The following is a 72,089-nucleotide window of genomic DNA, read 5'->3' as shown; positions in this document are numbered from 1 at the left end:
GTATGTATGTATGTGTGTGAGAGAGAGAGTTCATACCTGGCTCTGGTGCAGTCTCTTTGCACTGGTCACCCCTGGCCCTGGCCCCCCACTCATCTCACATCCTCCACAGTTCTATCTCCTTTTTGTCTACAAATTAAACACTGCTCAGTAGTGATGTATAATGTCGGCCTGTTTCATCTCCATACTAGCAGGCCGATTCTGTAAAGTGCACGCGGCCGTGTGCACTATTCAACATGTGTTTGGCCGCGCGTTTTCGAGAGGCGTCTATTATACTGTAATAGGTTTAGTGCCTCAAAAACGCGCGGCCAAACCTCCTGAAAACTAAGGGCAGGCATTAATTTATGAGCAGCCCGGAAAAGGGTACAGAAAAGCAGAAAATGCGGCTTTTCTGTACATCCTAGCGATATTAAGTCAGAGGAACCAAAAATGTGTAAAAAAAAAAAAAAAATGTTAAATGTGCCATCCGGTTAGGAGATCGGACGCTCAATTTTACTGGCATCCATTTTCCTAACCGATCGCCATCAGCGGGTTCGGGAAAACCAATGCTCGTAAAATTGAGCGTCAGTTTCCTGAGACAAGGGCAACCACACCTTTCCTGGGCCAAGGAGGCTCCTTTTAGCGCGACCCCTAATTTAAATGTAGGATCATGCGCCCAGGAGAGGTGGCTGGGCAAGCATTGGGAGAGCGGGCGCTCAACACAGAGTGCCCGTTCTCCCACGATCTTTACTGAATCAGCCTGAAAATAGTTGTGCTCTCTCAACTCACGTAGTCCATTCTGTTTCAGATGTCCTAGGGCCAGGGGAAGAATAGGGTAGGGTTAGAGGAATATTTTGCAATCAGGCAGGAGAGATTCTTGGGCTGGATTTATAAGTTTAGACTATCTTGTCTACTGATATTGGGTCTGATTTTAAAAAGCATTTACATGCTTAAAATTGGTTTTTACACATGTAAATGCACTTAAACTGTGTAAGTGGGCTTTTGAAAATTGCCACAATATATGCCAGTTGAATTGTCCATAGATTTACCCGCATAAGTGCCCTTTATGCTAGTAAATGGTTTTTGAAAATTGCTACAATAGTAGTTATATTTACATGTGTAAATCCTTTTGAAAATTACCCTCCTTCTGTACTAGCTTGTACATTTTTGTAAATGGCTATCAGTTGAATTTGTCTTCTTTCAGGTTTGTTTTGTACTATATCAACAACTTCTAGTTTGTAACTTGCTTCAAGCATCGCAGTTTTGAACAAAGAGAGACATAAGTTCCAACAAATAAATATAAAAGCCATTGTCCACATGGCTAAAATATTTTATTTTTATGCCACATGACTACTGTCAAAATTTGTCAGCTGTGAGCTTACTCTTAGATCAATAGTGAAATATGATATCTTTCCTTTCCTTCCAGGTGTAAGCCATTTCGCTAAGTTCTGTGTGTGTGTATAAGATGTGGAGTATGCATTTCAGAGCACTAGTATACATACGGGGCACCTCAGCAACCATAATTGCTGAAAAGATTGTGGGAAAAAAATTATACCGTCTAGTCAGAAATGAGCTGTAAAACCTTAAGGCAAAGTCCAGTGATGTCATTCCACGCGATAAAGGCTCGTTCCAGCTTGAATTTGGATGAAGTTGTATCACGTTGATAAAAGATCACATGCGTTCCTTGCATGCAAGTGTTATGCAAGTGTGTGGATGTTAAAGTTTAAGACGCTTTATTGTGTACAATTATTCTCAGAGTTGTCACAGAGGAACCGTATCTAGTAAAACAGCATGTTCTCTACTTATTAGGAAGGTGGTGGTGTTGATTTAAGACATTTCATTCACTATAATCACAGATTCTGGTTTCCTGCAGCAGCTCATGGGTAAAGTTTGCAGCAAGGGTTAGAAAATTCAGTGGTATGGTTTGAGATATTGTGGCAAATATTGAGTGCATTTGCATAAATTAGCATACGTTTGTATGTTGCTTAGTATGGGCAAAAAGCTAATTTTATTAAGAACCTTTCAATTTTAAACAGTTTTTAATAAAGTAAACTTTCTAGTTTTTGCTATATGTGCATTGTTTATGTAGAGCCTTACTGGGTCTCTACTAAGTAGACCATACCATTAGAGTAGGTAGCCACAAGGCATCCCAAGTGGTTTGCAGCTCCCCCATATGGGCTGCTCTGTTGATTCCTTCTTACTGCTATATAAAGGGGAAACATCCAGCGAGGCTGTGGATTTTAAGTTAGACACCTTAGGAGGCAGGATGGTGCTGTTCCTGTTTCTCTTATTTTTGGGCGAGAAGACCTTTGGGTCTTATGGGTCATTGACAGGGTTAGAAAGGGTGCCTTCTTCCTATTTTTAGGAAATATTTCCTTTTTTTATCCACCTTTCCTTCCTTTTTTTTGGATGTTAATGACTGTTTTTTTTATTTTTGGTAGGCAACTAAATTCCTCATTGGACAAGGAAATTTAGAAATCATCATTTGGAGAGGTTTTCAGAGGAGTCTCCCACTCAGGGAGATCCAGGGACCTTTCAAAGATTGTGCAAAGGAATGTTTACCACTACAATATCACTAGGATATTGTGGAAGGATATTGGATATGTAACCCTTTTTGGGGGTTGTTAATCCCAAGTGCTCACAAACTCACTTCTTTCTTCAGGGGCTGCTCCAGCTAGCACTTAATTCCCATGCTTGACGCCTGATCACTGCGGGGGGGATTCCTTTTATGGGGGAAAGCTCTAACTTATGGCCCAGATGCTATAGTAATATTCCCAGTGTATGTATGAACTGTAGGTACCTCTCATGGAGTTAAAGGCTTTAAGAATTCAGACAAGATCATAAAATCACAAAAAGAGAGAGAAAAAATGTATAAAGTACAAAATCTATAAATTCAAAAACATGTTCCAAAATGACATCCAAAAATCCTAAAAATTCTTTATATATATAGGAGGTAAGTGGTATCAGAAAAATTTGGTGTAGTGGATTTAGCACTGTCTCCCGCCCACAATGGGCCTCAGGCAGTATCAGAATTATACACCGATTTTAATATTTGTTTGAAGATCGGACATTAAGCTAAGTATATGGTGGCTAGTTTTGTGATAACTATTTTGTTGCCTTGGTTTGTTGATGATATTTTTTAATGAATGTGATATAGGGCCTCATTTTCCAAGCACTTTACCGCGTGCGATAAATTCGCAAAAGGATTGTCACCATCCATGATAATTCCAGACAGCCCGTTTCTGAGAGAGAGAGAGAGAGAGAGAGAGAGAGAGAGAGAGAGAGAGAGAGAGAGAGAGAGAGAGAACCTTACTATAGTGCCTATGCCCTAGACAGGTATTTTAATCCCTATGGGAGGGCCACCTACTAACTCGGGGTGGGGATTAGGTATCAGTGTCGGGGGTTGGGGGCCACTTTCGCATTCCACATGAGACCTACGGAAAGAACAGTGGTCTCTAGTGAAGATTTGCTGGCCGTCGGAGTGAGGAAACTCACTCCAAGAGGAGATTTGGGCAACGTTCTCTCCACCTAGCTTGTTGTTGCCCAGGTAGAGTGTCCATCAAGCTAGGTGGAGAGAACGTTGCCCAAATCTCCTCTTGGAGTGAGTTTCCTCACTCCGACGGCCAGCAAATCTTCACTAGAGACCACTGTTCTTTCCGTAGGTCTCATGTGGAATGCGAAAGTGGCCCCCGACACTGATACCTAATCCCCACCCCGAGTTAGTAGGTGGCCCTCCCATAGGGATTAAAATACCTGTCTAGGGCATAGGCACTATAGTAAGGTTCTCTCTCTCTCTCTCTCTCTCTCTCTCTCTCTCTCTCTCTCTCTCTCTCTCTCTCTCTCTCTCTCTCTGGTCTGGGTGTTAAATAAAAGTTTACTGATTAATAATCATAAATTAAGTCTATCCATCCATAATACTGAAGTTACATCTGAACATTGGTACATGTGTGGCTCTACATAGATAGGTGTCCATTTTTCAGGCATCTGGATAGCCCCATGGTGATTTTTAATGCACACAGACTACCCAACGGCTGTGAGGGAATCCTAGTGGAGGGATCCCCAACTTTATTGCAAAAATCTTACCTTTGGTCATCTTCTCCTCAGACACCCAGCCTGTCTTGGTCCCTTAGTATGTGGAGATCCAATTGGGGTCTCCTGCTCTTGTTCTTTCTTCTTTAGTGGTTCTTTCATCCTTTATTCATGGCTATTTCTGAGGGACTTCTCTTAGGGAAAAGTCAATGGGATCAGGCTAGTTCTCAGCTCTGCAATCCCAGTGGGGAAGGGGGATCCAAAAACCTCCCCACTCTTCTTAAGACCAAAATATACTTAAAAAGTTAAACTGGATACATCTTCTGTCCTCACTGTCTCTTGCAGCAGGATCCATCACTGGTGCTTGCCCATCTAGGGTTTAGAGTAGGCACACAGGTGTTTGGTCTCCTGGTGAAAGCCCTTTTGCCCCTAATGGGTAACAGGCTTAAAAATCTATATCTCTGCAACTTAAAATGAGAAGGACCCTCTGGCAGGGAGTACATGGTAAGGTGTCACTTCTAAAAGAAACTCCGTTTGGGTGAAGCTGGGAGGCTCACTAGAGTATAAAACTGAAACATCCTTACTCTTACCTTGCTTCCTCAAACTGATCCCAATGTGTCTTAAAATGGCTGGGCTAAATAGTGTTCAGGTATCCAATCCAGACCCTCCAGGTGGGAGGTACTGAGGGGTACGGATGGCTTACTAGAGTGTTATAATATAGGGATTGTGACATCTGGTGGGCTCTAGCACAGATAAGCAGGAACTTTTGTTTTCAGTTTTTATTTTATTTTGCCTGGGAATTTTAATATGATAAAAAAAAAATCAATGGAAATAACTTTGGTATAATATACAGGAAAAAAAAGAATGGAAATGTCATTTTCCTTTTTTTTTTTTTTATCACATTGACATCCCCAGGAAGTATTAAATAAAAACTGAAAACAAAGGTCCTTAGACATTAATAAGTTATATAAACTATATCTGGCTAAGGGAGTCATTTTCAAAAGCGATCGTACGCGAAAAGTCCCTTTTCGCTTGCGATCACTAAATGGGGGCAGAGTCAGCCCCGGAAGAGGAGGAGTCGGGGCAGCACCGGGGCCAATGCTGCAGACACATCGCTGGCGGTGAAAGGTAAGGACCCTTATCGCCACCAGCGCATCGCAGTGGTGTGATGAGTGCTGGCTTTTGCAGGCCCGCCCCCCGCTTTACCCTTCCGCCCCCGTTACTGCCGGATTTTCTAAGGTCTGCGCCCTTAGAAAGTCCAGGCCTAAGTTAGACCAGCTCTATGGCTGGTCTAATTTATCCGATTAACTTAACCGGATAAGAGCAAATATTGCTACTTATCCAGTTAATTTAACCGGATAAATAGTGCCACCTTGATCCGCCCACTGCCTGCCTCTTTTTATGTGGCTAAAAGATAGCCAGATATGTGACTTATCCGGCTAACTAGAGGCCGCTGAATATACCCGGAAATTTAGTGGCCCTCTAGATAGCCAGATTAGGCCTTTGAATATGCTGCCCAAGAAGCCTATTCATGACATCTAAATCAAGGTATGGGAAATGGGATTTTGACTTTTGCCATCTAGATCAAATCAAGTAAAATATCCACTATTTTTGGGAGGGACCATCCATACTACCCCTGAAATTGGGATGGGATAAGGAATGAAACACCAGATTAAATCATCTTTATTGAGTTATAGATTTACTGGAAAAAAAGATTATGTGATGGACTGCATTGAACAAGCGCTTGTAAATTGTTGTTCACTACAATTTAAAATTAATTATTAGTAAAGTTATGTTGGAACCGCTTCTTGAGTACAGTGTATTTTTTTTTACTGTGAATAATAAAGACTGTGTAACACCCCTCTTTGTTATATAGACTGAATAAAGGGGCCACAAGGTTCCCAGGGCTAGCTATTCAACGACCCAGACTTTTAATTCTTTCTGCCATCTCACAACAATGTTAGTCACTTCAGCAGGGAGTAGATATAAGCTTCCGGGGCCCTTGGTGAAGTGGAGGAGATTCCAAAACACAGTTGATCACTTTCAAACAGCCTTTCAATCACAGTTCAAGGGTGCTCACTTTAGAAGATCTTAGGACAGGATACATACATATGGAGAAACACAGCCAGCAGACAAGTAGTAGTATTCAACAAAAACAGGCTTACTTCAACTTAACAGGACCCATGCCTGAATGGAAAAAAAATCATTGACATAAAAAGAAGAATCACAATTCTAAGGGCTGCAGTTTCTCTATCCATGGTGCATCTCCTTCTGACTTTTCTCCTCTGATCTGAATCAGTATCAAATATGCCTTCTTCTTGAAGGGTGGGAAAATTCTCCTTTTCCACAATCATAGGTAGGGGGGGGGGGGGGACTTAGAACAATATTCTCCTTCCTTCAAAAACTGAATACAAAACTTCTTCAAATCCAGCTGTCTTTGTCCCCACTGTTAACTGATCACAGGGGTAGATGACTGGAAAAAGGAGAAATAGTTCTCCTGTTGGAACTGGTCAAGATTATAAAAATCATCACTTCTCAAAGACAAAACTCTCCACTCGGTGAACTGTGAATCCTACCCAGGAGCAGCTCCTTAAAACACCTTCCTCACCTCCAAAACTCTAAGAACTCCCACCAGACAAAATGGTCTCCTCCTTTAAACAGACTTAGGCCCATCCCAAAAAGAGGATGACCAAAAGATGAGGAAAGGAGCAAGAATACAAAAATCTCCCAAAAGTTAGAAAAAGGCAAAAACACAACACATCACAACTATTAACAATGCTCAAGAGAAATCTCCCACCTGATGAGGAATCCTGGAATGGTGTGGGCTTATATCAGGTATAGGTAGTGTGGACATTTTAAGCTTCTGGATTCCTAGTTGATGACCTCAGCCAAGGGGTTACATTTAATTTTAACAGTTTTTCTCTTCTTTCTCTATTTGAGTTCTTTTTAATTTTCTATTCTTTTCTTTCTCACTCTTTCTTCTCCGCTTACCCCACCTTCTTTCTCTGTAGCCTGTTTCGATTTGCCTCCCACCTCTTTTTACTCACCTTTCTCTAATGCTATTTCTATTTACCTCCTGTTTCTGCTGTCCTTGTACTCCAGTCTTTCTGTCCTCCCATTGTCAGCTCCATAACTCCCTTCCACATCCATTAATCATGTATCTCCATTCTTTCCTCTATATATATATATATCTGCTTTTTCTTATCCTCCATGCTCCTTCTCCATGAACCTTCTCCCTTCATTGCACCTTCTTCTCATCTCCCCTACCTCCATTATCCTTTTGTCACTTCACTTTCTACTACATTCTTCCCTTCCACTTTATGACTTCCCTACCTCCCTGTGTGGGACTTCTATCACTCCCTCTATGCCTTAACCTCGTATATTCTCTGTATGCCTGCCACTCAACCCCACCTTGTTGATCCAGCTAGTATCACATTGCTCTTTTTTAATAGCACTGAGTCACCCAGTACTGGAAGTATTCTTGCACTTTATCATGAGAACGGAAAGCATCATCAGCCTTTGCATCTCTGCACTAGGAAACTGACCAGCCAAACAATGGGAGTGGTAGGGGACTGAGCTGGGGAAGCGACAGCAGTGAAATAGAAAAGCCTTAGATCAGCAGCAGTGGTAGAGAACAGCGGTGGATAGTTGCAAGGTTTGTAGTTGATGGACACCAGTTTTGTCCCATGATTCTGCAGCAAGAGGCAGATTTTACAACAGATGCTATGGCTGTGGAATCATGGGAAAATAAGGACCTTAGTCATATTAAAAAATTCTTGACTTTGTTGATAAGTTGGCATTGGAGAAGTATGAAGACTGAATTATCCTCTCATCAATACTAGTGAGAAGAAAGCTGAAACCAATTGGCAGGGTAGTGTATGGAAGCTTACATTATTGTGGTATTGTGGTAGATATGGTATATCTGTTTTGTGGGTGAATGGAGAACTTTGGATTCTAGGGTTGATAATCTGGAACAATCCAAAAGTAACAAGTTCACTAGAAAAATATTTTAACATTTTTCTTGATGGACATATAATTTAATAATCTCTACTACTATTTATTACTACTTAACACTTCTATAGTGCTACTCAATGTACACAGCATCTCTGTTTAATTGCACTTAAAAACATGCACTTTATGCTACATTTAAACTCTTTATAGGTGCAATAATGTACTTTTGGAAATCCAGTGACAGTGAGATATACTGAATCCTTGAGTGTTCAAGGTGATTGGATAGTGCTCAGAGAAACAGGGCATATTCTCCTCAATGCCCAAGATTACTTTATAGAGCTTTAAGAATTACAAAGATCAAGTTTCCTAGGATTACCAATCATTTTCATTTTGATTCCAGGGCTGGATTAAGATTGTGGCGTCCACAGGCAGTGCCATGGCTAAGGGTGGAACTTTGAATCTTTGCTGGCCCAAGGCACTATAGCATGCAAAAGCTAGCTTCTCTTTGGCCTGGATATTTGATGCCTTCAAAATTTGGCACCCTAGGCAATTGCCTATGTTGGCTATGTCTAAATCCAGGCCTGGTACTTGTTCTCATCACGAGTTGAAAGTATAAAGCTCTTCATTCACAAGATGGAACTCGCACACAGTTAGCTCATCAGATGTACGGTATGACATCTTTATTTATATTTCCACACTTTAATGTTTTAAAATATTTTTCACCCTAAATTTAGAGATTGTAAATGGGTTATGATGGGTAGATCTCATTTAGCAGCTGCCTATGTTAAAGCTAGTTATGCAGCATACTACTCACCTGTCTTCCTGCTTCTACTATACGCATACTGCAGTTAATCACAAAATGTCGCTGGTGTTACCGTTGTCCAATGCACCCACGTGAATCCTCGCTTTCGCCAGCTTTATTGGCTCACTATCAAATCTCCATCTGAAGTTTTAATTTTCTATTTTACTTTTCTTCATATTAATGAGCTATTTGCCTACTTTCAATCTCTCACCCTCAACCTCTTAATTCACAATCTTTTGTCACATCTTTTCATTCATTCCCACTACCTTTCCTTTGTCATTGCTTTTTCCTACTGCAGTATCCTGATTTTTTTTTTTTGAGTCATTTGCCTGCATCCATTTCCATAGCCTCATTGTTCCAGGCTTTCAAAAAGCATCTGAAGTATGATTAACTCTCCACAGTTCTTTCACGTCCTCTTCTGTCTGCTGTTCTCAGTAAATAGTCCTGGATAATTCAGCAGCAAGAATAATAACAGTAGTATCACTACATACTAATTAATGGCAGTAAAGTCTAGGTTTATTTGAATTTGTTTTACTATACATCCTGTTCATATATATATATATATATAATAATAATAATAATCTTGTTTCAAAACAAAGATTATTCATCCTTTGGTAGCTAATCATCTTTCTGACAGCACGGCAGCTGCCAGTTCTTTTTAATTACGATTAAGAGTGAAACGCTGAAGACAGCTGTGAGATTGGCATCATACTGGCAGAGATTCAAGCAGAATGCAAAAAGAAAATATACCTGAGCTCATTACCAATCTCTGCTGAGGAATGGCTGCCAGGATTCTCACGGATGTGTTTGTTCTGAGCCGATGAAACATGCAGAATTATCCCTTAACTATGGTATTGTTCTTCTTCGTTGTACGCCTTTTGTCACGTACACCGTATTACCAACAATGCCAATTAGAGATGCACAAGTACTAAACTATCTTAACCTCCATTGCCCGCTGGTTACTATGAAATGGTTGCTTCTTTCAACCTAGTCCTTTTAGATTAATTGTTCAGTGTTCAAGCTAAATAATGCACACAGAAATGCTTGCTTAAGTGTTACTTATATTGCCACAGGATATAACTTAGGGAGGCAAAACCTGCACTTGGCTCTATCTTGTCCCACTCGCAATAAACACAATACAACTTTTGGCTTTACAAAAGGCCGCAGTTTATTCCTAACCCGAGCCCTCACCGATGCAACAACAAATGTAACAACTCAACAGTACCCCTGCCATCCTCTCCCCTCTTTTCTTTCTGCACCTCAACCACCTCGTCCCAGTGATGAGGCATACTATTGCTCCCCCTCCTTACCTCACCTCGTCCCAGCCTTGAGCTTTAGCCCCCTAGCTCATTGGCCATCTTGTGTAGCAAACCCCCAACTACACAAGTTCCCCCTCCCTAATATTCTTTCCAACAATGCAGTATTACAATTACAACATGGGCCCAGGTTTCCACCACAAACAAGGATGCCCCAGAACATCCTTGTTCACCCACTGCGGCCCTTTCTTACCTTGAAATCACTCTTTCCAATCCTTCCTGCAAGGCATTATTGAATAAATCCATTCCAGTCTCCGACAGGTGCACTCCATCTCCCCTAAACATCCCTTCAGTCAGATCCCACGCCCACTCATGTCGTATCCAAACCCCCCCTTGTTTAACCACCCACCTTCCTATTTGCCTGTTCAATTTCTTTACGCCCCGTTTCCACAAGGTCTCAGCCTTCATTGTAGTCGCACGATTACGTCCAACCAACCCACTCGAATGCTGGGCCATAGCACCATAACTCTCGCTAAATCTTTCTGAATCATGGCAACCAAGTCCCTGCACGGGTACCACCCACATCATTTCCCCCCAAATGTAAAATATAATGCGTGGTAACCCTACCACCTCCACCCGCTCCTGCAGGAAGGATATCAACTCTGCCCATCGCATGCCCCTCCTGCCAAACCATATTATCTTCCAACATCGCTTATCCAACTGCAAGTTTGTTCCATATGGTCTCTGCGCTGCCCGCCTCTGCACCCAGTGCATGAAAGAATGGCCCATGACCCAGGCACACCCCGGCGCTGTGAGTACCCCTTTTGTCTCTGCAATAGAAGAAAATACCAGTTAACAAAAAAAACCCTGCCCCCGCTCACCCCCCTTTGCTTGCTGCTTATTTCCTAACGTAAGACTTGAACGCCTTGGATTTCCATCTGCCAATCGCTTTAATCGTGACTTCTGACATGCCGCTTTCTGCTGCTGTCATGGCAGTCCCTATTTGAAATGAATGCGAACTGTAACATTCTGTGTCCCACCCAAGCCCTCCCACCACAGCTTTCAAAACTTGTGTGAATTGAAAACTTGTTAGTGGCACCCCCATCTCTGTGTACCAAGAAGGAACCTGCCACTCTGGGGCGTACTGTCACATATGCCTGAGTCGTCCGCACAAGGCACACCAAAGCGTTACTGGCCAGGATCAATCTAATGTATTGGTCTCTTCCCTTCTGATCCGTCTTGGATCTCCTCACACAAACTGTCACCATATCTCCCTAAACTTGCACTTGATCAACCATTAACCCACTTCACACTGCGTTAGTCTTGGATCTCGCTACCAATTCACTAATCCTTGTCACACCAAAGAATGCCAATGAAAAGGCGACCCGAAATAATAAAACCTCATAACCAGACCAGCACACAGAGGCCAACCGCTCTGCAATGCAAATTAAATCTAAGTATTTGATAGGACGCCTCTTATCCCCTGCTCCTTCCCAATCTCACTGCCATCCTCCTAATACTCTCTTAACCGCAAAACTCACCGCCGGGTTCCCCCATCCCTCCAGCTTTTGGAAGAATGAAAACCTCGCTACGTGGGCTTTGACCGAGGACAAGGAGTAGCCATTGCTCTTTGCCCACAGTATAAATTGCACTATCCACTCCTCTCCAACCGGTTCCCCCTCCATCCTATCGACTGCAGGAAGCGCGCCACGATGCCTCTTCCCGTAACATAGGCTGCCCAAGTGGCGGGTGCCATGGATTTCTGAATCAATGTCCATTCTTCCACCGATCGAGCTGCCACAGATGTTCTGGAAAATGCTCCGCCATCTCGCAAGCATGTGGTGCCAACTCCCTGAAGAGACTCCACTTGAAACGAGAGAGTGCATCGGCGATCACATTTTGAATGCCCGGGACATGCCTCGCTCTCATATTAATATTCCACTGCAAACAGAGACCTACCAACACCTGTAGCAGGGCAGATACCTGCAAGCACTTCACTGACAGTCGATTAATCACCTGCACGACTCCCAAATTATCGCACCAGAAGACCACATGCTCAACTCATCCCCCCAAATCACCAAAGTCACAACCATAGGAAATAATTCTAAGAAAGTAATATTTTTTGTGATGCCCCCCGACAACCAATCCTCCGGTCAAGGTTCTGCACACCACCGTTCTTGAAAATATACTCCAAAACTGGATGCACCCGCTGCGTCCGAGTATAATTCCATATCAAAATTTGATACCTCGCTGCCGAATATCAACCTCACCCTATTAAACAACTCTAGAAACACCTCCCACACCTCCAGTTCCTCTTTGACCTTCCGAGTCACCCGTATAAAATGATGGCCCACTCGGACACCCACCGTAGAAGCCGATAACCTCTTGATGAACGCCTGTCCCATACCCGACAGGCAAAATTGAGTGATCCGATCAAGGACTGCATCTGCCGCAACATTACTTTAGTCACCCCTCTCACTTCCCGCACCAACTCCCTCAGCTTTAGCACCTTTTCCGTTGGCAATCTCGACATCATTGCCTCATAGTCCAACTCAATACCCAAAAAGGTGAACTGCGTGCATGGACCCTCCTTCTTATCCTGTGCAATTGGCACCCCCAACCTGCCAGCCACTGTCATAAAGCCATCCAGCTGCTCCTGACATTGGATGCGCTGGGCCCTACAAAAAGGAAGTCATCTAGATAATGCAACATACTGTCGCAATGCGTATGTTGCTCGGTTAACCAGTGCAAAAAGGAACTAAAGGTATCAAAGTATGCACTCGATACTGTGCATCCCATGGGAAGATACTGATCTAAAAAATACTTTCCTTCGAATGACAATCCCAAAAGCAGCAGGCTCCTCGGATGTATGGGTAACAACTGAAAAGCCGACTCAATATCCGCCTTTGCCATCAGCGCACCCCACCCTACCTTGTGCACTAGATTTAAAGCTGCCTCGAACGAAGCATAACACACGGAACATGCGCTTTTAGGGATAAAATTGTTGACTGACTCCCCAGCCAGATAAGAAAGGTTAAGGATCAATCTACACTTACCTGGTGCCTTCTTTGGAATAACTGCTAACTGAGAGAAATGCATCCGCCGAAACGGAGGGTCATCGAACGGCCAGGCGATGCACCTCAAGCTGAGCTCTGCCTGTAGTTTTTTCCGTGCAATGTACACTAATCTTCCCACAGACCTAGCATTTTTTGGGAAGTCCCCCCCCCCCCCCCCCGACCCCGTGTAAGGAATTATAAAGCCCTGCTTAAAACCATCATATAACAAAACTGCAACTTTCTTGTCTGGGTAACAAATTAACCACGATTGTAACTCTTCCACCACAACTGGAGAAAATACCTTTTTAAAAAGGACTTCATTGCTTACCCCCTTTTCGGACTGCCCCTCCCTGGCTAGTGGTGCACTTAGTGGCTGGACGAGCTACGCCACATGTCCTGCACACATGCCGGAACTTGCAATCTGTGAACAAGCAAGTGGCCTTGTTGAATCTCCAACATAGATCTGTCCCACTACCCGCCGCCTTGCTCCCCATCCCTGCCCTACTGGTGCTGCCCACTGCACGAAAGGAACTGGGAACTCCTCCCCCGCTCCCTACATTTGTCATCCCTGTAGGATCACTCCCTCCACCCACCACCCCTTTTGCGCTTGGCACTCTTGTTAGTCATCTGCATAAGCCACAGGTTGATATCCTGTGTACCCCAAGACATATGACAATTACCTGCCATGTTATCCCGGAACTTTTCATCATAGTTGAGCCATGCCCAACCTTCGTAGTCCCTAAATGCTCCTAAAATGCTGTCAGCGTATGCTAGCAACAGCCCATACTGTACCGGTTCAAAGTGTCCCACTACGCTAGCCAAACATAAGAACTCACTGACCCAGTTTAAAATATTCTTTGCCACCTTAGGTACCCCAGCCCCATCCTTCCCCTTTTTCTTATTCTTCTTCTTATCCTTCCTTCCTCCCCGACTACCCTCCAATATGAAAATATTCACATATTTGCGCTTACGAATGCGCTTCCGCATCTTCCGTGGGACTTCCTCCCACAGTTCCGTCAGCGACGCCAGGGCTGGATGACCCATGTCCTGCCTTGGACCCACACCTGCCCCTACGCGCCTACCCACCCCTGAGTCACTGGAGGTGTAAGACGACGAAGTCGAGCTGGAATCAGACGCGGAACTCGAATGCCTTGCTCCCTTCCTCTTTTTGCCCTTACACCTCCTCTTATACTCCCCTGCAATCTCATACTTACCTGTCCCTAGGCCCAAGAAATTCCCTCCCATGGCCTCTGGTGCTCTTGCCCTCGCTGTTGCGCCTCTCTGCTCCCATTCCTCATCAGGATACAGAACCGCCCGTTCCCTCCAGGCTTCCTGCTGGGACGTTCCACGAAACGCTGTGTCCGCTGCACCTGTCGGCATAGAAACACAGGCCACAAGACTGCCCTTTGACCCACAGGCCACTCATCCCCCTGTACCCCATCCTCTGGAATCTGTGGAAAAACCACCTTCTGTAATCCCATCAACTGTGCCCTCACCAGTCCCCCAGTCCCTGCTAACTTCTCCCGACCTGCCCCTGCCCTCCGGAGCAGCTTCTCTGTACCACATAGGCCAGCCACCAAAACCTTCCCAACCCCACTGACCCTTACCTGCCGACGGGAACGAGGGGGTGCCTCCCTGTTGACGACCTGGAAAACTGAAAAGATATCCCTCAGGCGGTCCCTGACGCCTGCCCAACCCATCCGTAGCCGTGCTTCTAGAGGCGTCTCTATCCCTACCCCTTCCCTTATGGGATCCCCTACCCGCATCAAGACCGGTGTGGCTCCATATGATACCCTCTGGATCCCCTGTATTCATTTTCCTTTTTCCCGTCGCTCTGCGAGCCTTGTTTCCCAAGTGCGGATCACAGTTCTGCACTGCCAACTCCCCTGGCAAGAATTCGTAATCTTGCCCCATCGATGTGGCCAAAACCCGCCCCCTGCCAGATGCCTTTATAGCTGGGGACTTTCCTTTGCTCTGGCCGCAAACTGAGACTACCTCAAAGGAGTCTGCTTTGCCCAACGGAATTAACGACGGGGGGACAGTCCTAGGCTGTAAGGGAGCCACAGGAGATACATGGACTGTCTCATCTAAAACTGTACCGGAAGCATTGAGGGAAATATCTGGGAAAAAAAACCTGCTTCTGGGCTGGAATGGACATATGGGGAAGAGGGGGGCCTCGACTTCAGGGCCGCTCTCTCCAGAGGCAGAAGGGGGGGGGAGGGAGGAGGGGGGGAAGGCCAGGGCAGGGGGGAGAAGGAGGGCCGGGAGGGCAGGAGGCACGCTGGGGACTGGCATCCGACCCCGCCTCTGAGAGGGTTGTGATGTGCGTGCCTCCTCAGGCTGGGTCTCGCAGCAGCGTCCATGACGATACATCTCCCGCTTACACTGTCCTAGGCTTCAGAAAACAATAGAAATGTACAGTTATCAAATTATGTATGCTTACACTGCTATGACAGTTTGTATTATAGTTAGAACTATAATAATTTTTTTTAACGGGGGATGGGGGGCAACGGGCACCGCCGCTGCGGGGGAGGGGAGGGGAGGGAGCCTAAACAGGAAGGCAGTCCCTCGTTGGGGAGAAAACACCAGTATTAAAGCCCCCAACTAGGAAATTACTTTAGTGGGTTTTTTTTGTTTGGTTTTTTTTTTTTAACGACTTGCCTGCACACAGGACAAACGGCAAGCACGACCTCCTCCGCAGCCGGCCGGGTTCGTCTGGCAGGGGATCTGCCTTGTCACCAACCGGCTGCTGTGGCAACGGCCAATGGCATTGCAGCGATTCAAAGCGCTGCAGCCACCGGCCGTTGCACCCCCGATGCTCTCCCGCACGACCCCCTTCCTCCCCTTCCCCACCCTGCTCCTCCGCCTACCCGCGCCTATGCCCTAGTTAGGATCGGCGGCGCAGGACTAGCCTGCACCACCTTACATTTATTATTACTTTTTCATAGGTGGGGAAGCTTATTAGTCTGAAAGCATTTAGTTGGATAGATCAAATACTGCCTTAATCTCCCCCTCCCCCAGCTGCCAACTAACATATCTTGTACATTACATTGGACCTGCACGATCCATTCTATAAGGTAGGGTATATGTCTTTATTTTTGTAGTGCTTACCAACTTCACTATCTGTTCCTGTACCAGTCCCACACATTCCTCTCAAATCCCAACCCTTTGCTGTGAGCTAGAACTGCTTCATGTCCTAATACTGCTTATGGACACCCCCGGGGGAAAGTGCTCTTTGTGCTAAGTAATAAGCTGTCATGGAGTGGGCAGGGTGAGGAGAGGAGGTTAGGTTTCAGTAGGTCTAGATACCCTTGGGAAACAGAACAAACAAATTATCCAGCCACAATCTACATTTTCTACGCCTAGACAAAATTATTGTTTTAGTAATGGATAATCATTTTTTTTCCCTCCATATATTTTCTACCACAATCTCATTTCAACCGTGACATTATTACTAAAAACAATATATTCCATTTCAGGATGTATCTTGGGTAAATAAAATAAACTTTGTGAGGGACAGATGTTTCATTTATTCATTCCTAAAATTCTCCTTTTCTTTAGTTTATTTGTTTAAAAACTTTTACCTGCTCAATCACCAACTTTTGGCAGTTTAAAGAAAAACATACTCTTAGATAATAGAAGGACCAGGGGGCACTCCATGAAGTTAGCAAGTAGCTCATTTAAAACAAATCAAAATAAATTGTTTTTCACTCAGCGCATAGTTAAGTTCTGGAATTTGTTACCAGAGGATGCGATTTCAGCAGTTAGTGTATCTGGGTTTAAAAAAGGTTTGGATAAGTTCCTAGAGGATAAATCCATAACCTGCTATTAGGGTAATTAATAAGCAATAGTAGCTTGTGATCTATCTAATGTTTGGGTACTTGCCAGGTACTTGTGACTTGGATTGGCCACTGTTGGAAACAGGATACTGGGCTTGAAGGACCCATGGTCTGACCCAGTATGGCATATCTTATGCATAGTTTCAGAAAATATAAATGTTGCTAAAAAACCTTATACCCATCCAATGCTTTCTTTCTGGAAAAGAAAGGTGCATGTATTTATTTATTTGATTTATATTCCGCCTTTTCAGAAACATACAGGAGGTATGTTGTTTTTGAGGGACCACAGGGCAAATCAAGCAGGAGGAAGAAAAAAGTTACCGGTACTCAGTACTAGCAAGTACCCTCTGAAAAAAAGCCCTGTTTATATCCTATATTAAAAGGGAAAAGAGGAATGCGTAACGTATAGTCCCAGCCCTGTCTTATTTCCTGTTGTCATATTTTCTGGTTCTGAATTGATGTGCTGGCTCTACTCTGAGGCCTTGCATTGGTCCTACTTTCAGGCCACATATTTTGCCCTGTTTTGTTTGTCCTGTCCTGTCCTGTTCTGTCTTGTGTCCTTGTCTGTCTAGTTTTAATGAGCATCCTACTAGCCTGGTCTTGTGGGTGCCTTCCAGTATCATGCATGTGCATCTGCTTCCTGCATAAGACCTGCCAGCCAACATCACATGAAAGCTCAGTCTGAAGGGGAAAGGGACTGATATAGGCAGAAATAGCTGAATCCTATCCTGCTTCAGCCAGCATCCAGCCCCGCACCTGTCCCTGGGGACAGAATACCAGCAGTACGCCATGACAGCCTGAGCCCTTTAAATGATGGCAACACCAGGCTGTAGGGCTGCCATCGTGCGAAAGCCAGTTGAGGGTCCCAGCCATGGTATTTTTCCTCTAGGTGTTTTACCACCAGGGAAAATACCACAGGATTTACTAAACTGTGGTACCAAGTACCACAGCTTAGTGCCTCCCACAGTATTTTCTAGGAAAAAATACTGTGGCTTAGTAAGTAGAATCCTAAATTTGGGAATCTCAAGTCACGTCTGTGATAAACTCTCGTAACTTGTGTGGATGATGTGTTGTAACGATGGGCTTGGTAGACTAGCAAGAGCCCTATTGAGTTCTCAGCTCCTTGATGGACTAATAAGCATTGCAATTCTGATAACTGAGGAAGAGGGACTCTGAAAAGTTTGAATGTATTTCAAAAGGGGACAGTCACTCCCTCTCCCTCTCCATGTTTATGTTTATTTTTATTTGATAAATCACAATTAATTACAGTTGTAAAGCAAAGCAATGTACAAACAAAATCAAGTAAGACTAACAAAGCTGCCAGAAAAGCATAAAAAAGATCAAACAAAATAAAATTATGGTATAATATACAGCAAACAAAATGATTAAAATAGGAAAATAAAGCAATGACATAATATAAGTGAGGTAAACCCTGGTTGGGTTGGTGTATAATAGAGAAACCTACTAGACATGCCTCATCCAGCCACCTCACTTATCTCTAAGATGAATTTAAGTTTTGTTCAATTACAATGTCCTTGATCGGGGATTTCTTGTTACTTGATCTGACTATAACTAGGATATGTGAAGGACCTTCTTGAGAGGCAGCGAGTGGAAGCCATGTCAATGTTAATAGGCAGTTGCTGGTTCTCTTTATTTATTTGTCCTATGGTTTTTTTTTACTGTGATCTGGGGAAGACATGGTTTTCTCTCTCCCATATTACTGGGAACCTGGATGTCTTTAATTCTTGAAGACCAAGACACATTCAGGCTGATACAATATCGTATGCTGGCCGCAGCTCATGGCTCAACGCACCATTGGACGCGTGTTGTGGACGAGCATCCATAACCCCCGATACAAAACGGGGATTAGCATGTCACGTCCATTTGTATTAGCACTCATCATATTGAAATGCATGTTGATGAGACTATTATCTATTCCCCCTGATGCAAAAAAAAAAAAAAAAAAAGAGTGCCTGATGCGCACGTTTTTACTCGCCAAAATGTGTACAGAAAAGCAGAAAATACTGCTTTTCTGTACTTCCTCCAAATTAATATAGTGGCGATATTAAGTCGGGGAACTAAAAAATTAGAAATGTCTCCCAAAACAATATTTAAAAAAAAAAGGGTGCCAGCGTTCAGGTTAGGAAAAGGGGCACTCAATTAATGAGCGTCTATTTTCCTAAGCTGTGGCTGAGCACCTCTCCCGGGTGCCTGCTGATGAGGAGGCACTAGGGGCACGCAAAGGGTGTAACTCCATCCAAAGGCCCTGAGGAACTGAAGCAGGGCCTTTATATAGGGCAGGACCAGGAAGAGCCCTGAAGACGTCATCTGGAGGGCACCGGAGTGCTTCCTGTCTCTGGCCCTTTAAGAAGGGAAGAAAGCCACGCGGCCAGCCCCTAGAGGGAGCCCTGAAGGAATATGGGAGGAGCTAGGCCTGCAGCAATGTCATGGAGGAAGGTGAAGGACGGCGGCAGCTCCTGCCCCTGAAGAGGAGTTACGCTGGGGCAGGGTCCGGCCCTGGACTCCGGCGGCTGCATTCGGCCATGGAGAAGGAGGGAATCCTGGCAGGGGAATTCCCCGTAGGAGGAGTTGGCGGCGTGGCTTCAGCCACGCAGGAGGGAGCAGCAGCAGACTGCACACAGGAGTGCAGGCAGTGGCCCATGGCAGCAAAGAGGAGTGGCAGCGCTGGGCCCGGCAGAGAGAGGAGAGAGATGAGAGACTGTCCGCGGGATGGGGTCCGTGGACAGGATCGTAACATATATACTCTGGAAGGGGAGATTTGATAAGACCTTCAAATTCCTGATAGGTTTTAATGAATCACGAACTTCAAACCTTTTCCCTTGGAAAGAAATCAGTAGAAATAAAATTCCAGAGGGGATGACACAGAACCAACAGAGAGTTTGAAGAGATCAGAGTTTAGAACATAAGAACATGCCATACTGGGTCAGACCAAGGGTCCATCAAGCTCAGCATCCTGTTTCCAACAGAGGCCAATCCAGGCCATAAGAACCTGCCAAGTACCCAAAAACTAAGTCTATTCCATGTTACCGTTGCTAGTAATAGCAGTGGCTATTTTCTAAGTCAATTTAATTAATAGCAGGTAATGGACTTCTCCTCCAAGAACTTATCCAATCCTTTTTTAAACACAGCTATACTAACTGCACTAACCACATCCTCTGGCAACAAATTCCAGAATTTAATTGTGCGTTGAGTAATAAAGAACTTTCTCCGATTAGTTTTAAATGTGCCATATGCTAACTTCATGGAGTGCCCCCTAGTCTTTCTATTATCCGAAAGAGTAAATAATAGATTCACATCTACCCGTTCTAGACCTCTCATAATTTTAAACACCTCTATCATATTCCCCCTCGGCCGTCTCTTCTCCAAGCTGAAAAGTCCTAACCTCTTTAGTCTTTCCTCATAGGGGACTTGTTCCATTCCCCTTATCATTTTGGTAGCCCTTCTCTGTACCTTCTCCATTGCAATTATATATTTTTTGAGATGCGGCGACCAGAATTGTACACAGGATTCAAGGTGCGGTCTCACCATGGAGCGATACAGAGGCATTATGACATTTTCCATTTTATTTACCATTCCCTGTCTAATAATTCCCAGCATTCTGTTTGCTTTTTTGACTGCCGCAGCACATCGAACCGACAATTTCAATGTGTTATCCACTATGATGCCTAGATCTCTTTCTTGGGTTGTAGCACCTAATATGGAACCTAACATTGTGTAACTATTAGAGATGTGAATCGTGTGATCGATCGTCTTAACGATCAATTTCGGCTGGGAGGGGGAGGGAATCGGATCGTCGCAGTTTGGGTTTTTTAAATATCGTGTAAATCGTGTAAATCATGTAAATCGAAAACCGGCACACTAAAACATCCCTAAAACCCACCCCGACCCTTTAAAATAAATCCCCCACCCTCCCGAACCCCCCCAAAATGCCTTAAATTACCTGGGGTCGAGAGGAAGGGTCCCGGTGCGATCTTTTACTCTCGGACCTCCTGTGCGTTGTAGAAATGGCGCCGGCGCTACCTTTGACCTGTCATATGACAGGGCAAAGGTAGCGCCGGCGCCATTTTGGTTTTTTGTCCCCGACGGCAGGAGCGTAGGAGATCGCTCCCGGACCCCCGCTGGACCCCCAGGGACTTTTGGCCAGCTTGGGGGGCCTCCTGACCCCCACAAGACTTGCCAAAAGTCCAGCGGGGGTCCAGAACGACCTCCTGCAGTCGAATCGTGTTGCCGTACAGCCGGCGCCATTTTGCGCAAAATTTCATCTGCCATTTTGATGCCCAATTTTCCAGTCTCACAAGGTCTTCCTGCAATTTATCACAATCTGCTTGTGATTTAACTACTCTGAACAATTTTGTATCATCTGCAGATTTGATTATCTCACTCATCGTATTTCTTTCCAGATCATTTATAACTATATTGAAAGGTAAGGGTCCCAATACAGATCCCTGAGTCACTCCACTGCCCACTCCCTTCCACTGAGAAAATTGTCCATTTAATCTTTCTCTCTGTTTCCTGTCTTTTAGCCAGTTTGCAATCCACGAAAGGACATCGCCACCTATCCCATGACTTTTTACTTTTCCTAGAAGCCTCTCATGAGGAACTTTGTCAAACGCCTTCTCAAAATCCAAGTATACTACATCTACCGGTTCACCTTTATCCACATGTTTATTAACTCCTTCAAAAAAGTGAAGCAGATTTGTGAGGCAAGACTTGCCTTGGGTAAAGCCATGCTGACTTTGTTCCATTAAACCATGTCTTTCTTTTTTTCTTTTTTTTTCTTTTTTCTTTATTGATTTTTAACATAATTAAACAAGATAAACATCTTGTAATGAAAATATAGGGGCGGATTTTCAGAGCCCTGCTCGCGTAAATCCGCCCAAAACCGGGCGGATTTACGCGAGCAGGGCCCTGCGCGCCGGGAAGCCTATTTTACATAGGCCTCCCGGCGCGCGCAGAGCCCCGGGACTCGCGTACGTCCCGGGGTTCTCGGAGGGGGGCGTGTCGGGGGGCGGGGCCGAAGCGCGCGGCGTTGCGGGGGCGTGTCGGCAGCGTTTTGGGGGCGGGTACGGGGCGTGGCTACGGCCCGGGGGCGTGGCCGCTCCCTCCGTACCCGCCCCCAGGTCGCGGCCCGGCGCGCAGCAGGCCCGCTGGCGCGCGGGGATTTACGTCTCCCTCCGGGAGGCGTAAATCCCCCGACAAAGGTAAGGGGGGGTGTAGACAGGGCCGGGTGGGTGGGTTAGGTAGGGGAAGGGAGGGTAAGGTGAGGGGAGGGCAAAGGAAAGTTCCCTCCGAGGCCGCTCCGATTTCGGAGCGGCCTTGGAGGGAACGGGGGGAGGCAGCGCGGCTCGGCGCGCGCAGGCTATACAAAATCGATAGCCTTGCGCGCGCCGATCCAGGATTTTAGTGGATACGCGCGGCTCCGCGCGTATCTACTAAAATCCAGCGTACTTTTGCTTGAGTCTGATGTGCAAGCAAAAGTAGGCTGATCGCGCTTCTTTTAAAATCTACCCCATAGAGAATAATCTCAGAATAAACATTCACAGGAAAAAGAAAAACATTTAAGGTATTATTGTTAACATATTCCCTTAATATTAAGTCCACTGAATATGGGGGGAAGGGATTATACAACCTCAAAGGAAATAAATTTAGCATCAACATATGTGCACGGTATCTATGGGAGAACATTTTACTTTTAAGAGGGACTGGGAGCAATAATACCGGGTTCTCCAGACACAGTGGGAGTTTTCCCAATCAGAAATTGGGTCGGTTGGGGAGGCTCAAAAAATATATATGTATTACTCGCATATTTGACTATGCATTTACATGGAAATTTTAAGAAAGCTCCACCAATTGACAACACTTGAGGTTTCATAAGAAGGAAAGTTTTCCTCCTTTTCTGAGTGTCCTTGGAGACATCAGGGAAAACTCTAATCCTGCAACCAAGGAATACTACATTTCTATGCCTTATACACATCTTAAGAAGCCACTCTATCAGGTTCCAGCGCTAATGTTATTATTAAGGTCGCAGGAATTGCTTGATCAGAGTCTGATGTCTCAAGAATTGCCAAAATATCCAGAGGAGAATCTCTTCTCTGAGTTTCTGAAGTAGGGATCTCTCCCTGCCCCCTTACATTTCCCGTTCTTGGCAAATAAAAATCTTTGAAAGAGGTGGTATTGCTGTCTCCTCAATTTGCAGAACTTCCCGTAGGTATCTCTTAAAAGTCTCTCTTGGGGAACGCAGTGGTATTTGCGGGAAATTTACAAACCTCAGGTTATGGTTTTTCATTTGATTCTCCAAGTTCTCTTTTTTAATAGCTGTTATCTTCTTCTCTTTTTAACATTAAGGCTTGCACCTGTTGGAGCCCTTTTATTTGATCTCTATTTGCCATTATTTGTTGATCCAAATTTGAATGGTTTTGAGGCAAAGCCTCAACCTTTTCTTCCAATTGCTTTACATTAGCACACATTGGTTGCAGTACAGTTTATATAGAAATCTTCATTTCCACAATTGTTTCCCAAATAGTTTCCAAGGAAAAAATAGCAGGTCTTACCACAGTCAAAATCTGATTGATGTTTTCCGACTGAGTAATGGATTCTCCGTTCGAATTGCTTCCACCTTCACCTGGCTGCCCCGATGTAACCAGGCTCCCTGTAGGGCTTGCAATTCCGATGTAACCAGGCTCGGTGCTCCAACACTTTGGTTTGGCATCGCTCCTGCCTCTCCGGTAGTGCTCCTCCCTGCAGCAGGGTTCCCAGGTGGAGTTCCCTCAACGGGACTAAAAGGAGATAGCCAGGGAGAGAGGGGAGCTCTTCTTCCCCTCCCCCACTCTCCAGCAGCTGAGCTCCCATTCGTTCTCCCCGCAAGACGTGAGCGTCCATAGGCCCGGTAGGAACTGTCGTTGGGGGGGGCCGCAGGGTAAGGCTCCCCCCTCGGCTTTCGCTTCCTACCCATCGAAAAAGAAAAGAATTCGCAAGAATTTTTTGAAGTTGAGCCTCAGGGCTGACGCCGAGCAGCGTTACCGCGCGGCCATCTTGGTTCCGCCCCCTAAACCATGTCTTTCTATATGTTCTGTGATTTTGATGTTTAGAACATTTTCCACTATTTTTCCTGGCACTGAAGTCAGGCTAATTGGTCTGTAGTTTCCCGGATCACCCCTGGAGCCCTTTTTAAATATTGGGGTTACATTTGCTATCCTCTAGTCTTCAGGTACAATGGATGATTTTAATGATAGGTTACAAATTTTTACTAGTAGGTCTGAAATTTCATTTTTTAGTTCCTTCAGAACTCTGGGGTGTATACGTATATACCATCTGGTTCAGGTGATTTACTACTCTTCAGTTTGTCAAACAGGTCTACTACATCTTCTAGCTTCACCGTGATTTGATTCAGTCCGTCTGAATAATTACCCATGAAAACCTTCTCCATTACGGGTACCCCCCAAAAATCCTCTTCAGTAAACACCGAAGCAAAGAAATCATTTAATTTTTCTGCGATGGCCTTATCTTCTCTAAGTGCCCCTTTAACCCCTCGATCATCTAATGGTCCAACTGACTCCCTCACAGGCTTTCTGCTTCGGATATATTTAAAGCTTTTACTGTGAGTTTTTGCCTCTACGGCCAACTTTTTTTCAAATTCTCTCTTAGCCTGTCTTATCAATGTCTTACATTTAACTTGCCAATGTTTATGCATTATCCTGTTTTCTTCTGTTGGATCCTTCTTCCAATTTTTGAATGAAGATCTTTTGGCTAAAATAGCTTCTTTCACCTCCCCTTTTAACCCCTTTTACCTTCTTTCCACCTTTCTTAATGTGTGGAATACATCTGGACTGTGCTTCTAGAATGGTATTTTTTAACAATGACCACACCTCTTGCACACTTTTTACTTCTGTAGCTGCTCCTTTCAGTTTTTTCCTAACAATTTTTCTCATTTTATCAAAGTTTCCCTTTTGAAAGTTTAGCACGAGAGCTGTGGATTTGCATACTGTTCCTCTTCCAGTCATTAATTCAAATTTGATCATATTATGATCACTATTGCCAAGTGGCCCCACCACCGTTACAGCTCTACTGAGAATTAGATGTAAAATTGCTCCCTCTCTCGTTGGTTCCTGAACCAATTGCTCCATAAAGCTATCATTTATTCCATCCAGGAACGTTATCTCTCTAGCGTTTCCCGATGATACATTTACCCAGTCAATATTGGAGTAATTGAAGTCTCCCATTATTACTGCACTACCAATTTGGTTAGCTTCCCTAATTTCTCTTAGCATTTCACTGTCCATCTCACCATCTTGACCAGGTGGACGGTAGTATACTCCTATTACTATAGTCTTCCCCGATACACAAGGGATTTCTACCCATAAAGATTCAATTTTGCATTTAGTCTCATGCAGGATGTTTATCCTATTGGACCCTATGCCATCCAGGACATAAAGCACCACACCACCTCCCGGGTGCTCCTCTCTGTCATTGCAATATAATTTGTACCCCGGTATAGCATGGAAGGAGGATAACCCATTGGTTATCCTCCTTCCACCTTGTCTCTGAGATGCCAGTTAAGTCTATGTCATCATTCACTGCTATACATTCTAATTCTCCCATCTTACTTGTTAGACTTCTGGCATTAGCATACAAACATTTCAAAGTTTGTTTTTTATTTGTATTTTTAAATACAAACACTCAGTTCTGCTTACTAGTTGCCTTACAGACTTTTAAAAATAAACACACTAACTACTGCTTACTAGCTGCCTTACTGACTGACCATTTAAAAATACAGTTTATTCGCTGCCTTACTGACTATTAAAAGCACAAACACACAAACACACTAAATAATATTCCCAAATAGTTAACTTTGCCCCAATACTTTTGAAAAAGACAATGTCCCAAGCAAAAACTTACTGATTCCTTTCAGCCAACAGCAAGATGATCCTCTCCTCTCTCAGAGATATCACACATTGAAGTCGAGAACATGATAAAAAAAACTGAACCCTGCTCCTCACTCAATTGACACCATACCCATAATGGAATTTTAAAAACTAGCCAACACAGTAGCTCCAACATTAACTAAGATCATCAACCTTTCCCTAGATGAAGGATCAATGCTGGATATCCTGAAAGGAGCCATAATCAAGCCAATCTTTAAGAAAAAGAATCTTGACCCCCCTAAATCTGAGCAACTATAGACCAGTCTCCAACTTACCCCTAATAGCCAAACTAATTGAAAAAACAGTTCAAAAACAACTATCAAACGACTTAGAAAGTAACATATTATATCCTGCACAACATGGTTTCCGCAAACACTACAGTACTGAGACATTATTACTAGCTTTATCAGACAATATCTTAAGAGGCTTTGATACAGGAACACATTACATTCTGATTCTATTGCATCTCTCTGCAGCATTTGACACTGTATATCACAAAATACTAATTAATAGACTAAAGGAAATAGGACTCAATAACAAAACAATAAACTGGTTTGAGTCATACTTAAACAACAGATTTTTCCACATACAAATCAAAAACACACTATCAGACAAAGTTAAACTACAAACAGGAGTCCCACAGGGTTCAGCCCTGTCCGCAACACTCTTTAACATTTACCTCCTCCTAGTATGTCACCTACTCGCTGGACTTGGAATAATATACTACATATACGTGGATGACATACAACTACGATTACCCATCATAAACACAATCGAAGAAACAATGAAACTGGCTAATATGTATCTTGAAATAATCAAACAACTCCTAAACCAAATGGAGCTGGTAATAAACATTGATAAAACTGAATTCTTACACCTAGAACGAAAAAATATACACCCTACACAACCTACAATCGCAATAAAAAATAATCAAACCTTAGAGTTAGCAATAAAAGTACGGAATCTAGGGGTAATAATTGACCCTGAGCTTAACATGAAACAACATATTTCACAGAAATTAAAAGAAGGTTACGCCAAACTAATGGTCCTTAGAAGACTGAAACCCCTGCTAACACTGAATAATTTTTGCAATGATATTCGCGAGCACAGACTACTGTAACTCTCTGCTATTAGGACTACCTCAAATTACTATTAGACCACTCCAAATATTGCAAAATTCCACTGCTAGAATTTTGACAGGCAAAAAGAAAAGAGACCACATCATAGGTACACTTGCTGAACTACACTGGCTTCCAATTGAACAAAGAATACAATACAAAGCACTGTGTATAATTCATAAACTAATCCATGATGAAAAGGCCGACTGGCTTAACACAGCACTGCGCGTACATGTACCACACATGTACCACACAGAAACCTTAGATCTGCTAATAAAGCTCTACTAACTATTCCTTCTGTTAAATCAGCACATCTCACTCAGGTAAGGGAGAGAGCACTGTCGCTGGCTGGATCTGTTCTATGGAACTCCATGCCACTCGAAATAAGGCTGCAGAGAAATTTGAAACTATTTAAAACTAGTCTGAAAACCTGGCTTTTTAAACAAGCCTTTTATAAAGACAAAGAGAAGGAGGAAAACAGTTGAAAGATATGGATGCACCAAGTAATCAGTTTTTTTCCTCTAATATCTCCAATTGCATATTAACACTAGATTTGAACCGCTTGACAGTTTTTAAACCGACATATAAGCCTTAATTAACACATAGTCCTTTCTTATTAAAATATGTTACCGTTCTTTGTTGGCACATGTATAATTTGTAATCTATACCAATTATAGTTTTTCCTTATTGTTCCTTTCTGTAAACCGTTGTGATGGTGAATTAACTTAACGATGGTATAGAAGAGTTTTTAAATAAATAAATAAAAATGGTGGATACCTTGAAAGCCCTTTCGGAGGAGGTAGTGAAGATGAAAACAGTCAAAGAATTCAAACACTGTAGATCCCTAAAGGCTAGAGGATAGAAATGAAGAAAAGGGTGCACAGGGGTAACTTGCTGTTGCAGTGGTTACTACCCTCAACCAAGAAGCCTTGATACTTTTGATGCAACTGAAATATTGCTCTCCTCTTCAACAGCAGGGGGAAAAAGGGAATTGGATTCATTCAACAACCAATGAGGGCCCCTGAGGAACTGATAAGCATGGGGGTAACATGCATGCAGCAATTAGTACCCTTAACAGAAGGCAAGGATTATTACCCTTAACAAATAAGCTTTTGATGCAACTACAAAATCACTCTCCGCTTTGACAGTGATGGTTGTGGGGGGGGGGGGGGGAGAGGAATTGGATTCAGACTACAACAACACGGACCCTGACTTTTATGGTCTGGGGTCCTGATACGCAGATATAAGTGAAAAATCAGTCTGCTTCTAAGGCCAAGTCCATAAGCAAAACACGTCAGCACTATCTGAATTTTCAAGAAGGGTCATCACCCAGTAAAAATGTTGCAAGGATTCAATTTTTTATGGATTATCTTAAGGTTTCGAAATAACTGCACGGAGCAGAAGTTGCTACCCTTAAGAGAAATATGGGGGAGACTTGCACAGTGCGGCAGATACTACCATAAGTAGTTTGATGGGCAGACTGGATGGACCATTTGGTCCTTATCTGCAGTCATTACTATGTTAGTATGTTACTATATGTTACCTCTTCCTTCATTTCCGACATTAGATCCAAAATTTCCTTTGTATCGGCCAGTATGACTTTTCTGAGATCACGGAACCAGCCTTTCAAATGTACCTGTGAGATTGCTTGCTCTGCCAAACCATCTTTCTCCTCCACACGCTGTTTGGTTTGGAGTTAGAGAAGGCCTGCTCACATGCTTTTCTGACATGCAACTCGCATTGAAAAATCTCTGTGAATCCACCGTTTTTCGATGAGTCGCCATCACTACCAAGTCAACCCAATCACCAGAATGCGGTAAGCGCTAATTAAAGTTTGCTGAATATGCTTTGTTAACACGATAATTAGCATCTGGCTGGAGCAATCAATTCAAGCTCCCATCCTGGAAGATGGTATCACTTCCTCCTCGCACTGTGTGTTTCTAGCTGTTATAAAGTCTAAATGTGAAAAAAGGTTTTGCGTGGGAAAGTTTAGGCATTCTTTACAGTTATGGAAATGTTGTTCAGAATGTTTTGGGGGATATGTGATAGAGTGAAAGAATAGGCTTTTTTTCCCAAGTAAAACAGTTCTAACACTGTCAAGCTTGCTCCCACAGCAAGTAATGGAAGCTATGCAAGCGCAGCATAATGCTGACCTCAGCTTACATCGGTTTCATGCAGGACTATGTACATTTGGTTTGAGGACTGCCAAAGGCAAACAGAATGTGCGTGTGTGTTTGAATGAATGCATGTTTGTGAGCAGATCTGTGGTTAGGGTGGAGGGTGTTACTCCTTCTGTATGCCCGAAATAGCTTTTTCTGGGCTATGATGAATAACTTTTTTTTTTTTTTTGCCAAATATCTTCTGCATATCTGCTTCTGTGACAGTTGCTTTACAGGATTTTTCCACTATTCTTCCTCCAGAGGTCAAACAGAATTTGGATCGATTTGACCTGCTAAAACTGTTTGCATAACTGTATAAACCTTAGAAATTATGAGTGCAACAGAAGCGCAGGTCATCTATTTCTCAGTACACATTAATGACATTAAAACCAATGCGTAGCTTCAAATGTTTCTCTGAAAGATTGACAATTATACAGCTCAAGTAATTTCATTGCAGAATGGAAAGATTTTGCTCTTAGAAATACCTTCCCTTTATCATTTTATTGCATAGCGGGTGTCTTGGAAGTAAAAGTAGTACAGCCTACAACTGGTTTCTTAGGATGCAGAGAAACATACTCCTATAATTATGCATCAAATGATCCTTAGCAGGAGTTCTTGTAAGTGGTAAGTTAACAAAGTCCTTACCATTGCATTTGACCTTTTTCCTGGTTTAATGTTCAGCATATGCATGGACTGATTTTATGTGCCTTCCTAGAAACATGCAATGTAGTTATAAATACAGAAATACTGAATAAACGACACTGAGCAGACAGAAGTATACTGCACTCTTGACAGCAAGTCACAAGTGGGTTAGGTTAGCCCCATAAAATGGTATTACCTGTAGCTTGTTTGCTGACTTCCGTTTCTAAATAAATTCCATGGAAGATAAAAAGAACTTGAAGTCATCCTACTGCTATTTGTCACTTCTAAAGCACTACTTGATGTACACAGCACTGTACATATACAAATACGAGACTGTCCTTTTAACATAGAACTTACAATCTAATCAGTACAAACATACTCAAATTATGAGACTTTTGGAATTCTGAGGTTAATATCTAGCTATGGGCTGTCCAGGTACATTACGCAGATAAACCTATCCAGACAACTGGATATTCAGCTATACAGCTGCACTGCTGTATATACCCATTTAAAACCAAGTTATCCAGAAAAAGCTGAATATCAGTGTTATCTGGATCAGTTAGCTCCAACCCGGAATGCCTCCAATTTATGTGGGTAAGTTATCCGGCTAAAAATTTACCCGAATAAATATTTTATTTATTTATTTAAGCGTTTTATATACCGTCATTCCAAAAGAAGATCACAACAGTTTATATTATTGGTATTCATATTCTTGGACAACAATCACATATTGTGGGTCAACAGTCACATTCTAGGTTAATACCATAGCAAATACATAATCTAGTTCATATAAATACATATTAATCCTCAGCAGTCATATATATAGTTCATACACATACATATAAATCCTCAGCAGTCAACACGACAGGATATTTAAATCCTGCAGCTAGTCCTGCTAAGTCCTGAACTTTGCTGAAAAAAAGCATTTCAGTATGGATCTACATATTTATTAAGAAAATTGTTAAAATCTTGAGGCTGTGAGTGGGAGAATCAGGTGTTATGCTTTAACAGTAGTCTCAAGAAGGTGCGTGTTTAGACTGGATTTGAATAAGGCCAGAAAGGGAACATGACGCACCAATTCAGGAAGACTATTTCAAGCATACCATGCAGCCAGGTGGAAATCGCGGAGTCAGAAATTGGCGGTAGGAGAGAAGGACATAGATAGGAGTGATTTACCTGATGAGCAGAGTACATGAGGAGGGGTGTAGAGAGAGATAAGAGAAGAGAGGTAGTGAGGAGCTGCAGACTGAAGGCTCTTGTAGATGAGTAAGAAGAACTTAAATTCTATGTAGAAATGGCTAGGGAGCCAATGTAATGACTTGAAAACAGGGGTTTGATTGAGTGAAACGGCATTAGTGAAAGACAAGTCACGCAGCTGAATTTAGGATAGACTGTAGTGGAGAGAGATGGTTCACTGGGAGACCTGTGAGGAGCACATTGCAGTAGTCTAAGCGGGAGGTGAAGAGAGAGTGGATAAGGGTTCTGGTAGCATGTTCAGAAAGGAAGGGGCAGTTATAGGTAATGTTATAAAGAAAGAAATGACACATTTTAGCAGTGCTTTGGATATGTGTAGAGAAAGAGAGAGAGGAGTAAAAGATGACCCTAAGGTTAGGAGATGAGAGGACTGATGATGGCAATGTTTTCAACAGAAATAGAAAACAGGGGAAAGATAATGGGTTCTGTCTTAAGTCATGATAGTCCAACCAATATTGTTGATTCATTTGATGGTGTTTTTCATATCCCTTCTGTTGTAAATGTGTCTTTTCCTAAGCCAGCATCCTCAGAAAATATATTTTGACAAGGGGAACAATAGTTTTCTCTATTTGATTGTCAAGACTGTACTGAAAATGATTTAGGAAAATTCTAAATTCCCCAAAATGTAATAAGGTATCCAAACATAATGTGGAACAGTGATATAGTAGATGCTAGGTGAAATAATTCAGTATGCTAACTGTATTTACAATGCTTTCAAGCAATGCTTACCATTTTAAACATGGCAAATTATTATAATTTTGCAAGGTCAAGGTGTATAAAAGGTAGGTGGAAAGCCAAATCACCATAACAATAGAATAAAAAAGATAAGACTTGGCAATAAATATTGATGGCCACACAGATCTCAGATAGTTTATGTGTTAATTATTTAATTAATAACTTGTGTAGCAATGGTGGTAGTATGATGATCCTGGACAGTTATCCATTCAGTGGTATGCTGTGCAGACATGACTGGCTCCCTCCCAATGCAGTTTACGAAACACGGTCCGTGACGGGGGACCATTGCTACACAAGTAATTTATTAAATAATTAGCACGTGAACTAGCTGAAATCTCTGTGGACATCAATATTTATTGCCAAGTCTTATCTTTTTGCTCTATAACAGGGTCCCTAAATCCGATCATCGAAGGCCGCAAACCAGTCTGGTTTTCAGGATTTCCAGAAAGAATATGCCTGCCTTTTTTGTAAGCAAATATATCTCATGCATAGTTGTGGAAATCTTGAAATCCAGACTGGCTTGCAGCCCTTGAGGACCAGATTTGGAGTTCAATGGTCTACAGTCCTACAGCCTAAACTTAGAATCTAAATAAGCAGCCATGGAAGAATTCACCTTGGAAAGATATTGAACAAATGTATGAGCATAGCCAGTAGAGATGCTAACCTATGTACCAATGCAATATGATAATTATGTTCTTAATAGGGAATGATAAAAAATAATGAATGCACTATTATACAAAGGACTAAAATCCCATCCTTTTAAATGCATAGTCCATGGTTTACACTCTTCTGTTAATTTCAAAGGGAGAAGTCATTCTCCTTCCTTGATGATGTTCTCTAACTGTTTCAAATAATTGTGATCAACAGCTTGGAGGCTTAATTGCAGCCTATTATAAATAATGAGATTTGCTTTGCTAAAGCTGGACTATTACAGGGCTGAAAGCAGAAATTTCACAATAGAAAGGTTTAATTCACACATGTACTGCCTGAAAGTGCAAAGGACATTATGTTCTCGGTGAACCATTACTGCAGACTGACCTATGGCTAGAAAGTGTCACCCGACTGAGATGCTTTTACCCAGGAACTGCTGCCACAAAAGTTACAAAAGATAAGGGAACTGCCAAACTAATGAGAGTTGAAAAGTTTATCTGAAATATCCCAGTGACCTCGCAGATGGGATCTTGGTTAAGGTACCTGCATCGGGCCCCCGCTTTTTGTCTGATGGGCTGTTGCAAAGTTTTGCCGAGGCGAAATCAACAGTCCGTGAAGGTGTCTCTTTCCTCCCTGACCCAAGAGAGAGGCATTTTCAAATGATTTCAGAATAAAAAGCCACATGCATACCTAATTTTGTTCGTGGGCATGTTGGCTGAATAGCGCAGGCGAGACAGTCAGTTTCGATTTTCTTCATCGAAATGGATTTCGCCGCCGCCTACGTGACAAGCTGCATATGCATGACTGTGCTGGTAGTGGGGTCAACGGCAAATTTAATTTTAGTGTGACAGCAAGCTTTGTGAGGGTGATTTTCCATTCCTTCTTGATAATTTATTAAGTATTTACTAAGTATGGCCGTGGGAAATTTGAGACAAAACACTCATTCAACACAATTTTTGAAAGCAGACTTTGAAGAACAAGTATATCCAATTGAGCAAGATAATAATGTTACATTAAAACACAATTAGAGGCAAACAAGTACATTCAGTGTGTGTGTGTGTGTGCTACATTTACTGTGCAGCCAAACAACTGTTGCATGTTAATTTTGGTGAATTATTGTTATGTATTTTGTCTATTTTAGGAATAACTTTCCGGGAAACCATAATGGCCAAGCTATGGACACCAAAGAAGGAAGAACGCTGAAGGCCCTAACAGAGCAAAATGAAGGGAAATACTGTATATTATATGCTAGGGGAGGGTGCCCTGAGTTTGAGGATGGCTACAATGAATATTTTTTTCTATTATTGTTTAGTTCTGACTAATAATAAAGGCATACTGATTCATAGATATTCATAGATCTCCTAATGGACTCTCATTTTAGCTCAGTCACTCTTTCCCCATATTAATCGTATTCACTGATTGTTATCCCATAAATATTTCTTTCTCTCCATCCCTTTCTCTCTCAAATTCTCATACAGGCCTTTTCTATTCCTCCTATATTCATATAACCTTTTTCGTGACCAGCATCCATTTCCACCACCTTCGTTGTCGTTTCTTCTTATCTTTCTCTCCTGTGTCTCTCTCTCCTCACTCCCTCATCCTGTCAGTTTTTTCGCCCACTCCCACTTTTATGTTCTATCTTCCTTATATTCCCCTCAGTCCTCCTATCCTTCTCTTTCTTCACCTTCAAAGCCTAGCTCTCTCCCCTCCTCCCTCTCTCTCCTCCATCCTTATTCAACACCCTTCCCTCTCTTACCTTCCTTTCAACCTCTTTAAATCCTATCTTCATTTTCATCATCTCTTCCCTTTCTCATGCCTCCTGGTTCTTGTTCTTATCCTACTTCATTTTCCCTTCCCACTTAACCTCTCTGGCCAGCTCTCATTTCTTATTTTGCCTTTCAATCCTTCTCGCCTTTTTTTTTTCCTTTCTTCGGGTATTCTTTCTCTCTTTTCTGTTCATTCTCCTAACACTACCCTCATTCCCCCCTTTCACGGCCCTATTTCCTCATTTTCTCAGCATCTTTTCTATCCACTGGGTCCATTAGTAGCAGAAGCAAGAAACAGCATGGTTAATTTAACTTTTGAAAGTGGTAGGAAAGGAGAGAGAGCCATTCTCATCTTTTGGCTATGTTTTCATGTAGAGTTTTGTGTAGCTAGGCTGCTGCTCTTCAAACAACAAAAGGGTTTTCCTTTAGATCAGGCTACTGGCCTTGGACTGCCCCTCTGGCAGTTTTCCTTCCTCACTTTAGGCTTTGAGTCAAGAAAGCAAGGCCACGACTGAGAAGGTTTAAGGTTGAAAAAGGGCAACTTATGAGTATCATAATGTTTGGAATCTGTAAAAAAAAAAAAAATGTTTCCTTCAGCTTGTGAAACAATTCTGCAGTTGTTGTTCCTGGCTCCATAGAGGTAGAGAAGTGTAATTTTTCTTCCCGTGCTGAATGAATCTAGCTAGTCATTTGCTGCTCAGCAAAGTGCGGAGAAGAGACTTCCTGCCTGTACCTCGTGAAGACCTGCTGTGCTATGCTCTGACAGTGAGAAACTTTTGTAAGGAATACAACTTGTTACTACTAAACTGTTATTAAACTGTTTACTAGAAATATATTGTAGAAGAACAATGGAGATATGATTTTTAATCTGCTATATATCATCTAGAAGCTCTGTACTCAGTACCGATGCTTCTACTAGGCAAACTAGGAGGTCGCCTAGGGTGGCAAACGGAAAATGGCGCCGGCCATACGGTGCCATTTTCCGTACAGAAAAATGATTCGCGGCAGGAGATCGCTCCCGGACCCCCACTGGACCCCCAGGGACTTTTGGCCAGCTTGGGGGGGCCTCCTGACCCCCACAAGACTTGCCAAAAGTCCAGCGGGGGTCCGGAATGACCTCCTGCAGTCGAATCGTGTTGGTCTATGGCCGGCGCCATTTTGCGCCGCCATTTTGCAAAATGGCGGCGCAAAATGGCGCCGGCTGAAGACAACACGATTCGATTTCAGGAGGCCGTTCCGGACCCCCGCTGGACCCCCAGGTAATTCAAGGCATTTTGGGGGGGTTTGGGAGGGTGGGGGATTTAATTTAAAGGGTCGGGGTGGGTTTTAGGGTGTTTTAGTGTGCCGGCTCACGATTTTAACGATTTTCACGATAGTTTAAACACCCAAACGGCAACAATACGATTCCCTCCCCCTCCCAGCCGAAATCGATCGTTAAGACGATCGAGGACACGATTCACATCTCTAGTGAAGAACGTTCGATCACTCCATCCTTCTGGATCAAGAGGTCTCCCTCCTTCTCCAGTCCAAGGCAATAGAACCCGTACCCTACTCTCAGCATGGCCTAGGGTTCTATTCCCAGTACTTCCTAATCCCCAAAAATCGGGAGGTGTTGTCCTATCCTGGACCTAAGGGCCCTCAACAAGTACCTCCAGAGACAGAAGTTCAAGATGGTAATCTTAGGCTCGCTTCTTCCTCTTTTACAAAGAGGAGACTGGCTCTGCTCTCTGGACCTCCAGGACGCATACACTCATATTGCGATAATTCTATCTCATTGCAAATACCTGAGGTTTCTAGTAGGCCCCAAGCACTATCAATACCGAGTGCTTCCATTCAGCCTAGCATCTGCGCCACGAGTCTTCACAAAATGTCTTGTAGTAGTTGCAGCATTCCTCAGGATCCAAGGTGTTCACATCAACCCCTATCTAGACGACTGGTTAATCAGGGCTCCCACTCAGCAAGCTGCTCTGTCATCCCTCAATCTAACCTTACACATTCTAACTTCATTAGGATTTCTCATCAACTACGACAAATCCTACTTAGTCCCATCTCAAACCTTGTCGTTCATTGGGGCAGACTTGGACACCTTGCAGGCAAAGGCTTTTCTGCCTCGACAGCAAGCGCTCACTCTCGTGTCTCTTGCACACCAGCCGTAATCTCAGTAATCCGTGACTGCTCGTCACTTTCTCATCTTTCTGGGACACATGGCGTCCTCAGTGCAAGTCACACCAATGGCACGATTGGCCATGAGAGTCATGCAGTAGACTCTATGGTCACATGGACTCAAAGCGTTCAGCCCCTGTTGACATTGTCCACGTAACCGTCTCACTCCAACAGTCTCTTGCCTGGTGGAGGCATCAGACCAATCGCCTCAAAGGCTTGCTCTTTCAGGCTCCAGACCCTCAAATAACTCTCACCACTGATGCTTCCAACCTCGGCTGGGGAGCCCATTTGGCCAATCTGCAGACACAAGGCTCTTGGTCTCCAGAGGAAGCCAAACACCAAATAAATTTCCTGGAGCTTCGAGCAATAAAATATGCTCTTAGGGCATTTCAGGGTCACCTCTCAAATCAAGTTATCCTGATTCAGACGGACAACCAGGTGGCCATGTGGTACATCAACAAACAGGGAGGCACGGGCTCCTTCCTTCTGTATCAGGAAGCCGCACAGATGTGGGCGGAAGCTCTCTCCCATTCAATGTGCCTCAAGGCCACCTGGTTGCTGGGAGTGGACAATGTGTTGGCAGACAAGCTGAGTCGCATCTTTCACCCACACAAGTGGTCTCTCAACCCCTCGGTGGCTAACTCCATCTTCCAACAATGGGGATATCCTCAGATAGACCTCGTTGTGTCTCCTCAAAACTGCAAAGTAGAGAACTTCTGCCCAGAGACACATTCTCCCTCTCGTGGACAACCGGTCTGCTCTATGCATTCCCTCTACTTCCTCTCCTCTCACAGACTCTTGTGTAGTTATGTCAGGACAAGGGAACCATGATCCTCCTAGCACCTCACTGGCCATGCCAAGTGTGGTTTCCAATACTGCAGGATCTCTCCATTCGCAGGTGCATTCTCTTAGGGACAGACCCACTTCTGATCACTCAAAATGACGGGTGCCTCCGCCATCCCAATCTTTACGCCTTGTCCCTGATGGCATGGATGTTGAAAGGTTAATCCTTCAGCCACTTAACCTTTCTGAACCAGTTTCCCGTGTCTTGATTGCTTCATGGAAGCCTTCCACGAGAAAAGCTTACTCTTACAAATGGAAAAGGTTCATGTCATGGTGCTCTTCTCAGTCCCTTGACCCCTTTTCCTGTCCAATCATGAAATTTTTGGACTATCTCTGGCATTTATCAGAATCTGGTCTAAAGACTTCTTCCATCACAATGCATGTCAGTGCGGTAGCCGCCTTCCATAAAGGTTTCAGGGATGTTTGTATATCAGTACAACCCCCTTGTAACACGTTTTTGAAGGGCTTGCTTCACCTCAAGCCTCCACTGCATCCTCCGGCCTCTTCTTGGGACCTTAATCTGGTTTTGGGTTGGCTCATGAAACCACCATTCGAGCCTCTTTACTTTTGTGAACTTCGATATCTCACATGGAAAGTGATTTTCCTTTTGGCAATCACTTCAGCTCGCAGAGTTAGTGAATTACAGGCCCTAGTTACCTATTCACCTTACACTAAACTTCTTCAGGACCGGGCAGTACTCCGCACTTACCCTAAATTCTTACCTAAGGTAGTTTCGGATTTTCACCTCAATCAATCCATCATACTACCTACCTTTTTTCCCAGGCCCCATTCCAATCCAAGAGAGCAGGCTCTGCATATCCTTGACTGTAAACGGGCTCTAGCCTTCTATCTAGACCGTACAGCTGCCCACAGGAAGAGCACTCTATTGTTCATCTCTTTCCATCCTAACAAATTAGGGCAGCTTGTGGGTAAGCAGATTCTCTCCTCCTGGTTGGCAGACTGCATATCCTTTTGCTATCAGCAAGCGGGCATTCCATTTCAAGACCATGTTAAAGCACACTCTGTGAGGGCCATGGCGACTTCAGTAGCACACCTGCGATCGGTGCCACTTCCTGACATTTGCAGGGCTGCCACCTGGAGTTCTCTCCATACCTTTGCAGCCCACTATTGCTTGAACAAAGCTGGAAGACAAGATTCCATCTTTGGCCAGTCTGTCCTGCGTAACTTATTTCCAACGTGACATACCTACACCCTTCCGCCTGCCCAGTGGGGTTTAGGATGCCCTCTACCAAATTCCACCCCAGTTGTTGTGCCTGTTGCATGCCTTTGGGTACATTTGTGGCATGTTCGGACATCCTCAGCTCAGTACTCACCCATATGTGAGGACTACCATCCTGCTTGTCCTGTGAGAAAGCAAATGTTGCTTACCTGTAACAGGTGTTCTCACAGGACAGCAGGATGTTAGTCCTCACGAAACCCGCCCGCCGCCCCATGGTGTTGGGTTCGTAACATTTTATTATTTTATTTTTCGGCACTGCCTGTAGCTTTTAAATAAGATTGAAGGGGACCTCTGCTGGCTGCAGGGTTAGTGCCATGCTGGGCATGCCCAATAGGGGCCAGTCAAAGTTCTGGAAACTTTGACAGAAGTTTTCCATGATTGGGCTCCATCCTGTGATGTCACCCATATGTGAGGACTAACATCCTGCTGTCCTATGAGAACACCTGTAACAGGTAAGCAACATTTGCTTTTTATGGCCCTAGGGGAAACAGCAAACCCCACGACAAAGGGTTATAGCAAACCAATATTAATGCATGCATTTAACTTTGCAATTAAACCATAATTCTCCAAATGCTAATTTCTATTTTTCTTCCAAGAGTTCTAATCAGGACTGTTGCTGGATGTAACGATGTCCTGGGCATCCAGGTCTTCTTTCAATGCCTTAGTCTGCCTAAGGGATTCCTCTCCAATGATCCCACCAGCCCAGGGGTGATGGTGGTGGGGAATCTCCCTCTGATGATATACCTCTGATACTGGCAGTAGCATGGTGCCCAACCTTTGTGATGGCCCTAGTTCCAATTTAATTAGCTCAAATCAGAAGCCTGTCTAGTCTGTCTAATTTCCTTTTTGTTGTAATATCATAGATTTCTGGCTTTTTCTTCACAACGAAGGATCAATGTTCCAGCTAATCTGCATGGGGAACCATCGACAACTTTCTCTCTGGGCAGCACCATTGCAGCCGTCTCACAGTTTGATCTGTGTGTGGTTCAGACTGTGAAATAACTAGAAAAGTGCCAGGCGAGAGAAAAATGTCAGCAATTACCTGCAGTTCCTTACCAAGAACATTGCTAAAGATCTTTGGGATTTTATCCCATTGTGATTCAGCCTTAAAGTAAGTCATTTGGATTTAAAGTATGAAAGATTGCAAAAGTGTTTCCTTGGGCATAAAATGGTAAATTTATAAAATCGATCTTATATAGTTATGCTATAGGCAGGTATTATAATAAGTGCAGAACTCATGCATATTTGGTCATTTGCCTGGTTCTGTAGTAAACACTGTTGTGCTTCCCGATTGCATCTGCTCCGTGTCCAGGCCTGCTCACCTTTCTTTCACGTCCACGAGCTCCGGGCTCCCCTCTTCCGCAGCCGCAGCCAGTTCGTGGTGCCCCCAGCTTCCCCGCTCTCAGTCTCCCATCCAGGCCTCACGGCGGGGCTCGGCGTCCTCCATGGCATCGGCACCACCCCTAGGCGCGCGCGGATCGCCCGGCCTCTTAAAGGGCCAGAGGTGGATCCTAGCTCCGCAGAGTGCCCTGATTGACAGCAGGACTTAAGGAAGTGGTCAGACACCACATCCTTGCCTTGGCAATCGGGTCATATACTCTGGTGTCTCTAGTTTGCCTGTTCCAGTGTCTCTTGTTCCATTATCTCCTGTTCCAGCGTCTCCTGTTCCAGAGTCTCCTGTTCCAGCGTCTCCTGTGTCTCCTGTTCCAGCGTCTTCTGTTCCTTCGTCTCTCCATCCCTGGTAGTACCCTTCGGACTGATCTCACAGTACTGACCTTTGCTTGCTCCTGACTACTCCTGATTGCCTTCCGGACCTGACCTCTGCCTGTTCACTGACTACTCTTGATCGCTGCCTGGAACATGACCTCTGCCTGACCTGACTACTCCCAGATTGACTACAGGTACTGACCCCTGCTTCGGCTGACCATTCTGGACTGATACTCTGGCCTTGATCCTCACTATCCACTCGGACACTCTTTTCTGGCCTCCAAGACCTCTGGACATTCCTGCTTGGACATCGACCGCGCACCCTTGTTCGTGGTGGGCACTCCCCTGCACTTCCTCTCTAGGAGACCCTGCGAGGCCCACCTAAGACCAGGCGGCCCGGGTAACTAAGGGCTCAACCTGAGGGAACCCCGGGTTGCTATTGGCGAAGCTCCAGCTAGCCTCTGTCTCCTCCTTTGCTCCACCTCCTGGTGGCAGGTGCGCTCCAGGTCCGACCGGAAGGCCCTACCAATCCTGCAGCAGGCCAAGGGTCTACTCCCAGCGTAATAAACAAAGGTTATTGCATAACATTACGATAAAAATAAGATGCATTTCATGTCAGCTCCTACTTTTCATTTATTTTAAAGGGTTGACTTTATTCACAAGCATATTTTGCAATGGTGTTTCATTCTGCAAATACATTTTCTATATTTTGCATTTGATTGTACTGTAAATTAGCGTGATGGGAAAGCAGAATTGAGCTCTGCAGCATTTTCATATCTTTGTGGTCATCCTTTCAAAATAATAAAATCAGACCCCAATGTTAAACTTTGAAGTTAATAACTTTTATTTGTGGAGATTATTTGATAAAAATTCCAAAATTGAGATCAACTGAATACCCGCAAAAATTGTTGCCTTTGGAAAGGCGCAATTATGAGCATGAAGCTATTGCTTGCATCCATCCATCTCATTTTTCGAGTGACCAAATACACCTGGGAAAAGCCAAAGCTCTGAAAAGGTTAAGGGGCAAATACTGTTCATTTTTACTCGGGAGCTTTGTGTCAGTTCTCAGAGCAAACAGATGTGCATACTTTCCCTTTAAAACGTGCCTCCGGTACAAAGTATGCACAATCACCTGTACCCACTTTCTCTGTACGTATAGTTTTGCTACGCAAAAATCTGAAAATGCAATCTACATGTGTACTTTTCCTCTCTTGACCTAAACACACCTCCAGGAACGCCTCCTATCAATGTGGATGAAAGTGCATGTTTTGTGAAATGGTGCGGGACGTTTTAGTTTCATTGTGGGAGGGAGGTTTTCAGACAGCCGATTAACATTGGTAAAATGTTTACCTGCATAAATCACTTTGAAAATTAGACTACCTGGGCTTAGAAGAAGAGGTGGGGGAAGGAGAAAGAACAGAAGAAGGAACACAGTTGAAGAAACAGGTTAGTCTGGCCCTGGAAATGTTAAGTACAATCTATTATGTCACACAAAAACACTTCAGTTCACTGTAGACTCCAGTTTGGCAGTGTACAAGTGCGTTTTGGCTCATCAAATCCTGGGTAAAGCATGCTCACTGTGATTAGCTCCTCAGTAGGACTGGATTCTTCACAATGCAGGAGCTTGTCCTGGGAGACTGATGGTGTACTATTCAGATGTGATCACAGCATGATGACAAAGTTGTTTGTTTAACCCTAATAAGGTCTGTCCTGGAGGTTATTGGAGCTTAACGTTTTTTCTTTGCTTCAGCAGTCAGCTTTGGTCAAATCTGTGGGTCAGACTTTTTTCAGCAAAGCTCAGTGAGTTCTCTGTTGACCTACTGCCTTTGTTGCTTTATCGAGGATAATGCTGATGAGCATGTAAGTTCATCAGTGGGGATATCTGTAGGAAAGCATTTTTAGGACTTCATGAACCATGTCAGCTACCTTCTTGCATCACAACTACTGACCTTTCATCATAATTACTACTGCCTGCCTATTAAAATGAAAAAGACCACTGAAGAAATAGTATGTTTAAAAAAAAAAAAGTATATTGCGTGGGAGGAAAAGTTGGGGTCATTGTGGATATCCTGAAAACCTGGTCTGTTTGCGGCCCATGAGGACTGGAGTTCGCCATCCCTGCATTAAAGGGAAATAAAAGAAATCAGAATAAGCTGATTTTTGCTGATAAACCACTGTAGTGGGGAAACATAAGAACAGAAAAAAAGAAAATAGGAAAATACTGCCATAATTTTGTGTATGCCTACTATTCTCAAACTTCCTAAGAAATTACAGCTCATTTTCTTAAGAAACCCTCAAGCCAGTTCAGATCATAGAAGATATATCTTATGTTAACTAAATTAAATCAAACGTAACGGTTGTATTAATTTAGTAGTTATATTAATTAACCATAAGGGTTCCCGTACAACTTGCAAGGGAACCATAAAATAAAACTGGCTTCCAAAGCAACAACCTGATCTTTTAACTAAAGAAAAAGTCTACACTTGTTCTGAGCCATTTTAGGGATATCAGGAAACAAAACAATTTTTTTTAACCAAGAAATGTCTTATCCATCATTCAAAAAAAGCATCTTAAGCCAAGAATCTTTATCAGATTCTTGAGCATAGGTAGTAAACAACCTCGAGAGGGCTCAGGCAAAACGGGAGAAATTCTGTATTACATGATGCAACTGCAGATAGCTGAAATCTATGAAACTACAGGAACATCCTGAACAGAAACATTTAAACATTCTAAATAGAACTTTTTTTAACATATCTGCAGGAGAAATGGCTGTACAGACGGGAAAGTTTAGGAAACACAGTTTAAACCTTCTGGCAAGGTTTCCTCTGAATTCCAGTTTACAATGTAACAATTCATTATCACAAATTAAAGCTAAAGACAAATATCTGCACTTCCAAGCTTCCCAACATTCTCATTATTTTCTGAGAATACAGGTCTTCAACTGATAACAAAGTTTTATCCATTCTAGTAATAACGGATTGCTCCAGAGCTGAAACAGAATCCCATAGAGTCTCCACAGTAACGAGGGGAGGAATAGTTGAAATGGTAAAAACCCATACTAGAACTTGAAGGACTCTTCCTATTCATTAGTTGGGTGGAAGGTCCAATAGCCTCACTTGTTCTTACAGATTTGGACCCGACCAGAGGAGATACAGAAGATTCAGTTGTGATTTTCAAAACTCTTCACAGCTGGGGAAGCAGAATGTCCTATACTGCCAAAGATTTTCCCTCAGGGCTCCCCACTTACAACACAGGCCCAGTTGATTATATGTATGGCGGGGGCGGCATCTAATGATATTGGGGGAGCACAAAATCCTCACAGCTGGGGAAGCAGATTGTCCTTCACTGCCAACGATTCTCTTATGGGTTCTCCTGGTACTCCTTAATTTTCATGGGCATAAGATGTCCTTACCTTCTATTCCATCCATTATCCTACTTTCTTTCCAGGGAGAGGGGAGAGTACTCTCCAAGGCACTGATCATTATTCCAGCAGTCTTTAATATTCACAGTAACAGGCTGGACTGTCCAACATAACTTTACTGATACTTGATTCTAAATTCACGTGAATGACAATACACAAGTCCTTATTCAATAAAGTCCATTATATAGTCTTTTTCCAATAAATCTGTAAAGATGGTATTATCTGATCTTTCTTTCCATACCCTATTCCAATTGCATGGGCAATTTTGGAGTTTCTTCCCTAAATGGTGGATATGATATTTGAATTAGTCTAGATGGCAAATCAAAGACCCAATTCTCATACCTTAATTCAGATGTCTTGAGTAGATTTCTTACATTTTTTTCCAACCTCCTCGGTTCCCTTGATGGTACCTGGATGGCAACTCCCAGCTCCTCTCCAAAATATTTAGATGATATTTCAAGTGGTTACCACCAGATGTGTGCCACTGTTCTATCTTCCTCTTCTTCTCTTCAGGAACATGCATTGAATATCCAAGGGCAGTTCTATCATGAGGCAGGGTGAGGCAATGGCCTCAGGTAGCAGAATTTGGAGCCTCAAAAGGTGCCCCTCCAAAACACCTCTACCACAGCTGCTGCCTCACCCTGCCTCCAAAGTCAAACATCAGATCGGGCAGGGATAAACCAAACCCCTGCCCAATCCACTCAGTAGCAACACATGTCCCTAATCCTGGGCAGCAGGAGTCGTGTTTATCCCAACATCATTTTCTGCTGCCACAGGGCCAGTCTCGCAGCTTTTAACACCCTCCCACAACTGGTGACTTAAGGAGGATGCAGGGCCTAGGCCCTATGGGTGTATGTGGGTGACTGTCTGTGGATGTGTGACTGCCTGCCTGGGTAGATGGGTGAATGCTTGTGTATGTGTTGGAGGGGGGTGAGAGCCTGTATGTGACAATGTTTGTGTATGTGTGACTGCTAGTGTGGGTGTGTGTGAGAGCCAGTGTGGATAGCTGGGTGAGAGCCGGTGGGTGGTGTGGAGGAGAGCCTGTGTGTTGGGTGCATGTATGTGAAGGAGTTAGAGCCTGTGTATGTGTGAGAGAGAGGATAAGGTTTTTACAGCTCCCCCCACCCCAATCAACAACAATCTCAGAGTGGCTGGAAATCGAAACATTCCAGGTACGAAGAGCGGGAGATTTTTAAAATCCTTATTAGCTTTATTATTGGATATGTCTGCCGTTTTGAAATATATTTTGGGAAATTTTATAAACATTTTTTGAGGTTTTAATTATTGGGTTTTCTACTCAGTTTTTAAATATTCTTTTTATTAGTATGGTTTTACTTTTATGATTGATGTATTATATTTCTTTATTTGATTTTTATTGGTCTCTTATTTTGCCTTTGATAAGGGTCTATGTTCTGTATATGTGATCAAGGTGAGGGATTTTTCTGTGTATAGTTTGTGTAGGTTTATAGCATTCAGTCATATTGGGGCGAATTTTAAGAGCCCTGCTTGCGTAAATCCGCCCGGATTTACGCGAGTAGGGCTTGCGCGCCGGTGCGCCTATTTTACATAGGCCTACCGGCGCGCGCAGAGCCCCGGGACTCACGTAAGTCCCGGGGTTTTCCGAGGGGGGCGTGCCGGGGGCATGTCGGGGCGGGGCCGATCGGCGTGGCGTTTTCGGGGCGTGTCGGCGGCGTTTCGGGGGCGGGGCCCGGGGGCGTGGTTTCGGCCCGGGGTGGTCCGGGGGCGTGGCCGCGCCCTCCGGAACCGCCCCCGGGTTGCGTCTAGGCGCGCCAGCGGCCCGCTGGTGCGCGGGGATTTACTTCTCCCTCTGGGAGGCGTAAATCCCCCAACAAAGGTAGGGGGGGTTTAGACAGGGCCGGGGGGGTGGGTTAGGTAGAGGAAGGGAGGGGAAGGTGAGGGGAGGGCGTTAGCGAATTCCCTCCGAGGCCGCTCCGATTTCGGAGCGGCCTTGGAGGGAACGGAGGTAGGCTGTGCGGCTCGGCGCGCGCCGGCTACACGAAATCGGTAGCCTTGCGCGCGCCGATCCAGGATTTTAGCAGATACGCGCGGCTCCGCGCGTATCTACTAAAATCCAGCGTACTTTTGTTTGCGCCTGATGCGCCTACAAAAGTACGCGAGGGCGCCCTGTATGAAAATCTACCCCAATATGTTTTCAATAGGAGGTGTATTGGTCTTCTAAGGCCTGATATAATATTTCCTGAGTAGGGTTGTTGCTGTTTGAGTTCTAGGAGCTAGTGTTGTTTTGATATGGCAGATTTGTCACGTGAATGACAATACACAAGTCATGGAAGATTTGTCTTGTGGTGTAAACTGTATGCTTGAAAGGCTGTGATAGCTTTAAGTATTATCCAAAACTACTTACAGGAGTTATTGAGACAGTATAGGATCCATCTTTAGATGTGAATGTCTATGATCTGACATCTGAAGAAGGGACTTATATAGTTTTATGTAGTTTTTGTACAATATTATTAGTTACATGTATTTTTTTTTTATTTTATAGGTATTTTAGGCAGCCCAGCTTGTTCTGTTTTCTAAATAGAAGGTATGTTGGTGCTTTTCATAGGTAGGGTTGTAGTTTGAGTGCTGGAAGTTAGTGCTGCTTTTGGTATGAAAAGTTTACTATATTGTATTTATTTATTCATGGCTTTATGAGGGTAAGCCCACACCCATTACATGTTACAACAGGCCTAATTCCATATGAGTTCCACATGTCTTTTGTCTCTAGGGGAGAGTGGGTTTAGGGAGCGAGACTGCTATAGACCAGGGAGGGTGGGTGGATAGCACATGTGGGAGGGGGAAAGGGGACTGAGGGAGCAATACTGAATCCTCTGCTATAAATGTCACTGCACGCTGAGAAGGAAAGCAGTAGTGGTGTTTGTGGCCTGCCTGCGGGATTCCCACCCCCTACAGGAAGAAGAAAAGAAAGGAGGTGTGGTGTTATGGCCTGCTCGCACGGTTCCCAGCCTCCAGCAGGCAGGAAGAAGCAGTGACGCCAGGCATTAAAAGAGGAAGGTGAGTAAGAGATAATGTTTTCCTCTTCCATCATCTCAATCCTCTTCTCTCCCTATTTACTGAGAAAAAAAGAGAAGAGAGTGAGTGAGTGAGAACTTACCCATACCCTAGGTCAGCCCCCTTCCCTTCCTAGAGGGAAGGGGTTGCTGAGCTGAGTGAAGGAGAAGTTCTCACTCAGCCTCCTCTTCACTCCCCTTCACATAGCTCTGCTCCCCTTCCCTTCTCTTCGCACTAAGAAAGAAGGGACTGAAAGACTGAGCAGGAGGAGAAGGGAGTGGAGTTGGGAGAGAGAGGGAAAGGGGAGAGGAAGGGAAAGGGAGGAGAGAGAAGAGGAAGGGTGAAGGTGTGGGGGAGATGGAGGGGAGGGGAGAGAGAAGGAAGGGAGGAATTTTGGGAGAAGGAAGAGGAAGGAGGAATAGGGAAAGGGAGGTGATGTGAAGGAGGGGAGAGAAAGGGAGGAGGTGTGGGGATATGAAGGAAAAGGGAGGAAGTGTGGGGGAGGAGGAAGCATGAGGGGAGGGAAGGACAGGGAAGGGGTTAAGTGAGAAGGAAGGGGGTGAGTGAGTCGCTGTTTTGAAATATATTTTTAGCATGTTTCTACTATTATGATTGATATTTTATATTTCTTGATTGTATTGTTTGTTTTATAAGGATGGTGATGTTTCCGTTTTTCCACTGTTGCACTGCGGTTTCCAGCAGTTTTTGTCTGCACTTTTCTATCTGTACTTTATGGTCTCTTTATTCTATATTTGGTGAGGATCTGTGTGTTCTGCATGTGTGACCGCGGTGAGGTATTCCGCTACTGCGTAACATCTGTGCGGGGGTCTATAGCAGCCTGGCTTGTTCTGTTTTCCTAATATTGGTGTGTGGATGTTTAGGGCCTGGTAAAATATTTACAGTATTGCTTTTTCATAGGCAGGGTGGTAATTGTTTTGATTGCTGGTAGCTAGAGCTGTTTTGGTATGGGAGGTTTATTGTATTGTAACTTGTAATTCAAGTTTCTCATGATTTTCTGAGGGTGAAGCTTGCACCTAATGCATTTCACAATAGGCCTAATACCATATGGGTTCCAAGTGTCTTTTTTTGCATGGTTCTCTGGTTGGTACCACAACAGTTCATGTAAATATAATGTATATGTTCTAAGTGACGCTTTTACCTCAGAGATTGTACTTTGTCCTGTTTAATGTAATATCTGTACTATAAATGTATAATTTAATTATGTATGGGGGAGGGCCGAGGGCTGGGGGCAGGAGTTATGCACAAGGCTGAAATTTTCACTTAGGGGCAACCTAATGCACTTGCACCAGCCCTGAGAGTCACACATGCATACAGCCACATCAGTCAGCCATTTCCAACTTCCTTAGGGGGCAAATGCCGGGGAAAGTTGGGAGACAGGTGGTAGAGTTCCAGTAGCTTCCTAGAAATATCATTAGCACTCTATCTACCACTCCTCTGGGAATCCTGACCCTCACACCCTTTTTTCCCTAGCATTTGAAATAGCCAAAAGGGCTATATGCCAAGGGGGATTCCCCCCCCCCCCTTTTCCTTATCTCAGGCAGCAGATTGTCTTGAACCGCCCCTGTGAATATCACAGACTCATTGAAACTCTGGTAGTTGATGGAATCTAAATTCCTTTGGCATGGGGGAATTTAGGTGACAACAAAAATAGGACCAGCCTCCAAAAAGCCAAAATCAAAAAGAAAGAAGGGTGGACAAAACTTCCTTCAAAATAAAATCTTTACAAAAAGGGAAGAAGAGCACCTTTCCTGCTCTCTCTGAACCTAAGCCTTAACCCAGAATGCCCAAGAGTCTTCTTTCCCAAAAAATAAAAGGAAAGAAAGCAGGAAGAGCACCATCCTGCCTCCTGAAATCCATACCCTCTCTAGATGTTTCCCCCTTTTATAGGATCAGAAACCAACACAACAGCTCACACTGGGGAGCTGGAAATAACTCGGTATACTTTTCTTCCATCTACAGTCACTGATGATACAGTTTTCTTAGTAGAGAGACCCAGTAGGGCTGTAGTGTAAACTATGGATAAAATGTATATACTTTAGGTATCTGTTTGAGGCAATGTGGTTTCCCCTCTAACTCTGAGCTGTGAGTTACAAAGCAGTAGTCAGTGGCTGCAGTTCAGCTGTTGCTGAGGGGTGGAGAAACAAAAAAAAAATAAATTAGGAATCAATACTGTAAGGCTCTGTAGCCTTGGGGCCAGTGAGATTGCTGCTGTGGGAGAAAAGTAGCAAGGCATTAATGCTGCAGATATTTTCTTTAAAAAATGAACATAAAGAGTCATAAAGCAGCATTGACTCTTTTAAAAAGACTGCTATTGGGGCAAGGTTTTCCACTGGGAGTTTTGACTGTGTGGCACATAGAGGTTCTGCTGATATCTCTTTGTAATGATCATCCTGCTGGAGTTTTGTATTGTGGCTTGTTGCCAGGGCCATGATATAATTCTGATTAGCATACCTGGGAACTCTCCGGATTTGGGCCCGGAGACTTCGGAATTCCTGGAGGAATTGCCAGATCTCCGGTGCAACTTCCTGCTCATGCAGCCCAGGATTAAGGCTGCAGGAGCCACACAGGCAGGAAGGAGGAGGAGCGTGGACCTGTGCTAAAAAGGAGGGGCAGCATCTGTGTAGTCATGAGGTGGTGCCGTGGCCAAAGAAGCTGCCGGTTAGCATGACCCGCCGAAGATTCTATCCTGTGGCAACCCAAGATGATCAGGGCTAACCACGAATTCCATCCCCGGCCACGGCTGAAGGAGGAGTATGGAGCCATGTGAGCCGGAAAGAAGCAACAGCACTGGGCCCGCGTGGCTGAGGAGGGTACATCGAGCCACGTGGGCTTGGAGAAGAGGAAAAGAAATGCTTAGTGTTGGCTCTCGCAGCAGAGGAGGAGGAGGAAGTAGTTGGATGTGTCAGCTTAAAGGAAGAAGCTGCAGTTCCTGCTGGGTTCCGGGGGAAGGAAAGAATGAGTGAGCTGTCTGTGAGAGAGTGTGTGGGAAGGAGGAAGAGAAGTTAGAATGTGAATAAGAGAGTGGATGGGCATATGTGTGCGTGTGTGGAAGAGGAAGTGAGTGAGTGAGCATGCAGTAAAAGAGTGTGACTGGGAGTATGAGAGGAGTAAAGGTGTAAGTGAGCATATGGGGCTGTGTGTACAAGAGTAAATTTGTGTGCAACTGGTCCCACCTGTCGTCTCACCCACTAATCCACAGTAATCTCAGGTTGAATGGAAATCATAAGTCCCATGTATGCTAATTAGATTAATAAAATGCAGAAAGAATAATAGTCAACCAGGTCTCTAATTCATGCATAAAGCTGGAACTTTCTGTCCTAAAACTCCATAGATACTTAGGGTAGCGTTTTGGGCACGGCAGACAGACCCATACATAGAGAAAGAGAAAATGTGATAGGGACACAGACTCTAGTTGGGCAGAGAGAGTTCTTAAGTGTCAGAGTTGCTGTGAAAAGAAATCTGCAAGAAGAAATTGGTGAGTGAGAAGCAAAGAAAGGCAACTGTGCTGCCTAAGTCCACACCAGACAGAGAGACTTGGAAAAAAAATGTTTAGTGTCTTTCTTCAGGAGGTGTTAATTAAATTTCAGTATTCATGAACAATCTGTACAAGTACATTTAATTCCAGTTTAATGTTCAGTATTCAGTGCACACACATGCAAGCTTACTGCCTTTAGGAAATAAGCACTGCTTCCATTTTCAGTGGCAGAGACCTGTGCTGAAAAATAAAAAAATCCATCTTTTTGAATAATGCCATGTGATTTATCGGTATAAAACTAGTGTTTCCCAGTCAGTGTGCCATGGCATAACGGATATGCCTTCAGACCTGATCAAATGTGCCATGGAATAGTCTCCAGGCCAGCATCTTGCAACAAGAGACACCAACAATCGCTGTTAAACATGTAGGGGCTCCTTTCTAAGAACCTATGCAATTATGCACATCTCTTTTTACTAGCTATAACATGATAATTAATGGATAGCATGCAGGACAGGGATAGCTGGGTCTCACTTTCAGGCTGATGCAATATAGTGCTTTACAGGCGCTTGGATGTGCGTTTTGGACGTGCGCCTAAAACCCTTCATGCAATAAGGGGATTAGCGCATCCAAAATGCTCATCCAAACCAGCGTGAAATAGTGATTATCACATGTAAATTCATGTTGATGAGGCCATTAGCTATTACCCCCGATGCAAAAAAAAAAAAAAATGTGCTCCCGACGTGCATATTTTTACTCTCAAAAATTAACGCCTGCCCATGAGCAGGTGTCAGTTCTTGAAGAGCCCCAAAAGTTTCTCCGATATTAAGTCAGAGGAACCGAAAAAAGGAGACCGTATTAAAAAAAATATATATTGTCGCCAGCAGTCAGGTTAGGAAAATGGCCGTTCAATTAACGAATATCCATTGTCCTAACCCGTGGCTGTGCACAGGTTAGGAAAATGGATGCTCGTAAAATTGAGCGTCCGTTTTCCTAACTCGCTGACAGCCATCTCTCCTGAGCACCCGATGCTGAAGAGGCACTAAGGATGCAGAATTTTCCCTAGTGCCTCTTTTTTACCGAGGCAACCCATTTAAATATTAAATCGGGAGGTCATGTGATGTGATGAGAGCGTGAGGACATGATCCTCAGTAGCTCCAGAGCCCCACTCCCTGTATCATACTGCATCAGACCTCTGATCATACAAAATTCAACTCCTGAAAATTGGAGGGGTAAGCTGGAAAGGAGGGCTTGCTTTTAATTCCACTGAAGTCATTTAAGGTAACGGATAACCGTGAAACAGTCCGTAAGGACAAAAGCAAGCAGCAGTAAGTAAAATGATGGATGGCCTCAGTAACCCTCAGTCATCATCCTCTGTTGCTGGGGAGTCAGGAGATATGGCCACTCATATCCTCAGCGTTTTGGATGCAAAGCTGGAGAAAATCCATATGCACTTTGATGAACTGCAAAATCTTTTAACAGACAATTCAAAGTAATTAACTAAGGCCGAAACGCGTATTTCAGATGTTGACGAGCGTGTTCGGGCCCTGAAGACTAAGATGGCAAGGATTAAGGCAACCACAGCTAAAACGGAACAAAAATTAGAAGATCTCGAAAACTGCTCACGCAGGAATAATATGTGGTTAACTGGTCTGCCTGCAAGTATTATGGATCGAGACTTATGTGGTGTGATCGAATGGTTACCGGTGACAGTCATCCTGAAAGATCTGCATGGCAAGCCGCGCATAGAACGTGCTCATCGACTGGGAGTGCATGTCACTAGCCAAGGACGGCCGTGCCCAGTAATAATAAAACTGTTAAATTTTCACCATAAAAAGGAAATACCGCGGAGTTACCGGAAGTCAAGATCCTTGGATTATGAAGGCTACTCAGTGATGCTTTCTGCAGATTATTCCATGGCGGTGTCCACAAGGCACAGGGCCTTTGCTTCAGTATGTTCAAAGCTGGTTAAACACCAGATGCGATTTGTTCAGCAATTTCCAGCATGCTTAAAAGTCACCTACCTAAATAGGTAGGCTATATCCAGCTGCAGACGGGGAGATACAGCGGATACTGAATTTGAGTGAGAGTTCTGATATTTAAATCTGCGGATTTATTATATATAAAGAACTGGTAAATCAAAGGAACTTTTATTCCTGTTGCTCATGTTTCATGTTCCTTATTAAGTACATTGACAATAATTGAATGGGGGTTTTCCTCAGTGCGGGAAATGGGGCCCCAACATAAGAGTAATGTGTTGCCTCCTGTTCTTGTTTGAACTAATATATATGTTTATGGGGGTTAATTTCTAGGGTATGGGAAGGGAGAGGGGAAGAGAGAGAGAGAGAGAGGGAGGATGGGTGTGGGGTTTAAGGGATTGATATGTTGGCATTTGGGAGATCAATGTACTAATGGCTGAGCTTCCTTAAAATGGAGTAAGTATGCAAGGTTGGGACCTAAACTGGGGGGGCCCTAACTGGTTAATTAAAGGAAGGGAAATAGCAAAATGCAATACTAGTATGATGATCCAATGGCCATGACCACTCTCCATTGTGTGACTTGGAACGTAGGGGGGGTAGGTTCAGTGTTTAAAAAATATAAAATTCTACAAGCATTGCAAAGGTGGGGAATGCATGAGGCAATGGTCATTTAGATGCCAGGGAATATCAGAAGCTTCAAAGGCAATGGGTAGGGAAGGTACTCTCTTCACAATCAGGTACAAGGAAAGGAGGGGCAGCGCTCCTCACTGGAAAGACTATTTCTTTTCAAGAGACTAAGGTGATCTCAGATATGGAGGGACAATACTTGGTGGTGGAGGGGCTTTTATATGGGAAACCGATTGTTTTTTGTACACTTTATGCCCCAAATAGCTTTGATCACAAATGTTTTGCAAGTGTGGTTAAATTATTATTCTCTTACACAAATGTGCCAATAATACATGTGTCCTGAATACATTACTGGATCACTCTGCTTCCAATGTGATATCCCCAGATCTCCATGGGAAGGGAATAAATTATTTGTACCAAGCCTTGGATTTAGTTGTCACGAGGAAGACACGTCACCTGTTGAATAGAGAATACACACTTATATCCAGAGTACATGGCACACAGTCCAGGCTGGACTATATCTTAGTGTACCAGGAGACCTTTTCTAACATCTTAGACTGCAAAATTGGTCCCATTGTTATTTCTGATCATGCTCCTATATGGTTAGCTGTTGATGGGGTTTAAACCCCAAGATGCAAATCGGATGTGGCGATTCCCAAGGTACTTATATAATGATTTAGCATTTAGAGAATATTTGACTAAGAAGTGGGATGCCTTTGTGATAAATATTAAAGAACATCTAAATTCGCCTGTACTGTTTTGGAAAACTCCAAGTCAGTGCTCAGGGGAGATATTATTTCCTATGAAGTGACAAAACATAGGAAAATGATATCAGCCATATCAACATTAGAAAAACAACTTTCAGATAAACAACAATATGATAGGGACCCTAGCAAGAGAGTTAGATAGACATTTGTGGCAACCCAATTAGTGCTTAACACACTGCTACATCAAAGAGCAAAGAATGGTATTATGTATTACCGCTGCAAGTTTTTTCAACACGGTAATAAAATTGGAAGATCCCTAGATAACATAACAAAAAATTGGTCGAAAACTCAATATGTGACGACTATACGAAATGCTTCGGGTAAACTGGTGAATTTAGGTAAAGATATAGTGCAGTGTTTCAGAAATTTTTTCAAACCTTATATAGAGCTGCTCCAGGTAATTCTCTAAGGATATTAAATAAACCATTACAACTACAAGAGGTGGTGCAGGGGATCAGAGAAACTAAACTTTTGAAGGTGCCGGGGCCTAATGGTTTCTTGGCTGAGTTCTATAAGCTCTTAATATTAAAAGTAACTACCCCAGTGGGGCAATGTTTAACCTATAAATTGAGTTGGAACATTTTCCATTAGCACCAAACCGTGCAGTTATTACGGTTTAACTAAAGCTGGGAGAGATCCAGTTCTTCCAGCTTCATATCGCCCAATTTCCCTTCTGAATTTTGATACTAAATTATTAGCGAAGATTATGGCAAATTGATTAGCTAAAATCCTTCCTGCAATAATCGTTTCTCATACGCTATTATATCTCTCAAAAGTTGGCTCATGTGATGACTATTGCACAGATGAATATTAGCCTCAAATGCAGATTGTCTCCTGGAACATTAGGGCATCAATTTTAGAAATCACTATTAGACAGCAAGAACCATATGTGTTAGTAAGTCTAGATGCAGAAAAGGCATTTGATTGTTTAGATTAGGGTTTATGTTTCAAGCATTGAAAGCATTTGGGATCTCAGGCTACTTTGTGCAAGCAGTGAGAGTGGTTTATAAAAAGCCCCTGGCCTATATTTCAGTCACTGGCTTCAATTTGGAGGAGATTCAATTAGGAAGGAGGTCACAGCAAGGCTGCCCACTGTCCCATTATTCATTTTAGCTTTGAAACCCCTTCTTGTAAGAATTTGGGGCAATATGAGAATTAAGGGTGTATCCATTAGAGGTTCGACTGAAAAACAATTTAAACTGGCAGTGTTTGCGGACAATATTTTGCTTCACTTGGTAGATCCAGAGGTCTCCCTAAAAATTTTGGTTGGAGAGATAGAGGAATGTGGAAATATAGCGGGTCTCAAATTAAATAAGGATAAATGCGAGGCCCTGCCCACAACAGACAATAATAGGCAAAATTGGAGGGGCACCTTTCCAATGAGATAGGTGGAAGATTAATTTACTTATCTGGAAATAAACATTTTATACCAGGGACCTAAAATCCAGCATTTGAAACTTGGGAAGCACAAGTCTCAAAGTGTTAGTGCAACTGTTGGACAAGGAAGGTCATGTTAAATCATTTGTGGAGTTGGTAACAGACTCAGTTAGACCAAAAACATTTTTTCACTTATTTACAACTTAGATATTATATTCAATCACTTAAAATAGATGACTGGTCGCATGAAAATAGGGACAGGTTATCTGATCTATTTGATGTAGAAGACCATAATCGTCACATGATATATTCCAAGCCTTACTTTGATACGTTTTTAAAGGGTTGGAAGGCTGAGCTTGACTTTGATCTATCTGAACAGCAGTACACAATAGGAATAAATTTTAAAAAGCTACGCGCGGGCATCCATGTGTGCGCGCTACCCAGTGTGCACACATGGATACCTGATTGTATAACATGCGTGCACAGGTGCACGCATGTTATAAAATCAGGGGTCAGGGTGTGCAAGGGGGTGCACAATTGTGCACCCTGTGCATGCTGACCCCTGCGGCCTTTACTCGTTCCCTCCCAGGCTATTCCGATATCGGGATGGAACTTCCTAACCCCCTAACCTAACCTCCCTTCCCCATCCCCTAACCCTCCCGCCCCCTAGCCCTATCCTAACCCCCCCAACCTTTATTTTACCTTTTGCACACGCCGGCATGCGATCCTCCGACACAGTGGCAAATGGCCACTGTGCCCGAGGCCTCTGGCCCCGCACTCCTGGGGCTGCCCCTCCCCACCCCTTTCCTAAAGCCCCGGGACTTAGACACATCCCGGGGCTTTACGCGCGTTTCCAGGCCTTTTTAAAATAGGCCCGGCACGTAACCCCACCTACATGCATAAATCCCCTGGCTGGTCCGGAGACGGTCCCGAGTGCTCCGGCAGGCGTAACTCCTGAAAAAAAGGTAGGGGGGGATTTAGTTAGGGCTGGGGGGTGGGTTAGATAGGGGAAGGGAGGGAAAGGTGGGGGGGATCGAAAAAAGTTCCCTCCAAGGCCGCTCCAATTTCGGAGCGGCCTTGGATGTAACGGGGAAAGCCATTGGGGCTCCCCTTGGGCTCAGCGCGCACAAGATGCACAAGTGTGCACCCCCTTACGCACACCGACCCCAGATTTTATAATATGCATGTGGCAGCATGCGCATGTTAGAAAATCGGGTGTACATTTGTGCGCGCCGGGTAGCGCGCACAAATGTACCCCACGCGCGTAACATTTAAAATCTGCCCCTATGTTTACCAAGTCACACAAATAAGGTTACCATTTCAAGCTACAGTGCTATTATCTAATACTTTGTCTGGGATTGCAGTGGGGCATAAATTTGCTAAATATTGGATTCGTAAAGTTCTGGTGTTAGCAAAATAGATAATATTACAATGTTGATTAGGAGAACGTTCCAAAGTTGACACAATGGAAAAATCAGATACATCAGATGTGTATTTGTGAAAAATATGTGGAACAAACAGATTTGAACAGGAAAAATTAGTATACATTAGTATTATAGGTGGATGCAATGTTTGAGGAAACTCGGCTTGTTGTAGGATACTAGGGGAGGGCTTTGGAGGAGAGTTGAAATTTTGAGGAAATGGAATGTTATTATATCGTGTGCATGGGCCACTGGGAAGTGTTAACCAAGGGTCCAGATTCTGTAAACTTGTTCTGATTTGTGTACAAGGCTGAAAATTCAATAAAATAAATTTAAACATAAATATTAAATCGGGCACCCAGGAGAGGTGGATCAGCACACATTAAGAGAACGGGTGCTCAATCATGAGCGCTCCTTTAATGCACGCCAATATTGTATCGGCCTGTTTGTGCAGCACAAACATTGCACATAGAGCCTCCTTTGAGTCCTTCCAGCATCTGTTATCTCCAGGTTTAGAGAGGGAGAGCACTGGATGTGATTTATTCTGGGGCCTATGCAATACAATACACTCAGCCGAGCACACTGTTTAACCCACAGTTGGATGTGGGTTATGTAGGTGTGTCCATAGCCCCTTATGCTATAAGGGGATTAGTGCCTCCACAATGCATGTTCAACATTCCGGGAAACTAATAGCGCTCCTCACATGCAAATGCATGTCGATGAGGCTATTAGTTATTCACTCCACATGAAGTAAAAAAATGTGCGTCCAATATGCACATTTTTGTGCCCAGAAATTAATGCCTGCCCAGAGCAGGCATTAATTTCTGAGCACCCCAAAAAGTTGTACAGAAAACCAGAAATTACTGCTTTTCTGTACATCCTCTGACTTAATATCGTGGCGATATTAAGTCAGAGGAACGAAAGATTTAAAAAAAACAAAAACAAAAGATTTAAAAAAAAAAAAATATTTTTAAGTGCCGGCACTCAGGTTTCGGAAACGGACACTCAGTTAACTAGCGTGTGTTTTCCGAACCCGTGGCTGTGCACCAATTAGGAAATGGACGCCAGTAAATTCAGCATCCGCTTTCTTAACTGGAGGACATCTGTGGACATTCGACTACTCCCGGGCACCGGCTGTCAAGAAGGCGCTAGGGGTGTGCAATCGACCCTAGCGCCTCCTTGTTAGCTCGACCTTCAAATAAATATTGCATAGTGCCCCTAGGAAAGGTGCCGGGGGGCACGTTAGGAAAGTGGATGCTGAACACTCAGCACCCTCTTTCAGTGCATTTTTTTTTTTTTGCATTGGCCCCTCTGAATGCTGAGAGCAGCAGCAGTGAAGAAAGTCTGGCACCTTCATGTGGCAGCCAAGGTAACTAACCGAGCCGGCTGCCCATACCACACCAACCTTTCCTTTATCCTGCACTTGTATATAAAGGGAGCGGGTCCATTGTGATGGATTTATCTGTGTTTCTGCCCCTTATCTCCCTTTGTTTATTGGGTTTTTTTATTTATGCAGTTTCATTTATCTTCAAAGAAAATTCTTGCATAGAAAAGGAAAGGAGCGTAATTCAAAAGGAAATACCATCATTTCTTACAATTCAAATATAGTCCTCAAAAGAGGATCCATTAACACAATTCTGAGAAAATCCCTAAGGAAATAAAAAGGAAAAAAAGAGTAGTGACAATAAACTGAGATTTCATTCATTAGGGACAATCAGCCGGTTCTGGGGGGAATCAGGCAAAGAAAATTCCACTCCTTCTAGTTGCTGAACCGCTTTATCACTAAGAAACAGAGACAATTGAGAAGGAATATAAAAAAAACATATGAGAGACCCTTGAATTTTACAAAACATTTACAAGTAAACTTTAAAAGAAAATAAGCCCCTATTTGTAGCACTCTGGGTCTCAACAAAACTGTTTCCTTTTCTTCTGAGTTTGTTTAGAGACATCTGGGTATACCCTAACTCAAAGATGGAAAAAAGATTCTACCCGGTGTTTGAAACATAACCTTAATACCCAATCACGGTCAACTTCCAATACAAATGAAACCAAAACCAATATAGTGGCTACCTCAGTCAGGGCACTATCTGATCTTTCCAATTCCAAAATATCCATATTCAATGGCATCAAAGATTCAATCTCTTGAAGGGCCACTAGAACTTCTTTACCCTTTTTAAAAGAGGATAGATAATATGATTTAATAGAGTTGGAACCGCTTGTTCTGGAACCTTAAGTATATCCATAAGATATTTCTTAAACATGTTCTTTGTGAAAGGTGTGGTATTTTAGGAAAGTTAATATATCGAAGGTTTTTCCCATGAGTAACATTTTCCATATTTTCTAATTTATTCTGCAAGAGCTGGTTTTCTTTCATCAAACGTTCCTGAGTAGATCTCACTCCTTGAACTTCCAGTTTAACTCCTTTGATCTTTTGTGTAAACATCTTGTTAGAGGCTTCTAGAGATGTTATCCTATTTTCATTTTCATTAACTTTCTCCACCAGAGGTTTAAGCTGCAAAGTAAACGAGACCCCAAGGGTTTCAATAGCCTCCTATATAGTTTCAAGAGCGAAGTGTTTTGGTCTTACCATGAGCAGTTGGATGATAATTTGTTGTGGCTCAGCAGCCAGTGAAGAAATCATCTTTGCCTTGCACTGGAAAATCCCTTCCGCTGGCGAGCCAGCAGACCCCCATTAGAAAGTCCTCTTTGGCATTTGCTCTGTCCCACCCGAGAGGCACTGACCCTGCACAGAGTCGTGGGGCAGCAGCATCATTAGCACAAGACCCCCCCCCCCCCCCCCAATCAGGGTATCCAGGTCTCTAGAGGCAGCCAGGTTAGCTTTAGCTGGTGGAGTCCTCATGATCAGGAAAACTGAGATGAAAAGGCCCAGAGGTGAGACATGCACATCTTCTCCAACCTCCTCCTCCAAGGGCCACACACCCAATCGCTCCCTGCGGATAACATGTGCATCCATCAGGCCAGTAACGGAGGTGTTCATTGAGGCTGCAGGGTAAATCCTCTCTTTAGCCCTCCATTTTCATCTTGTATGCAGCATTATATGCAAGTCATTTTGAAAGGCAAACAGACAGAGTTCACACTGCCAACACTGCAAATGCCATCTTGGATCCCTCTGGTGAACTCCTCCCTTTGTTTTATAACTTGGAAAAGAGATTGGTGGGGCTTTCAGTGCTTCCCTAGCTCTTTCTTTGGCCATATGAAAGCTCTCCATGTCCATTCTACCTGCTCCGTGGATGTTGGTGTGCCACACAACAATTTTGTTAATGTGGGTGTACGTTGGACTTGAAAAGGCTGGGAAACACTGCCCTACAGGGAATTCCCATCCAGAGACTATCAGGATGAAGTTGGTCTTTACCCTAAGACAGGGGATTCCCTTTTCCAATCATCAGCTGTTGCAAGTGGACTCGGGGTCCAATTACCAGGGAGAGCATAAGCCCGTGGACCACAGCACATACCCAGGGTGAGGCTCCAAGGTACATGTCGCGGGAGGCGAGCATATCCAGGACAGGTTGGATGGAAACTTGGAAGCACTTGAAAACTAGGAACACTCAGAGACTTGGAATGCTCGGAAACTTGGAACACTTGGAGACTCCGCTGAACCTCCACGCACAGGAGTGAGATCCAACAATGCAATGTAGGTCTCTGAGGTAGCCCTCTGGCTACTTGAAAGCCCTTTTGGACCTCCTGCTTGGGAACAGCATGTGCGATAGGACAGATAGAGGTTGACAATGGAAGATGACTCAAAACATGGACATGACTTGGAACTTAGATGAAGGCACTGAAAACTTGGAACTTCACTTGGAACGAGGAACATCTCTTGGAATGAGGAACATGGAAATCCACTGACTGGACAAGATCCATGAATCCAGAACTAGGAAACCGGAGTATCGATATGAGGATGGCCTCCGAGGACTTGAACCAGAGAAGACGGACTTGAAACAAGGAACATGGAGATCCGCTGGCTGGACAAGCTCCATGAGACCGGAACTAGGAACAAGACTTGAAACTTGGAACTCTAAAAACAAGGATGGACTCCGAGGGCTTGATCCAGCGAAGTCAGACTTGGAAATAGGCCTTGTGCTTGAGGTGCCTACACAACCCATGGGCTGGTTGCAGACCATGATACTGGCACACCTGGAGGAACTTGGAAACTTGACACGATGAAGGCATAGGAGACTTGGCCCCAGGACTTGGGCAGCAACACAACTTACATGGCCCACCGTGAGCTGGTCACAGTCCATCTGCTCGCAAGACTTAGGTTCAGGGCTCCAAGGACTTGGAAGACTCAGGAGACTTAGATGAGGCAAAGACTCAGACTTGGACAAGACGAAGACTTGGGCTCAGGACTGGAGATGCTGAAAACAGGAACCAACAAGAGACCAGAAACGTGGAACAAGATGGACATCCAACAAGGAACATGAAGACAGAGACCAATGCAAAGGCAAACAGGAAGTGATAGAACAGACCTTTTATAGGGCTGGCTGAAGGATAACATCAGTGGGCAGCACCACGGCTTTTCCCACAGTGGGGTCCTTTAAATAAAAAGCAGAGACAAGTACGCATGCCTAGAGGACATCGGGATGCAAAGCACATACTGGGTTGGCGGCTCCCAGGGCATGAAGATCAAACAGCGGCGGCAGCAGCAGCCCAGCCACTTGAAGAAGATGGTGGTGCTCATCCGCAAAGGAAGACAGCACAGCAGAGCAACTCAGCACCATGTGGGAACGGAGAGCTAGGCAGCATCGGTGGCCCCTCCAGGCCACACCAGGCAGAGGAAGCGTCGGCACAGGGCAGCGCAGCATTGGGGGTGAGTGAGCCACTTGCAGCTTGTCCGCAAGTGGCAAACGCAACACCACCTGCACCACCCTGAGCACAGAGAAGCTCCCGCTCCTTAGGTGGTTTACATTAGCAAAAACAAAAAAAAGAGGATTTGATTCAGGTACCTTAAACAGCAATAAATATTTGATAAAGGATAGTAACCTAAGTCTAAAATAATGACTTTAATTTACAAAATAATGTAATTGACTAAATTAATAAAAAAAAAGTTTATCCTAACATAATAAAATGCAATATACCAGACAATATATACATTTAAAAAGAATCCATTTATTCATAGGACCGATGTGGGGCAGGGTTTTGGCCTGTTGCCTCAAGACTACATCAGCATAGGCAGTGTCATGGGGCAGCAAGCCCGGCATTGTCATGGCCACCATCAAGATGAGTGGAGGCTCAACAGTAGACAGACAGGTGGGACCCTAATTCACCCTTAATTCAGCCTGAAAATACCTGCCAAAATATGGCCATAAGACTGTTCTTTCCCCAATTAAAATCGACGGCTAGAGTGCGGAATTCGACGGGTTTGAAGCAAGTCAGAAGCCAAAGAGGATGTCAGGCCGGTTCCTTAAAGACTAGCTGAAACTACTGGAGGACGTCAGGAAGGCTCTGGAGCAAAGTATCCTCACATTCCCATAGTGGACAGGCTCCGGCTAGTGCCATGCCACCAAGTAAGGAAAGAATGTAGGTCACTTTAGACTATTCTGTAGGGAAGAGACTAGACTGCAGCTCAAAGTACATGCAGCACAAATTAATGAATCCACAGCATTCCTTGGGATATCCCATATATCTATTTATTTATTTATTTATTTATTTATTTAAGGGCTTTTAAGGGTATTGACCTACAAATACCACTTAAAAAATTCACCTCCGCCAGGCCTATCAGGGAACACTACAAAGAGTCACTCCAAATTCCAAAGGCCAAAACCTACCAACATAAATCCTTGAGTCTCAGAGCCTTCTCATCAGCAGGTCCAGCTCTCTGGAACTCGATCCCACCTGATTTGAGACAAGAGCCATGCTCTTTAACATTTAGGAAAAGACTAAAAACTTGGCTTTTCAAAAAAGCATTTCCAAGCCTTGAATAAAACCTCCTCTCACTAGCACTAACTCGTATGCAATAATGGAATGTAAACACGAATCAACCAACCTCAAACCCTCTCTCACTAATTCCTGCTGAATATTTATCATACTATTACCATTCACAACTGTCATATTTATTCATTTGATTACCTATGTACCGTTTCATTTTTCACTTGCTATTCTAATGTATCAATAGGCTGAAATGTAAATATTGTGCTGTTCAATTTCTCCCCTTCCATCCCAAGTTTATTTTCCTTGTTTTTTGTAACTTTCCCTCTCCCTTTTTCTGATTCACTGTATTTAAAGTTCAAGGTTCTTATTGAAAATATTGTTTTTTACGTTACGTTATGCTTTACACTCCTTGTTATTTGTAAACCGGGTTGATGTGATGCCTATCATGAAACTCGGTATAACAAAAACAATAAATAAAATAAAAAATAAAAATATACTGACATTCATAGAACATATCATGCCGGTTTACAATCAACTTTGTAGCAAGGAAAGAGAAATTACAAATAACAGGGAGAGGGGAAAGGGGAGCAGGGATGGAAAAAGGAGAGAATGGGGGGCGGGTGCAAAGACAGCGCATAAGTAGCGTGAAGAACATAGGTTGTAAAGCGTAACGGAGAAAGAAAATAAAGGAACTGCATTAAAGGCCTTAATATATACATAATATATCAAAAATTTCATAGTCGATATTTCCATAAGATGCATCCTAGATTGGTAGGTAGCAGAGCAGGGGTCGGATTGGGAGGAGGCAATAGAAGGGGTTTAGGTTTGATTGCGAGGAGGAGGTACCAGGAGGTACCCGGAGGTACCAGGAGTTGAGGCTCTGGTCTTGAGGGGGAGGCAGAGCTACTAGCAGATGAAGCCACCAGAAGCAAAGCCACTGAAGACTATGCCACTGAGGGGTCAGGGTATCCATGCGGTTACCTGATTCAGCACCCTTTGCTGTTCTTGGAGCCATTGAGCTAGGCGTAGTATTGCCTGGAGTGTGGACATGGACGCTGGGTCCATGGCCTTAGCAAACTGTAAGATTTGTGGACCCCTGTTGCTGTGAAAAGGTTTACTCAACCTATGGGGGAGGCCCCTTAAGTCTTTACCGACTGCTGGCAGAACTATGCAGAGAATCTATGAGTCTAGAGCTTCACCTATACTAACCTCTTTCCCCTTGAGTTGGGCCCTCAGATTCTGGGGGCTGGCAAGTCTTACAGGAGAGTCTCTTAGAGAGCAGTGGGAGTGTAGGTCTGGAGTCAAGCTAAGGTCAGAGGCAGTCGGCAGGCAAGGAGGGTCAATATTCAGGCTGGGGGTCAGTGGCAGGCAAGAATGGTCAATGTCCAGGCTAGGGTCAAATCCAGGAGACAGTCTGAGGGCAGACGTGGAGAGCAAAGAAAAGGACCATGGGCAAGACAGAAAATCAGGGCAGGGTTGGATAAGATTAAGTTGGAGAGATGAGGCAGGCAGGGCTTGGAAGGACAAGGCAGGCTGGACTGGAACGCAGAAGTTGCAGCAACTTATACCACAGTGGATGTAGGCGATCCCTTACTGAGGCGTCTGTTCATTGCATGGCTGGGGTTTAAATATCCAGCTGCGTGACATCGGCTCTTAGTGCCAGTTGCCAAGGTTCCCACTGCGGGGCCTTTAAGAATAGGCATGTATGTCTATGGAGAATCCTGGGGTATCAAAGCATTGGCGTTCCTGCCACCTTGAAGAGGAGTGTGGCGTCGGTGCGTCCTGGAGTGAGTACACCGGCTCATAGGGACATCTGACAAGCTGGCAAACGAAACAGATAGAGGCTATTCTAGCCAAAAAACATCTTTCAAAAAAATGGAAAAGGGATCCAAATGAAGAAAATAGCATAAGCAGTGGCAAGTTAGATGCAAAGCATTGACAAGAAAGGCAAAAACAGAATTTGAAAATAAACTTGCTGAGGAAGCAAAATCTCATAATAAAACCTTTTTCAGGTACATTCAAAGCAAAAAACCTGTGAGGGAGTCAGTTGGACTATTAGATGAGCAAAGAGTAAAAGAGGCAATAAGGGAGGACAAGGCCATAGCAGAGATTAAATGAATTATTTGCTTCAATCTTTACTGAGGAAAATATAAGATAGATAACCCATGCCAGAAGTGATATTTAAAGGTGATGATTCAGAGGAACTGGATCTCATAGTTTATGTGCATAAATCATATTTTCTGCACACTAAGCATGTCTTTGTGCACATGTTTTCTAGTTAGCATGATTTTTTTTCAATTCCTGATGTATTGGCATGCTGTTAGTTTCCTGCATTGGGAGTTAACTCATTTTTTTTTAATGCAAAGAAATTGTGTGCTGAAGGTCAGCACACATTTTATACTCACATCTTATTACATCAGGGCCAGAGTTTCTGTACTATGCTGTGCCCTATATCTTGATTGAAATTTATCCAACCATAAGGCATCTTCAAGAAAATCCAACAGCTGCTATGTCTCCATCTTCTTTATACATTTTTCCAAAAAGGGCAATCTTGACACTGTCTGAAGTGATCCTAGCCCAGGGTTTTTTCAATATTGGCAATACCAAAACCCATTTCAATATTGCAGGCAAATATCAGTAATCAAAGATGCATTTACTATCTGTATTGAATTCCCAAAGAAACCAGCACTAACAGCCTTTATCAGGGACAAGGGTCCAGGTCACATCATGTTGCTCTGGTCATACTCAGAATCATTAATAATAAGTCCTCATCCATTGGCATAAAGTCATCCCAACCAGTTACCAACCTATTTACCCAGAATCCACTATTATATCCTGTCCCTCCTCCCCTTCCCCAATCCTCACGTCGAATCAGAGACAACCCTTACATCCCTCTCCTTTATAAAAGGCTAAATCTCTTACTCTAGAGACACAACTTGACTTCAACTAGGAGTTTTTAAGTCCCAAGGGCACACAAACATATTTATTCTTCGAGGCTGCTTCAGCTAGTATTTCTCCCATAACTTTACTATCTGTCCCAAGGGTGGAATCCTTTTTGTGGGGGAAAGCTCTTGCTTATGGTCCAGGCAGTGTTGTGTGATTAGTGTTAGCTGCTGTTCCCTATAGTGTGAGATGCTGGGACAAACCAGGCAGGACAAGGCACTGAGTATTAAATTAAGTGTTTACTGATTCTTTAGCAAAGCCCATTCCAATAAAAATGAATTTATAGCTGACTGATGTACAGAGGTATTTTCTTCTCTTCTGGGTAGATGTTCTTTTTTATCTCAGGTATCTGGGTAAAGCTTCCCATGGTGATTTTAAAGTGTACAAAAGCTTTCCCAGTGACCAAATGAGAATCCTAATAGAGGGGTCCCCTATAAACCACGGAAAAGTCCTACCCAAGTCCAGTTCATTCACAATTACCCAGCCTGTCCTGGTCTCATGGGGTAAAGATCCGAATAAGAACGCAGAGAATTCTCGATTTTGGTACTGGGGACTTCACTTGAAGGAAAAGTCTCTAAAATGTGGAAACCAGGCTATGCCAGCCCTAAAACCCTGTGAAAGAGGGTAAGTAAAAAACCTCCATACAAAACAATATCCAAACACCTGCTCTCTGAAAACCTCTCAGTGACTGCTGCTTCAGTATCATTGGTGCTTGCCCCATCTAGGTAGTAGGTTAAGGCTCACAGGTCTTTAACCCTTGTCCTAAATGTCCCAAGGGAGCTTTCTCCAAAGGGTGCAAGGTTTAAGCAGGACTCCCATCTGAAAAAAGTCAGGATACATTTTGGCTGTGAAAAATCTCACACAGATCTGTCACTGATGCTTGCCTCACCTAGGCTATAGAATGGACTCACGGGTCTTTGGGTCTCTAAGTTGAGAACCCTTTTGACCCACAGGGAATCAGGTAAAAATATATGTCACTGCAACTAAATACAGGACAACCCTCTGGCAGGGTGTGCACAGAGAGGTACCGCTTAAAAAATGCAGTTCATTATGAGACTGGGAGGCTTCATCACAGTGGAAAAAACTTCATCTTCACTGCTCTGAATCTAAATCAAAATGACACCAAGGAACACTAAAATGGCTGCTCTAAATAGGATGAGGCGTCCAATCCAAACCCTCCATGTTGGGAGGGGCTGATAGGGATGGAAGGCTCATAGATGTAAGGTTCTAAGCAGGGACCTAGTGACATCTAGTGGCCAACCCGTAGGGATGCCACAAAAATATTCAGCAAAATCAATAATTCCATGTAAGATTCATATCTGCCTATCTATATAACCCTCGTGCAATTTTAGTAAAACAAAATAATATGGTAAAACATGCACTATTATATAGAGTTGATTTTACTAAAGATGAAAATCACTTTTTCACATTGTGCTTTTAAAAATACCTAATACAATGATACAGTGAGCATTTATTTAATTAACTCAATCATTTTAGTTACATAACAGTTTTATCCATGTCCACAGGCATTTATGAGCGTCAGAAGCATCTAAGTTAATTTGTGACCTGCATGATATTGTGCAGGGTTCTGACAGCCCTATTTTGCTGATATGCATTGTTAACCCTCCTTGCGTGCAAAGGAAAATAAATTGCTTCCGCCCCATCCAAGGCCAGTTAACAGGACCAGTAAAATGCAAACAAGTATAAAAGAAAAAAAGAACTGTTTAATCTTGTGCCTGGTGTATAAATAGTAATGGTGCTGGCTCCTTCTTGAGGTGTTGCAATAGTGTGACAAGCTGTTAAAGACAGATACAGAAGCAGGGAGGGAGGCTGAAATTTGCAGGGTGGAGGCAGTAGGTGCAGTCAGTTCTGGAACATTCAGCTTAGCTGTAATACAGACAGCATATGGGCTGTCACGTAAAGCTCTAGCCAACATTTAGCTTTATTCTCCAGCTCTTCAAACATTATGATGTCTGACATCACTGTGCACTATTTCACTTTCCCTTTCATGCAGCAAGAAGCCAACACACCCATATTTCCCCTCCCCATTTCCATACCTTCAAACATCCCCCACACAAATATTCCCCCTTGCCACACCTCTCCCCCAAAACATACACTCTTTTTCTCCTCACAAAAAAGCACCTATCACATACAGGGGCAGATTGTGGGGAAAACAGTGGCCCGGGAGATTTTTCTCCATACTGGCCCATGGGTACCCAATTACACATACAATTTGGTGAGTCACCAAATACAGAATAAAGGGACCATAAAATATACACAGAAATACACAGACAAACTGAACTGGAAATCACAACAAGTTAGACTGTATGTAATGCAGCAATGGAAAACATCAACAATAAAATCAAGAACTATAAAACATCAATCACAATAGGAAAATCATACTAAAAATATATATTTCAAAACTTCTGATGAATAGAACCTCCAGGAATTTAACTCATATACACATTTTCGAAAATTTCCCTAACACCAATAAAATATTTCAAAAATAGCAGACATCAAATAATATTCAATAATTAAAACTAATAAGGATAGAAAAAAAATCCCCGGTTCTCCATACCTGGGAACTTTTAATTCCAGTCACCTTGAGATGGTCATGAATTAGTTGTTCTCTAGCACACATCTCCCTCATATGCTCACTAATGCATTCACACAGTCTCCCTCTCTCACTGATGTGCTTGCTTGCTCTGACACTCACGGCCTTATGTATGCTTTCACACACATGCTGACTCATTCACTCTCCCTCACACACATGCTCACTGACACACTTGCCCTTTCACACTCACACATGTTCAGTGGCACACAAACTCTGACTCATCCGTCCAGTCACGCTCATACACATGCTCAGACTTATGCACACTCACACATGCTGTCATTCTCTCCCTTGCACACATGCTCACTGACACACTTGCACTCTTAACGCTCACACATGCTGACACACATACCCTCACTGCCTCATACATTCAGTCATGCTCACTTATGTTTGCTTTTCTCCCCCTCTGTCTGTGAATAAGTAAAAAAACATTTTTACTTACATTGGTGGTCAGGGAAAATCCAGGCAGGGCCAAAGAGAGGAGAGTCTGAGTGGGCTTTAGAGCAGTGGTTCTCAACCTTTTTTCTGTTGGGACACACCGGACGGATGGTTCTCACATGCGTGACACACTGAACACATGACCATCATAGGGCTAAATGTAAAAATACAGTTTGTATCCACAGGAACCCCCCTGACCCACAATTATGGATGTAAAGCAGAATTACGACATTCCCTGTACAACTCACCTTACAAAAAAGATATTCTGGCTCTGGTGTCATCTCAGTAACAGCAACACAAACTCTAACTACCAGGCTCAATAGCCCTACTTATGAAAAGACAGCAGTTTATCACTAATGCATGTCCTCTTGAGAAAACACAACAAATAAGACTGATACAGTAAAATACCTCACCTTAGTAACACATACACAGAACCGACCTAACATACTACCAGGATCTGCAGTAATGCACATAAACTAATCCGCACACAATTACACCTGTATTATGGAATACACTCAAACAGTAACAATCCTACCTATGAAAAGGCAATACTACAAATATTAAATCAGGCCCTAAACACCAATACACCTCCTATTAGGAATATAGAACTAGCCAAGCAGCTATAGATCCCAACGCAGAAATAATTGTATAACCATACTAATAAGAGGAATAAATGTTTCTCAACAACTATGAACAGAATAATATCCAACAATTAAAAACTAATTAAAATTATTTAAAATTCTCCAAACACTAATAAAATATTTCAAAACAGCAGACACATCACCTAATATTCAGTAATTAAAATGGCAGTCAATCAAGAAAAATAAACTTAAAAAGCTACCTTTACTAACCCCCTCCAGCAGCTCTCCTACTCCTCTTCCATGCAGGCCAGTAGCACACACCAGAAGCAGTAGTGGCTGAAGCTCTGTACTCATGGTCCTCTTCCTTAGGGCCTATGAACAGTCTCTCTGTCTCTCTCACACACACACACACACACACACACACACATACCAGTTACACCCCCATGACCAGTTTCTGTCTTTCACACACCAATCATCTCCTGACCAGTCTTTCTCTTACATACACACAAGTCACCTTCCCGATCAGTCTCTCTCTCACATGCACACACACACACAGGCTTCCCACTCCCATGTTCTACCTTACATATACAGGCTTCTCACTCCCATGCTGTGTCTCACACACAACCAAGTTTCTTACTCGTATGCTAGCTCTCGCCACATGGACAGGCTTCTCATTCCCATAATCACTTTCTTTCTCTCTCACACACACATACCAGTCACACTCACATACCAGTTTCTGTCTCTCACACACCAATCATCTCCTGACCAGTTTTTCTCTTACACACACACACACACACCAGTCACCTTCCCGAACAGTCTCTCTCTCTCATGCACACACACACACAGGCTTCCCACTCCCATGTTCTATCTTACATATACAGGCTTCTCACTCCGATGCTGTGTCTCACACACACCCATGTTTCTCATTCCTGTGCTAGCTCTCTCCACATACACAGGCTTCTCATTCCCATAATCTCTCTCACACACACACACTCACTCCAGTCATCTCCCTGCCCAGTCACTTCCATTGTCTCTCCTATATACACACACACACACACATATCACCTCTCTGATCAGTTTCTTTCAGTCACACACATGCTCTTTCTCACACACTTTACATAGATGATCTCAATCAAATGCTCTCTCACACAGGCTTTCACTCACATTTACACATGCATACTCTCAATCACACATACATTCTCTCATTTACAGATAGGCTGGCTGGCTTTCTCTCTCTCATTTCCTGCCACCCCCCCCCCCCCCCAGCACAAATGGTAGCTGCAGCCTCCTCCTCTAGTCCCCGCATGCCAAGAAAGAAGATTCCCATCAGCCACGGGAGGCTAATTCTGCTGTCTCCGATTTTGCTTCGCGCCCATGCAACTTCTCAGGACCGCTGCTGCCGCCGCCGCTACTTTTTCATGCAGCATGGCTCTTTCTTCTTCCCGCGCACCCCACTGCATATCACTTCCTGTTCCGGGCCAGGGTGGGGGCAGGCACGGGAAGAAGAAAAGGCCCAGCCACAGTTGCCAGCCTTCACTAACACTGCTGCGTTCCCATCCAGGCTTGAACGTGCTGATAGCCCGGGTGGCAACGGCAGCAGTGGAAGATTGCCCCTCTCGCTCGGTGAGGGAAGAGGGGGAAGAGCAGCGGGAGACCGGTAGCACGCGACACACTGGTTGAGAAGCGCTGCTTTAGAGGGAGGGGGTGGCCATTTGGTGTGGGAAGGCCCGAGGTCTGTTAAGCCACGTGAGCCCTGAAACTGTTTGTTTTTATATGTATTTTTGCTGCGGCTTGAGAATGAAAGGAGCCTGCCGCAGAGGAAAGCTGTGGGAGCTGGGAGGTAGGAATTCAGCCAGCGGTGAGGCAGCGGCAGGAAGTGTGCTGGCTGCCTCCCGCCGGCAAAAACACAAGTGGGGCAGGCGCAAATGGAGGCAGCGAGGCCTCGGTGATGATGGGGCATGGGAGAAGTGCAGCGAAAGGGGAAAATACAAAAGCAGCACTTAAGCGGATGGTTGCTGTTGGTCGCTGCGACCAACACCTATCACGTGATTGGGGTGACCGGCCCACCGGGGCATGCCCGAAGCCCAGATAGGCCAATCTGCCCCTGATCACATATAAACTACTTGATGCACACACAAATATTTTTTTAAACATCCCCTCACATTGACTTCCCTCACACACTCTATATTCCTAACACATACCATACTAAAAAAAATTATTTGGGGGAGGGTCAATAATCTTTATAATATTTTTCTCTTATGCAAATAAGAAGTCTAATATGTTCTGTTCTAGATACTTTTATTATTGTGATAAACTGAGTCAAAAATCAATGAGATAAAAAGTGTAGAATTATATAAAAGAAATTAATGTCCATTAGTTTGTCTGTAGGCACATGGAGCCCGATATTCAAAACTGACTTAGCCAAATAAGTCCGACTTATCCAGCTAAGTTGCACCTCTGAATATCTGGGTAGGGTCAGCCCATATTCCTATCCTAAAGTTAGCTGGATAGGCTGAATATACATCACTAGTGTTGCGTCCGTCGCTGCTCGACACCCTCACTCCGCCCTCTTTACCTCTGTGGCGACTCCCTCCGGGTCTGATGAACGGTTTGATGCCGTGGCGTCTTCTTACCCTCTCCCCCCGGCATCCCCGGACCGGCACGACGCTGCGGATCCACCATGTTACCTGATGACATAGGGCGCGCGCGCACGTTTCGATTGATGTACAGGCAAGGGCGCGAACCTCGGGGGCGTCCCCCCGAGATTATGTCATCCGCTTCCAATATAAAAGGTCTCAGTATTCGCTAACGAATTGAGTTAGCAAGGAGAAACTCTTCGCTTCTAGCGGGGATTCGTCCAAGCTACTCTGCCCCCTCGGACTTACCAGGGGTACCCGCTCCTCGGGGGCCCCGCTCTCTTTATTTCAGATTGCCGATAGGAACCGGTACTCTCTCCTCGAGGGCCCATGTTCCTGAACACTCTGAAGATTGAAGATTCTCTACTGCCTGGAAGCTATCACAGATACAGACATTTGTGAGTAACCATCACTCTCTCAGAGCTTTCCCTCGAACCGGTAGTTGCTCCTCGAGGGCCCATGTTCCTGGACACTCTGAAGATTCTCTACTGCCTGGAAGCTATCACAGATACAGACATTTGTGAGTTACCATTGCTCTCTCAGAGCTTTCCCTGAAACCAGGTACTCGCTCCTCGAGGGCCTAACCCTTTCCAGCTACTGAGCTTCATTAAGACCTTATGTGAGTTTTGTCATCTAGTTCTGGCTATGTATACAGCATACCCTGTCTATTCACTATCTATAGTTTCTCTACAGCTCAACAACTCTGGGACTGCGGCTCCAGTACCTGAGGGACTTCAGCCCTGCCGGGCA

At 43.8% G+C, this 72,089-nt stretch overlaps 1 long non-coding RNA gene across 1 annotated transcript; it reads left to right on the top strand.

The window, feature by feature from the left end:
- Nucleotides 1–16,013: 16,013 nt before the first annotated feature.
- On the top strand, nt 16,014–33,637 carry LOC115088704. Its single transcript, XR_003855827.1, has 3 exons — nt 16,014–16,147; nt 28,537–28,785; nt 33,552–33,637. It is a non-coding gene; the product is annotated as an uncharacterized LOC115088704 (long non-coding RNA).
- The last annotated feature ends 38,452 nt before the right edge of the window (nt 33,638–72,089 follow it).

Source organism: Rhinatrema bivittatum, chromosome 3 (assembly GCF_901001135.1).
Source record: "Rhinatrema bivittatum chromosome 3, aRhiBiv1.1, whole genome shotgun sequence".
Lineage (NCBI taxonomy): Eukaryota > Metazoa > Chordata > Amphibia > Gymnophiona > Rhinatrematidae > Rhinatrema > Rhinatrema bivittatum.
Note: the sequence above shows the minus strand (reverse complement) of the source record. Positions and strands in the feature narration are given on the sequence as shown.